The 61,929-nt window shown below is 49.0% G+C and overlaps 2 protein-coding genes across 8 annotated transcripts; one reads left to right on the forward strand and one right to left on the reverse strand.

Annotated features, from left to right (window-relative positions):
• Positions 1 to 15,632: 15,632 nt before the first annotated feature.
• Naif1 (nuclear apoptosis inducing factor 1) lies at positions 15,633 to 20,445 on the reverse strand. The gene is made up of 2 exons (XM_087899737.1): positions 19,696 to 20,445; positions 15,633 to 17,745 (listed from the first exon to the last, which is right to left on the reverse strand). The coding sequence occupies exons 1-2, from the start codon at positions 20,204 to 20,206 to the stop codon at positions 17,273 to 17,275; spliced, it is 984 nt and encodes a 327-aa protein (XP_087755863.1). The 5' UTR covers positions 20,207 to 20,445; the 3' UTR covers positions 15,633 to 17,272.
• Positions 20,446 to 21,228: 783 nt separating this feature from the next.
• Positions 21,229 to 54,826, forward strand: Slc25a25 (solute carrier family 25 member 25). Of its 7 annotated transcripts, none has more exons than XM_048432100.3 (11): positions 21,229 to 21,573; positions 47,692 to 47,818; positions 47,902 to 47,989; positions 48,612 to 48,647; positions 48,863 to 48,974; positions 50,114 to 50,272; positions 51,479 to 51,631; positions 51,844 to 51,951; positions 52,043 to 52,210; positions 52,747 to 52,897; positions 52,981 to 54,826. In XM_048432100.3, the coding sequence occupies exons 1-11, from the start codon at positions 21,316 to 21,318 to the stop codon at positions 53,163 to 53,165; spliced, it is 1,545 nt and encodes a 514-aa protein (XP_048288057.2). In that variant the 5' UTR covers positions 21,229 to 21,315; the 3' UTR covers positions 53,166 to 54,826. The 7 variants fall into 7 exon arrangements, with proteins under 7 accessions (XP_048288057.2, XP_085537489.1, XP_087755896.1 ...); XM_048432096.3 differs by lacking the exon at positions 21,229 to 21,573 and adding an exon at positions 37,830 to 38,276; XM_048432098.3 differs by lacking the exon at positions 21,229 to 21,573 and adding an exon at positions 44,936 to 45,220.
• Positions 54,827 to 61,929: the final 7,103 nt, after the last annotated feature.

Consider the following 61,929-nt stretch of genomic DNA (forward strand, 5'->3'; position numbering starts at 1 on the left):
AGCCGCTACATCCGTGTCATTAAGACCTCTTCATGGGGTGGCACATGTTGGCGCACCCCGGGAGGCAGAGGCAGGTGAATCTCTGTGAGTCTGAGTTCAGCCTGGTCTACAGAGTGAGTTATAGGAGAGTCAGGGCTACACAGAGAATCCCTGTCTTAAAACCCCCCCAAAAAATCTCACAGGCCTCTGAGGGTTCTGCACCATGTGCACGGACACACATGACACACACACAATTTTTAAAAATGCTTTTATACAAGGAGAGGCTTAAGCAGGGACTGGCCTTGTTGCCTATGGGGAGAGGGTGCTGCATTTTATAGAAAGGAAATAGGTCTTGAGGTAAACTACAGCTTAGGGGAGGAACTTGTGGTCGTTAGTGTTTATTGTGAAAACAACTGGCTTTGGAATTACCCGGAAGTGCATCTGTCAGAATATTTCCAGAGAGCTTTAACTGAGAAGGCTGGAGGACGTGGCGGCGACCTATGAGCTGAGGGCCTGGACTAAATAAAAAGGAAGAGAAAACCAGCCAAACCCCAGCATTCCTCGCTCTGCTTCCTGCTCTGTGGAGCTGTGAAGTGGCGGGAAGCCATCGCTGAGAGCACCCTCTCACCTCACACCTCGCCCTCCAGGATGGACTGCACTCTCAGTGTGTGAGCCAGAACAAGCCCTAACTGGCTGCCTTAGTGGCTCCTTGTCAGGTGTTGCTCACAGTGAGAAGATAAGTCACTCACTTCCAAGCGACAGGACTGATCTCAGGTACCACAAATCAAAAAGGGAGCGGTCAGGAAAACAAAAAAAAAAAAATCCCCCAGAGGGCCCAAGGTCAGGCCTGAGATGTTCGGGGAGCCCAGGCCGCCTGTTGGGGCACCGCAGCCTGGCTTCCCCCCAACTGTCCCTTTTCATTCTGCTGTTCACATCTTCTGCACTGTTGGTGTGTGACCTTCTAGAGGGTTCAGAGGCTGCAAAGACTGGGCGGTAGGCCTCTGGATTCAGTTCTTTATTTCCAACTGAGTTTGGACCTTGAGTCCTCGTCCACTCAGCTGTGGCCACAAGGGGCAGCATCAGGAAGTTCACCCGTGTTGAGGAGAGGGGAAGGAGGGGAAGGAGTAAGGGTGTGTAGCTTGGTTAATCATCAACACCCTGTGTCCCTCACGCATACCTGGTTCTGAGGTGGGAACCAGACTCATGCGTAAGCAGCCAGGATGGCCCTAACACAAGAGCTCCTAGGGTCTGAACTGCAAATCAGGGCCAGGGAATACTCAGTGGGATTTTGTTTGGAAACCTGAATTCCTGGCCCTGGGATTGGGGCAGGGAAGGCATTAGGACTCAGCGGCTGCTGACTGAGGAACACACCAACTACTAAGGAAACTCGGACTCTCTGTTACCCAGGCTGGCCTCAAACTCCTCGGCTCTAGTAATTCTCCCCTCAGCCGCCCACATACCTGGAACTCCAGTGTGACTCCGCAGGCGCCTGTGTGCTTGCCTGCCCTCCCTCTGTCCCTCTTTCCCTGCCTTCTGCCCTCCCTTCCTCCTCCCTCTCTCTTTGTTTCACCGTGGTCCCCTTCATCAGCCAAGTCACCTCGTTAGCCACAAACCTACTTAACTGTTTTTAATTTTTTCTTTCCCCCGAGACAGGGTTTCTCTGTGCAGCCTTGGAGGTCCTGGAACTCACTCTGTAGATCAGGCTGGCCTCGAACCCAGAGATCCACCTGCCTCTGCCTCCTGAGTGCTGGGATTAAAGCCTGTGCCACCATACCTGGCTTAAGTTGGCATGTATGTCTCTGTTCATTACATGCGTGCAATGCCCACAGAGGCCAGAAGAGGACATAAAATCTCTGGGCCCGGAGTTCGAGTTGGTTGTGAGGTATTATGTGGGTGCTGGGATTGGACCTGGATCATCTGGGAGAGCAGCCAATACTCTAGACTACTAAGCCATCTCTCCAGCTATTCCACCAACCCTTTATTCAAAAAACACACGGCCTTCTGTATCCAAGACTGGTCACAAATGCCACATAGCTGAGGGATGGCCTTGAACGTCTGATCCTCTTGCCTTCATCTCCTGAATACTGGAATAGAGGTGTGTGCACCACACATAGTTTATGTGGTACTGGGGATTGAATCAAGGGCTTAATGTGTGCGGAGCAAACATTCTACCCACTGAGCTATACCCTCAGCCGAAACCAGGCTCATTTTGCCCTTTGTCCAATATGTCAGTTCCTGGGACAAGACTTTTGCTAGATGAATGGCATTATCCACCAGTTGTCTGAATGAGAGGAAAAGGAGTCTCCTGTATGCAAATCAACCTCCCTATGTATAGGTGTAGAGAGGGGTTTCGGGTTTTTGCTTTGTTTTGTTTTTGTTTTCCGAGGCAGGGCTTCTCTGTAGCTTTGGAGCCTGCCCTGGAACTAGCGCTTGTAGACCAGGCTGGCCTCGAATTCACAGAGATCCAACCGCCTCTGCCTCTCGAGTGCTGGAATTAAAGGCGTGCGCCACCACCGCCCGACTGGGTTTCGTTTTCTGTTTGTTTGTTTTTTCTCATGGACAGGGTTGAGCAGTCTCTATGTAGTCTAAGGCATGGGGAAAGGTGTTTGGAGGTGATGAAAAGTGTCTGTGGTCTCCACTATGTGGTCAAAGTTCACAGCTCCTAAAATACATATTCCCAAAATGGTAGCATTGTGTGTGGTAGCGTTTGAGGGCCAAGTTCTGGTCCTCCGAAGTTCAAAGGTCACTTATCTCAGACAACTGTGCCGTCCTAAGAGCTAATCTGAGGTGGACAAACAAGCTTCTGAGTTCCTGGAAAACCACTTCCACAACTGTTACCATGGTGACCGGGCCTAGGATGCGTACAGAGAGCAGAGCTGATGGGTGTGCTGGTTAGCTATGGTGCCTGGAAAATGGATGATCAAAGCAAGCAGTGGAATGAGAAGTCTGTGCAGGTTTGCCCTCCACGGGACAGTCTGAGTCACATCCTTCCCACGGAAGGGCAGCTGGGCGATCTCTTCCAGCTGCACGGACTAAGAATGTGGAGGAATTGGCTCTCTGAGACGAAACCCGGAGAGTCCCGCAGCTGCGCCGGGCCCAGCAATAGCCAGGAGGAGGGGGAAAGGGGGACGACTGAGTTTGAAGATAACCTGGGCTACATAGAGATACTTTGCTTCAAGGAAGGTGAGAGTTGATTCCCCAAGGTGTCTTCTGATTTCCGCAAGTGCCCCCCAAAGGATAAACAAAACAGACCCGCCTGCCTGCCTCTGCCTCCCGATTGCTGGGATTAAAGCCATGTGCCAGCTGACTGTAACGAAACTTTCAAAAATAGAAACAAAAAGAAATCTTTAAAAAGAAAGAAATATGCACGCATACACACACACACAAATAAATAAATGAAAATTTAAAAAAGAGGTGAGTGTGAGATCATTCCACAGCAAAAGACACTTGACCAAGCTGGATGACCTGAGTTTAATCCCTATATCTACACCGTGAGAAAACAGCCAGGCAGTGGTGGTGCATGCCTTTAATCCCAACACTCGGGGAAGGCAGAGGCAGGCCAATCTCTTTGAGTTCAAGGTCAGCTTGGTCCACAGAGCCAGTGCCAGGACATGCTCCTGTCTCAAAAAACAAAAACAAGACAAGAAACAAATACACACAACAATAACAAGTAAAATTAAATTGAAATTAAAAATCTGGGCAAGGCTGCACATACCTGTAAACCCAGTGCTAGATAAGGGGTCAGGCCAGGACAGAGGGAGGAGGTGGGTGGGAAGTCATAGAGGAGGTACAAAGCCCTCCTACAACCTTCATGCACCTACACATGCATGCATGCACACAAACATGTAACACACACACAGACCCAGATGATACTAATGATACATATCAAGCCAGGACCTTGTTACCTTGCTGGAGGTCCTCAGTGACCTCTGCCTAGGTGGGGTCTCCTGTGACATCCAGTCTCACTTTGTACTTGACTGTTGACAAGTGGGTGGGGTGTGAGCGTCACAGCTACTTGTCACCCTGACTCAAGGAGGACAAAGCAGAATCAGGTGAGTCAGGCTGGCCTAGGCAAAGGAGGGGGTGTTCTTACCAGCAGCAGCCTAGCCCTGCATTGAAGAGGGGAAGTAAGATCTCCAGAGGAAAAGGGGCCTGGTACTCCGGCCTCCGGCAGGTCAGCTTCCACCTCCAGATGCAAGAGTGTTAGTCACTAGCTCCAAAAGTCTTGAGTTTGGAGCTTGAAGACCGGCCCCAGTGGGCTGGATCCAGACCGGTGGTGCTTGTTTGGCTTGTAGGAGTTTTGGAAATGTTTAGCAATCAATACGTTTAAAATGGAAGAGCTCATATTCGAGCCTCGGGCTCCCGTTGAAAAGGAGAACCAGGCAAGGACTTGTTTCCGACCTTGAGAAGCACAGGCCACAGCTTCCACCTGCTAGAGTGGCCAGGAAGTACTTATCAGTGCCTCTGCCGTTACCTGCGTAGTAGCTGCTGGCAACTGAAACTCGGAAGGGGCTACTGCGCTCTGGAGAACTATGGCGTGGCTTCACAGATTTGCCTCTTTGATCTTTTCTCATCTCTTCACATCTATTGCTCTCGTGGCCAGGCTCTGGGCCACTGATCTCAGTTGAAATCATCTTGGTCCTGGGGCGGCAGGAGTTAGCCTGAGAGCACCTGTGACCCAACAGGTGGATTGCCCAAGGTCCCCACACTCAGATGTGCCTGGGACTCACGGGGTGAGGCTCTTGAGGCTTCTGTCACAGGTCCAGGGTTCAGGCTGCTGGAACGGAAGGGTGATTCATGCCCAGGCTGTGTACTCTCACGGGAGGTTGACTCACCGCGGGAGGCCACGAAAGGCACACCTGGGGAGGAATCCTGGCTCTCTATTTACAATGATGTGCCATTGATGAGTGAGCCTTGGCTTTGGTGCCTGCCTCTCGAGTAGTGAGCCGTCCCACATCATCTTGTGACGATGTTGTTGGCCTTCGACTTAGTCAACCCTAGAGTATAAGGTATATCACAATGGTCCAGGTCTGGGGCATACACTTCAACAGTAACTATGACTAAGTTGTCGCAGGAGGAGCTTTTGGTGCCCTCCTCCCAACACTTAATAAGGTCTGGAAACACTTCTGACAGTCCCAAACGGGGAGGGTGCTCCAGTCATGTGCTGGGTGGATACCAGGGATGCTACACAACAGTCTGCAATATCCTAAACATACAGGCCATGGACCAGCGTCAATTGGTTGACTACCAAGCCGGATGACCTAAGTTTGGTCCCCAGAACTCATATACTGGAAAGAGAAAAGCAACTCTCATAAGTTATCTGTCCTCTGTCTCCACAGCATGCCAGGGCACATGTGTAGTCATGTACATATACACACAAAATAAATAAGTGCGCTGGGCAGTGGTGGTGCATGCCTTTAATCCCAGCACTTGGGAGGCAGAGGCAAGTGAATCTCTGTGAGTTTGAGGCCAGCCTGGTCTACAAGAGCGAGTTCCAGGACAGGCTCCAAAGCTACACAGAGAAATCCTGTCTCGAAATAAACAAATAAATCCAAAAATACAAAACCAAAACCATACAGGACATCCCTCAACCCAGAATTATCTAGCCCCCAAAGGTAACCATGCTGAGTTCCTACAGCGGAAAACAGACATTTAAAGTGATTGCATGCATGTTCCTGTGAATACATGTGACAAACATGTGACGGAGGAAACACAAGATGTGACCCAGTTTTGGAGAAAGTATGACCACGCTGCATGTGAAGGATGGTTAAGAGATAAGAAAGCAAGGGAAAGAAAAGGTCTGTGCAAGAGAAACTGCAACGGCTGAGAGCTGCAGGCTAGACCTAACCTGCAGTCTCCGTGCTGAGAGCTGCAGGCTAGACCCAACCTGCAGTCTCCGTGCTGCCTGGATCTAGGAGCACAAGAGCAAGGCAGCCAAGCTGAAAGATCTTCCAAAGTCACACGGAGAGCTTGGATTTCATCCAGAGTCTAGGATGAGAGTGACTGAAGGGAATGGCCCCTCCCAGAGTTAGGCTATGAAGAAGAAGATAATTGAAGCCATAGACCTCTGGAAAAGGGAACCAAATAGGAACAGGAAACCCCTCAAAAGGTTGACAAAAATACTTGGGGCCATGGAAAGAGCAGCAGGGGACAGTGGCCTATGCTGCTTGGGGCTTAGAAAGTTATTTTAATAAAGCAAAGGTCAGCTGGGCATAGTGGCAGATGCCTTTAATCCCAGCACTTGGGAAGCAGAGGCAGGTGGGTCTCTGAGTATCCATCCCAGGACAGGCCAATTTCAGACCTACATCCCCCTTGGCAAACATTCATGCCAGGTTGATTTTAACATCTTCAGTGAAATAGTTGGCTTTGACTCAGTCTGCTTTTCAGAGGGTGGACCCTGACCACCTTCGGAAAGCCCGCAGCGATGTCTAAAAGTCCCCAGGATCAAGAAATCTTTTCAGGGAGATTTCCAAGCAAAACAAGTTAGTCATCTTAAAAGTGTGTTTTCCAGCAGCAGTAGAACCATTCAAATTGCAAAATCCCTAGCAAGGGCCAGGTATGCTGGTACATGCCTTCAATCTCAGCATTCAGGAGGCAGGGACAGGGATCTCTGTGAGTCCAAGGGTAGTGTGATCTGCAGAGTGAGTTCCAGTCCAGCTGAGACTCTGACTTTAAAAAAAGAAAGAAAGAAATCTAGGTGTGGTGATTCGTGTCTTCAATTCCAGCACTCAGGAAAAGGCAGGTGCATTTCTGCAAGTGTGAGGCCAGCCGGGGCTGTATAGTGAGGCCCTGGCTAAAACAAATAAATAAATAGATAATAAAATATCTTTATGGGGCTGGAGAGATGGCTCAGTGGGGAAGAGCACCTATTATTCTTGCAGAGGACCAGGGTTGGTTCCCTGTACCCGCATGTGGCTCACTCCAGTCCAGGGGACCCGATGCTCTCTTTTCCAAGGGTACTAGGCACACGCATTGTGCAATACATACATGCAGCCAAAACACTCATACATATAAAACAAGTAAATCTACAAAAAAAAGATTCAGAGTGAATAAATGGTGCTGGCTTTAAAGCCGCGTCAAACGTCCGCTGAAACAAGAACCGCCTTTAAGTGTGCACCAGCTGCCAGGAACCCTGTAAAGTGGTCTACCACAACTAGCTAACTTCCACGTCAGCCTTGTTCAGAGAAGGTGTTTCCATGAGGAAGTGGAGGCACCGACTCTCCCAGGCACAGCCCTGTAAAGGACAGGCTAGGTCATGTGACCATGTAGGGGGACTGCAGGCAACTACAGAGGTTCAGACAGGCAAGCCTTCTGGAGTGGGGAAGCTTGCTCTGTAGACCAGGCTGGCCTTGAACTCAGAGATCCACCTGCTTCTGTCTTCCAAGTGCTGGGACTAAAGTTTTGTGCCACCGCCACTCAGCCAAAGTTTGTCCATTCTTTCTTTCTTCTTCTTTTTCTATTTTTTAAAGAATAGGGTTTCATGTATCTCAAGATGATCTTGAACTCACTATGTATAAAATGATAATGCTGAGCTTTCAGTCCGCTAGGCTTCACCCCCCCTCCCAAGTGCCTCAGTTACAATGATGTGTCAATCACCATGTCCAGTGAACTTGCTGCTGGGAATCAAGCTCAGGGCTTCGGGCATTCTAAGTAAGCACTCTACCACTGAATTACATTCTTACTCCAGCCAGAGCCAGAGCCTTCCCACAGGTCTCTTCCAGGATCTCACAGGCAGAACGGAGGGTGGGGCAGTCTTGAAGACTCTGGATCCAGGAGGGGACAAAAATGTGTTTTGTCTGTTAGAGTCAGGGCCTTGCTATCTAGCCCAGGCTGGCCTAGAACTTGTAAACTTCCTGTCTCCTCCTGCTGGGTACCAGGAGAACAGGCTCCAGGGATGATTGAAGAAGCTTTAGGTTGGGGATTGACTTTCTACCTCCCTTTACACCTTCTGTTTGGCTTGTGGGCCCGAGGGACTACTTGGATGCTTGGTTGCTCAGCAGGCTCCAGGGCAGAGAGTTCCAGGCACCTGGGCACACTCCCTTTTCAAGGCCCCAGGGACCAGAGCCTTCAGGTGCAGAGCTGCTTCCTATGATGGAATTAGTCCCTCTGCCCTGGCCTGCTTCAAGCCCTTCTGTTGTAATCTGCTGGCCTCTGTCACCTGGGTACCCTGTTCCTTTAAGAGACAAGCTCTACCCGCTCCCAACCTACCCCCTTCTGCCAAGGCAACTCTCTCTGTCTTCCCCACTCCCTCTCTCTGTCTGCCCTTCTTCTGGAGAGGCTTTCTCTCTCCTCCCCCTTTCTCCCCTCCCCCCTTCCCTTTCCCCTCCATAACCCACTAAATAAACTCTATACCCAAACTCTCTGCATTGCATATCTATCTGTCTGTCTCCCGCCAAGGCCTCAGGCCACCCGCCAGGGGACCCACTGAGGCCTCAGGTGACCCGCCACCGTCCCTCATGGGACCAGTCCCCCACCACCTGTTACAAATGATAACACCTTCCTTCGCTCCGCCCTCTGAGACCCCACTGTTCTTTAGTCCCAGGGCCATATCTCCTGTCACCTGACTCAAATCATATAAACTGTCATTGTGATACCAAGACATACCTGCCACTTCCCACTTTGGTTATGCCACCAAAGGGTGGTACAGAGGGCTGTCATGGTGAAGTTAGAAGGCTGTACTTATTGAGCATGTGCTGCGTCTGAGGCTCACGCTACATGTTTTACATACATGACCTTGAGAAATGAGTTCAGAGGGCAGTCTTCACATAGTAGTGGTCATTTCCAATCCAGTCTCTCACTGGCCATACCTAAAGCCCAGACCTGTCCACCTAGATCCCTCCCACACACACTTCCTACATCGCCCAGGCCAGTGCCATGTGAGAAAATTTACAACGCTTTTTTTTAAGGGTTTTTTTTTTTTTTTTTAGATTATATTTATGGGGTGGGTGGGTGCACATGAGTGCAATTGCCTACAGAGGCCAGAAGAGGGTTTTCAATCTCCTGGAGCTGGAGTTATAGGCAGTTGTGAGCTGCAGTATGGGTGCTTGAAACCCATGGGATCCTCTGCTAGAGCAGTATGCATCCTTTGGTTTGTTTTGGTTTGGGTTTTGTTTTGAGACAGGGTTTCTCTGTGTAGCTTTGGAGCCTGTCCTGGAACTAACTCTTGTAAACCAGGCTGGCCTCAAACTCAGAGTCTGCCTGCCTCTGCCCCCCAAGTGCTGGGACCCAGTCTCGAAAAACAAAAAATAACAAAACAAACAACCACCACCACCACCACAACAACAAAACCAACAGTAAAAGCACTTGCCTAGAACAAAAACTACAGCTAAAGGCACAGGTTGCCTTGTGGAGCAAGGTTGCTTGGTGGCCTTACACAGGCTGTTAGTGTCCTTACCTGCACAATGAGAGCCTTCTCAGCACCTACTTCCTGTCTCTGCTGTGAGAACTCAGTACTACAGCTTCTAAGGTGGGGCCTGACAACGGTCAGCTGTATTTATCTTTAAACAGAGATAGTAAGAACTAGAACCTGCCCTGGGGAACCCGGATCCTTCTAAAGGACCAGTTGTTTCAAATGAGTGTCTCTGTTGGCCAAACACCTCACCTGTGTGAGAGGCAGCCCACTCTGAAGCAGGATCTGGAATCCAGCCAATTTCCGGAACACAGGGCTGGGAGCCAAAGTTCTCAGGCTTTGGGAAATCACAATGTTCACTCTAAAGGTAGGATGTGTTTATATCATACCATAAAGACTGGGTGTTTATATCACACCTTACAGACCGTGTGTCTATACCATACCACACACCATGTGTCTATAACATACTATACATACCGTGTGTCTGTACCACACAGACCGTGTGTCTGTACCATACAGACCATGTGTCTATACCATACAGACCGTGTGTCTATATCATACAGACCGTGTATCTATACCATACAGACCGTGTGTCTATACCATACAGACTGTGTATCTATACCATACAGACCGTGTGTCTATACCATACAGACCGTGTGTCTATATCATACAGACCGTGTGTCTATACCATACAGACCGTGTGTCTATACCATACAGACCGTGTGTCTATATCATACAGACTGTGTATCTATACCATACAGACCGTGTGTCTATATCATACTATACAGACTGTGTGTCTATATCATACAGACCGTGTGTCTATACCATACAGACCATGTGTCTATACCATACAGACCGTGTGTCTCTATCATACAGACTGTGTATCTATACCATACAGACCGTGTGTCTGTACCACACAGATCATGTGTCTATATCATACTATACAGACCGTGTGTCTATATCATACCACACAGACCGTGTGTCTATATCATACCATACAGACCGTGTGTCTATGTCATACCATACAGAGCAAGTCCTTTCTCTCCTTGAGTCTATTCTAGGTTCCGGATAAGACCTGGAGAATTCTCCCCACATCAGAAGCCACACTAATCCAGGTATGTCCTTCAGGCTTTGTGGTTCAGCTGTTTCTGGTTACAGCTACTCCACTCTGCTACCGACTATAAGTCAGCTAGTGTTTTAGATGAATGCATGCCTGTGTTCCAGTAAAACTTACTTTGCAAAATAGATGGCAAGTCAGGCATAGTGGTGCACACTTTTAATCCCAGCACTCAAGAGTCAGTGGTAGGTAGATCTCTGTGAGTTCAAAGGCAGCCTAGTCTATATGGTGAATTCCAGACTGTTAATCCCACTGGGCGAGAATAAGACCACTACCACAATTTTTTGTTTGTTTGTTTGTTTTTGGAGACAGGGTTTCTCTGTGTAGCTTTGGAGCCTGATCTGGCACTCGCTCTGTAGACCAGGCTAGCCTCGAACTCACAGAGATCTGCCTGCCTCTGCCTCCCAAGAGTGCTGGAATTAAAGGCATGTACCACCACACCAGGTTCCACTACCACAATTTTTAAGCCAAATTTGAAGTGAGCTTTATTGAATACTGGCCAGGAAAATGGACATTGACCAGGTCTATACCCGGGGTTTCCAGAGTATGACATCAAATTACATTAGACAGGAACTTATAAAGGCACAACTCAAAAGACTATGTATTTCCTAACTTTGTCCAGTCAGGGGCTAGCACACATCCTGATGTGTTTCCTTCCTTTGTACCTCCCACCTATATGTGATCAAACACATTCTGGGCAGTTGGGGGAACCAAACTTGTTTACAGAAGCAAAACGTATGGCTTGTTATCTTACGTGAACAACAGCCCCAGCATTTCAGAAAGTTATGTGTCTTTGGGCAGTGGTGTGTTGTTTTATAGATGTCCCTCCCTTCCTCCCCACTCCTTTGAGACAGGATTTCTTTGTGTGTCTTGGCTGTCCTAGAGCTAGCTCTGCAGTCCAGGCTGGCCTTGAACTCACAGTGATCTGCCTCCCAAGTTCTGGGATTAAAGGAGCGCACTCAGGAGGCAGAGGTAGGTGAATCTCTGTGAGTTCAAGGCCATCCTGGAGTATGAACTAGTTCCAGTACAGCTAGAGCTGTTATACAGAGAAACCTTGTCCTGAAAAACAGAGAAGAAGGAGGAGGAGGAGGAGGAGGAGGAGGAAGAGGAACAGGGGAGGAGGAGGAGGAGGAGGGGAGGAGGAAGAAGGGGAGGAGGAGGAGGAAGGGAGGAGGAGGAAGAGGAGAGGAGGAGGAGGAGGAGGGGAGGAGGAAGAAGGGGAGGAGGAGAAGGAAGAGGAGGGGAGGAGGAAGAAGGGGAGGAGGAGGAGGAGGGGAGGAGGAGGAAGAGGGGAGGAGGAGGAAGGGGAGGAGGAGGAGGAGGGGAGGAGGAGGAAGAGGGGAGGAGGAGGGGAGGAGGAGGAAGGGGAGGAGGAGGAGGAAGGGGAGGAGGAGGGGAGGAGGAGGAGGAGGGGAGGAGGAGGAGGAGGGGAGGAGGAGGAAGGGGAGAAGGAGGGGGGGAGGAGGAGGAGGAGAAGGGGGAGGAGGAGAAGGAGGAGGAGGGGGAGGAGCAGAAGAAGAAGAAGAAGAAGAAGAAGAAGAAGAAGAAGAAGAAGAAGAAGAAGAAGAAGAAGAAATGAATTAACGAAGGTAGCCACTAGTCTTGGGGAAGGAGCTGGTTGCTAAGCAACAGTTAATCTAGCCATCAGCACGCATCAGAGATCTGAGAAAGTGAGAAAGATAAATTATAGCAGGAAGTATAAACCCAATGGTCTCAGTATTGACTAAAATGACAGCTACTTACCAACTACCTGGACAATAACCCTAGTAGGCTCCGTGGTCTTGATGGCTTTGTGGGGGCAGAGGTGATCTTCACTATCACATAGGACAGTGTTACATCTTCAGGTGCTGCACAGGACAGCATAGACCTTCAGCTGCCAGGCACAAAAGATTTGATCTTCCTGTGGATGAGGAACTTGGGAAAACTGGCCTACCTTGATTGAAGCGGAGTAGGATAGTCAGCCCAACAGTGTTCACGGTTTATACAGAGTCCTGGTGGCAGGCAAGGCATAGGGTACTATTTCCCAATGGTTACCATTCCAGGTCTGTGCCCATTTGCCTTCTCTGGAGATTTTAGGACTGCCTCCAGGAGCTGGCAAATTTGTCTATCTCAGGAAGCTTCTTCCATTAAACGTTTTAAATGCCATATTAGGCAGATCTTTGAAAAGTTTTGAGAGGCATCTATTACATATACCCAATCTTTAAGTTGTTGTTAGTTATTTGATTTAGGCTTAACCTTGAAAATATATACAGGAAGCTAAATGAAACCTATTTTTATAATTATCTACATTAGTCCTTAGCGTGACTGCAAGTACAGTTCTGAACACATTAAAGAATTTGATCGCTTTTAAGGTGACAATTTGCATCTTAATCATCTTTAACAGTTTACTAAAAGTTTGTAGCTTTTATAAGATTAGAATTTGCATTTTTGTTCCTGTTAAGTTTAGCCTTAAAAAATTTTTTTTTTGAATTGAACCTTGTTCAGTATCAAAATAAAACTTTAAATCATAGATATACAGTACAAGGGAGACTGACAACTGCTTTCCTAGTTTTCTCATAGTATATATATATTATTACAAAAAAATCGGTTTCTTGAATGACTCAGTTTATCAAAATAGCTAAAGTTTAACATAGTTAGGAAAGGAGGCGAGACATACTTCTTAAGTAGTCTCCGTTCGCCTGATTAGACCTTAGGGAAGGAGAGACTTTCTATGGGCTCCTTGCCAGGCTGCTTAGGTCATTTTCTTGCAGCATCATAAAAAATGTTTTATGATGTTTCTAGTGTTTAGTGTTTGGTACTCACAGCTATGGCTACAAATCTTTAGCTTTTTATTTATTTGTTTGTTTGCTTACTTTTTATTTTTTGTTTGTTTGTTTTTAGAGACAGGGTTTCTCTGTATAGCCCCGGCTGTCTGGAACTCGTTCTGTAAACCAGACTGGCCTCAAACTCAGACATCTGCCTACCTCTGCCTCTCAAGTGCTGGAATTAAAGGCTTGAGTCACCACCTTCTAGTCAATTTAATTTAAAAAAAAAAAAACCTTCTAAAGAAATTTAAAACTCACTCTGTGGACCAGGCTGGCCTTGAACTCACAGAGATCCGCCTGCCTCTGCCTCAAGAGTGCTGGGATTAAAGGTGTGCGCCACCACAGCCCAGCTAAAATGCCATTTTTAAAGTACCCTTTCTTACTTCTGGAGGGAGAAACAGGGCACAGCCTCAGTATGGACAAGGCAAAACCAAAGTCCAACCGTGCAAACAGCTCAGTGCTCAACATCTGGCTTGCCTCAGGGTCCTCTGGCTGCCCCAGGAGGCTCAGCTCACCTCTCTGGCCCCGCCCTCAGGCAGCACACACAGCCTGTCTTCTAGGCTCCAGCTGGCTCCATTTCCTTGTGGCTGTCGTTCCTGGTAGCCATCACTTGGCACCAGCATCTCCAAAACTGCTGCGGTCCCTCTCCTGGGGTCTCTTTAGGAACTCCAGCCCTGCCACACGGTGCCAAGCCTCAGCTTCTCTCCATGACCCCTTCACACTCTTAAAACCAATACCACCTGGGTTCTCTGTAGACCAGGTTGGACTTGAACTCAGATCCACCTGCCTCTGCCTCCTAATTGCTGGGATTAATAGTATACACCATCACTGCCTGACCTTTTTTTTTTTTCTTTTTTTAAAGACAGGTTTCTCTGTGAAGCCAATAGTCTAATTTTGTTATTAATTAATTTATGTATTTATTTGTTTTAGCTGTTCTGTTTTTCCTCTTTTATCCCTGTCAGAGTAAGGTGGATCACCTGACATAGGACAAGGAGGAAACTTTTAAATAAGCATGCTTGGGCCTAGAGAAAGGAGAGCCATAACTCAGCCCCAGATCCAGCTTTTCAATAAAGTAGAGCAGTATAAAGCAACTTTAATATTACCTACACCCTGAGGGCATTTGAATTCTTCCTAAATTGAATCCAGTGACCAGAAAGCTCAGAAATAAAATCTGAGCCCAGGCCATCAAAGTAGTCATGGCAAGTGATGGATATTAACTGTGGTGGCTGGCAGCTGGTAGCAGCAGAGACAGTAAAAACAAAACCAATAAACGCAGAACACAGAAAGCTCACACTGAAAGGAGACCAATTAGAAACAAACATGTGGTGTCCACCATTGTTCCTACATTCCTCTAAGCCTGATCCATTTCCATCTTGGCTCCCATGTCTGCAACAAAACTTGTACAAAGGCAAGACAAACGAGACACAAAAGCAGACCAGCAACCTCAGCTGGGACTTGCAACGTCCCAGTTTTTTTTTTTTTAAACTTTGGATGGGATAGAGTTGTGTTCCATCAATCCCAAGATCAGGATCCCAACAGAACCAAATGTCACAGAAAATTACTCTGACTTACCAGGGGAGGCCTCTGTACATACTGGCTGCTTCTCTCAGCATGGTTGTTCATTCTGACAGTCCACAAAACCAAAAGCTCATGACAGAGCCACAGAATGTCTCAAGGTGTGCACCTCCTGAGGTCTAGAGTCCCAGAGTGAAGGTCCCGCTTTAGATTTTGGTGGGTAGTCTGATCTCACTGGGGTCTCCAGAAAATATTAATCCCATCAGGTGAGAATAAGACCACTACAAGTTTTGAGTCAAATTCGAAGTGAGCTTTATTGAATACTGGCCAGGACGATGGACAGCGGCCAGGTCCATACCCGGGATTCCCAGAGTATGACACTGAACATTAGACAGGGGCTTAGAAAGGCACAACCCACAAGGCTAAGTACTTCCCACCTTCGTCCAATCAGGGGCAAGCATACATTCTGACTACATACATACTTCCTGCCTACGTACCTCTCATCTATGTGTGATTAAACACATCCTGGGCAGTAGGAGAAACCAAGCTTGTTTACAGAAGCAAAAAAAAAAAAAAGTGTGGCTTGTTATCTTCCATGAACAACAGCCCCTGGCATTCCAGGAAGTTACATCCTTGGGCAAGTGGGGCTTACAGGTTAGAGACATTTTTGTTTTATAGGCCTCTTAAGCACAGTAATTTAAACTTAAAACATAATTTTAGCTATCAGAAGGCCAGCCAGGGAGACACAGTGAGACCTGTCTCAAAAACACAAAAACAAAACAAAACGAACAAAAAGTAGGTGGTGGGCCAGACTTAGGCGGGAGGCCATAGTTTATTTCCATGTGTGATTAATAAAGACACAGAGAAGTGTATAAAAAAAGTGATATTTCTTTAATTTAATGTCATGACCTGGAAAGAGCAAGTTAGCTTACGTAATCTAGGCTTCCTCTTTACACACAAATGGGACAGATACAAGATTGGCTCAGATTTCCAACCCCAAAGAAGAGCCAAACTGGGTCACAAATCTTTAGGAAGTCCCTGCAGCAACTCTGCTGGGCCCAACAGGCTCCACAGGGTGAGGGGTCCCGCCTCCTTCCCCTCTCTGTAGCTGGCATTACACACGCCTCCTTGGAGAAGGGGACAGCGTGTAGCCACCTCCTGTCCCCAGGGGATCTCTTCCTGGGACCACAAGCATGTGTGTGCACGCCTGGAAGGGCGGCGTGGCTAAGACTCTGTACAGGAGTCTCTGCTGTAGCCACTGGTCATGAGCGGCCCAGTTATGGCAGCAAAATGGCAATGGGATGGTGATGTGGGGAGAATGAGGGCTCAGCACTCAACAGCAAACCTGCTTGGCTGAGGTTTTTGTAAATGCTTCAGATAGAAGATGGAAAGACAGACAAGTCCTTCAGCCCTCTGAGACTATGTCCTGCTTGAGCACAGAATTAAAAGCACCCCACTTTTTGCCTCCCCTCCCCTCCCACCTCTTACAGTCAAGGATAGTCCTTGCTTTGGATTCAGTCAGCCAGTCGGGGGCATCGACAATGCACCAGGCACTGAGTAACAGAGCAGGGGCGGGGAGGACTGCTGAGCAGGGCTCTAATGTGCACTGTCTTTCAGATGTGCGGTCCAGCAGAGAGGAAACAGGGTGGCCACAGAGGCTGGAGCCCTCCCAGAAGGGGTTCAGCTATAGAATAAATACGACTGGCTAGAAGTGAGCTCTCTAAAAAATTAATACTAAAATAAAGTCAAAACTAGCGGTTCACCTCAAGTGCACTGCATCAGGAAACAGGAGTCCACAGGGTTTGCCTTCTAACTGACAGCACCTGAAGCCCACCTGGGCCAAAGCCCGGGGTGGGGCAAACTATATAACAGCTACCCAGAGGTGTCATGGAAGACAAGAGAGTGGCCAACCCTTCCCCACCACATACAGCATTCCTGAACCAGGCTGGCTGCATGCGTCTCGGGGCATTTCCAAGAGCTGGGCTGTGCCAGGATGGTGGCGGCCCACAGCAGTAAGGAGCGTCCCCTGAGAATGGAGGCACGGTGGGAGGAAGAAAGGGCCGGGGTTTCCCAGTGGCGCTGGGAGACATTCTTCTGTGGGTGTTATTGCATTTCTGCCAGCGCCACTGGCAGGATGGCACTAGAAAAGGTGGCGTACCTGAGGTGGGGCAGCCCATTGAAGATCCTGTGCTGTGACAGGCCCCAGTGAGAACCAGTCTGTCTTTAAAGTTGTCCTGGATGGAGTCTGGGCGAAGTCTCGAGCCTTAGACCATGACAACACACGGCACATCGCCAGCACACACAATCCCAGCTAAACCTCCCAGATTTCAACAAGGCAGCTCCACTGGGTCCCGGGAGCCCAGCAATTTCCTTTTCCCAGTTCCCTTCATTTCTCAGACTAATAAGCCCCAAATATCTATCCAAGAGGGAGCTAGCCACATGGTCCACTCGAAGCCACTCACAGAAACCACTTACAATCACGGCAGAGTGCTGGCTTAACCTCTGCCCTCACTGGAGGATGCTGTCCGGCTGCCCATTCTGGGCCACCTGTCCAGGGTCAGGGGCCGGGGCTGGGGTGGGTGTGTTACTCTGCAGGTAGCGTCGGAAATCTTTAATCATGGGCCGGAGAACCTGGATGAGGACACTCAGGGCCGCCTGGGTGCCCTCCATGGCCTGGGCCTGCCGCTCCTGGGCGCAGGCCTGCACCTCCTGGGAACGCCGGATCATCTGCAGCAGGTCATTCTGCTGCTCCAGGTGCTGGGCGATCTCCTTTATGTGGAGGTTGGTGACCCGCTGCTCCTGGATGAGCTTGGCCGAATTGAGGGCGATGCGGCTCTTAAGTGCCTGCGGCTTGACAGATGCGTCTGCATGCTGAGTTATCATCTCCACCGGGGCCTCGGTCGGCAGGGGCTGAGGAGGCTCGGCTGTGCAGTACTCCACCACTCCCTCCTCCAGGGCGTGGAAGGTGGCCTCAGTGGGGACTGCCGAGAGGAAAGAACAACAGCAGAAGCAGGTCATCCTTTGGAAGGAAGGGTGCCGACTCTGCAACACGGGTAGGAGGACACTGAACCCTGTGTGGCAGGGACGCAAAGGGGAATTCCGGCCTCCCCTGGCTGTACTGACATAAAAACACAGTATCTGAGAGGTGCAGTCCTCTTTGTTTCTCGAGGCTGGGATGGAACCCAGGACCTTGTTTATGGAAGCATGTGCTCTACCCTCGAAATACTCCTACAACCAGATTTCAGGATTGCACTCTATTGGTAGCCAGAGGGAAGCCCCCAGATCTGACAATAATGCCAGCAAAATCTTAGGAGACTTATCTACTACTCAGCACTCATTAGCTCATGGAATCCTCCAAGGGACAAGAGGTGGACACTGTCGTCTTTAGTTTCAGAGATGATGAAACAGAACCACTTTTCTGGGCCACTCTGAACTAAGTCCACCCCTTCTGTGTGACCAGTTAAAGAAGGAAGGGCCACAGCAGCTCACATGTTCAGAAAATGCCTTCCTTCTCTTTAGTCACCTTGGTCCTGAAGATACCTAAGCATCCAGCCTGGTGGCGGTGGTGCACACCTTTAATCCCAGTACTCAGAAGGCAGAGGCAGGGTGAGTCTCTTAGTCTGAGATCAGCCTGGTCTGCAGAGCAAGTTACTGGACAGCCAGGACTACACAGAGAAACCCTGACTCAAAAAACAAAACAACACCAACCATAAAAACCAAAACCGAAAAACCAAAAAACTCCTAAACATCCTTGAAGATGCTGTTCCAGAACGGTATCTGACTTGGACCAGCGCTTTTCCTCCTCTTCCCACTTCATATGGACTGGACTGGAGAACTATGCAGAGGAGAGCACACACCCACACACCATTGAGAGCCTGGAGGCTACAGTTCAAAGCCTATCATGGCCGAGCAGAGTTCACAGCTGTGGGCACACATCCTTATCTCAAACACAAAACCTAACCAAAGTTAGCTCTGTTATCAATGACAAGACCCTCCAAAGGGACATTAGGTGCTTGGGCCTTCGTGCATGTGGGAGATGTCAATCTTGTTTCTATGTTCTATATGTTCATATATATGTAGGTACACATGTGTGTGCACACATGTCTGTGTTCATACGGAGGGGTTCAGAAGACAGCCTCAGGTACCATCCCTCCAGTGCTGCCCACATCTTTTCTTTTTTGAGAAAGGGTCCTTCACGGGCCTGGGCCTCTCCAAACAGGCTGACTGGCTGCTAGGGTTACAACTGTGTACCTCCATCTCCTATCTTCCCTACCTTTGAATGCCATCAACCATATGTTCCCTTCACACCAGGAACTCTTGGGAGTCCTTGGGTTTTCTCCTCTCATAGTTAAGCTGTTCATACATACGTCATCTGCTGTAGTAGAATACAATTGGCCCATATATTTAATTTTTGCAGTGCTAAGCAAGTATTCTACCACTGAGCTATCTCCCTCATCTCCAGGAAATGTTAAATACTTTTGGTATTTTTGGTGCCTAGCATACATGTCTTGATGAATGGATGAAAAGATAGAAATCATGACGGTCCTGAGAATGTGTGTATTGAAAACACAGACTACCGTTGGGCAGAATGGACATCTCACTTGGACATAGAATTCCTAGCTAGTCACTCACCAAGTATATCCTGGCTGCCTAGGAATACAGCAGATCCTAAGTCCCATGGGGCTACAGATGCAGTCTCTTGTCTTCAAGACTCTACAGGTCAGCAAGTGGGAGTCATGGACATCCACATGCTGAGGAAGTCTCCAAAAGAACAAGATCATTTCTGTCTGGGGAGTTCTTGGAAGGCCTTATGGTCTTTCAAGATCACCATCTGACTTTTGACCCTTGGCAGCCAATTTGCCCCAGGCTGCCCCAGCACTTGCTGGCCCTTCCCATTTATGTGGCAGAACTGAGCAGGAGAGGTCACTCACTCTGTGTCAGGGTGACCGTGGCTGCAGCTGCCGTGGCCGTGGGTCCGAGGGCCACGGGATGGATCTCTGTGGTACTGGGCAGGCTGATGATGGTGGCCTCACCCAGCAAGTTGCAGATGCGCTGTTGCATAGGGGTCAGCAGTACTGGAGCTATGGCTGTGCCACTGCCACCACTGCCACCGCCTGTCCCAGGTCCACCAGCTCCATCCTCTTCTGTGGGCCCTGGGGCCTCGCCACCTTCTACAGCAGCTCGGACTTGGGCCACTTTGCGGCGGACTTCGGTCTTGAGGTCGGACCACTTCTTCTTGACTTCGGGCAGCTCCCTACGGCAGGTGGCCACAGCGTTGACTCTTCTCAGGATGCCATGCCAGGCTGCACTCTTGGCAGCCAGAGGGACCCCAGCATTGAAGTGGTTCACCAGCAGGTGCTTCTTCAGCTCTAGTTCTTCCACGATGATCTCCACCTCCCGCTCTGAAAAGTTCATCTTCCTCTTCTTGGCTGGAACAGCCATGGCCTCTCCTAGCCTCACTTCTTAAAGAAATTATAATGTCCTTAACAACCCCAATTTCCCTTCTCTTCTTTTCCAGCCTCGCCTCTCTCCCACCCCCCACCCCCAAAAAGGGGGACAGGCAGGGCTTGCTTGAGGCCAAGCACCAGGCCTTAAGTAATCCCCCTCACTACGCAAAGTGCGTAGGGCCCAGCCCTGACCGGCCCGACCGCCGCCAGCCAGCTGCGTAATGGCTTCCTGAATCTGCCTCTTCCGCTGGGGTGTGCGGAGATCCGCCCACTTCCCTTCTTCCCGCCCCTCAACACATCCCTGAGAAGCCCCGCCCCCAGGCTGGCGTGCCTCAAATACCTCGCCGAACACTGGCTCTCCAGGCCTGCCATTCTTCTCAAGGAAACACCTATTTGCCAGAACTGACTTGTTCATTGGTCTAAAGGCTTGTCTGTTGCTTCAGCGTCCGCCCACACGGCCTTTATTCACATCCATTGGGAAATCAGTCTGTCGTTCAATTGTTGGTATTGCGACTATTACATTGTTAAATTCAGCTATTTTATTGGTAGTTTAGGAGAGTACTAGAAACGAATCTTTTGATTTTGGTTCGTGTTTTCGGTCTTGAGCCGTCGGTGCATTACATTTTCATTTTATTCAGTGTTGCTAAGAGTGTCTTCTAACTTCAGTCCACAGTTGCCCTCATACAAATCTTATTTCCACGGATAGCTACAATTTCCTCTCCGTACACAACCGCTCCCCCAGCCTCCGCAGTCTAAGTAGCGCTTCTGAATGGGAACTGTACTCAGGGCCTTCTGCTTGCCTACTTCCCAGAGTCAGCCAATCCCCGCCTCTCTCAGTTTGAATCGACTCAGAGCCAGCGTGGTGGCCCCGCCTCCTCATTGATCCCGGAGCCGCCATCCCGGCCTGTGATTGGGCGACAGTGTACCAGGGTCCGCGCCTCCGCGGGCCGCTGGGCGGGGCTCCCGGAAGCGGCCCCTCCCTCCAGCCTGCCGGCTTCTCGGAGCCCGCGCTCGCCGTCTGGGTAAAGTCGGCGTGCTTCTCCGCGCTCCGGTAGCCTGCCTGTCGCCCTCCGCCCCGCGTCCGGCGCCCCCGCCTCGCGCCCGATGGTGAGCAGTGTGTTGTGCCGCTGCGTGGCCTCCCCGCCGCCGGACGCCGCCGCCGCCGCCTCGTCGTCCGCCTCGTCGCCGGCTTCCGTAGGGGACCCGTGCGGCGGCGCCGTCTGTGGCGGCCCGGACCACCGGCTGCGCCTGTGGAGTCTCTTCCAAACACTCGACGTCAACCGCGACGGCGGCCTCTGTGTCAACGACCTGGCTGTGGGGCTGCGGCGCCTGGGGCTGCACCGCACGGAGGGCGAGCTCCGGGTAAGCTTGCGTGAGCCGTCCACGCGGGCAGGGAGGATTCGGGAGGTCCTGGGAGCGATCCCCGCCGCGGGGACGGGCTACGGGGCGTTTGGCAACCCTCTGGAGCTTGGCAGGCTTGAGTGGACGCTGCTGGAGCCAAGCGGGACCCCTGGAGTTGGGGGTAGTGTCCCTTGACTGACAGATGGAAAGGACACTCACACTGTGTTGAGTGTGGGACCCCTCAAGTGGGTGCCCGGGACGTGAGAAAAGCTTGTCGTGGCACCCTTGGGTCTCTTTGATGGGCAGAAAGCCCCTTGCTTCTACTTTCCTTCGGGCAGAAGGACAAATCTCAAGAATGCCTTCCGGGCCAAATGGTGCCAACCTTGCCCCACACCCAGGTTCTTCTGCATCCATTCTCATCGTCACCCCACCCTCTTTTAATCCCTCTTGTTTCCATGCCACCGGGGCTCCTGGTTTGATTGCTCGCAGAAACATGTGGGTGTTGTGGGGAAGAAAAAAAATGGGAACTGGGTTCTAGGCAGATCTATGTGGATGTGGGTGGTGCCGACTGAACAGTTCTTCTGGCTTAGACCCAGCCCCCACGGCTGTTCCAGAACACTGGGGTCATGAACCATTTATGGAGTCGGAGTGTGGGTACATTAAAGAATCGGAAGGAAGATTCTTTTTTGTTTTTGTTTTGTTTAAGACAGGGTTTCTTTGTGTAGCCCTGGCTGTCCTGGAACTTGATCTGTAAGCCAGGCTGACCTCCAACTGACAGAGATCTGCCTGTCTCTGCCTCCCAAATGCTGGGATAAAAGGCCTGCGCCATCACTGTCGGGCTGGAACATTTTTCAAAAATTGAAAGTGGGGTACATCTAAGGATATAGTTGGCTGGAGTGGGGTGGGCCAAATCCAGAAGGCAGAGGCGGAGTAATGGCCACCTCTGGGACCACAAGAAATAGAAGTGCTGCTGTTCCTGCGCGAGAAGCCCTGAGCAGTGGCTTTTTCTTCCCTTTCGGTTTCGCCGTTGGGTTCTCAGTTTGACTTTAGCTGCGGCTGCCCTTTATATTATTTTGGCCTAGTCTGGCATACAATGTGCTTGGTTCTACTGAGCAGTTTGCCTAATAACTTGTTTCTTTCCAAAGTTTGTGTTTGGTTCATTTGTATGTACAGTAATTAAGAATCTCATAGCCAAGTGTGAGGAAAACCTGGTAAGATGGTAGTGAATCATGACAGGTTGGTTGCTTGGGTGGGCACACATCAGGTGTCATGTCCAAGATAATCTTAGATCAATAGCTAAGATATTTAGCCTACTTAGGATCAGCGTAGGAAGCCCAAGTACAGCACTGTGTAATGTAGAATCCTTGGGTTAAGCCCAAGAGATTTAAAGATAAGGTTTCTCTATGTAGCCATAAGAGCTTAGTTTTAGGGGCTGGAGAAATGGCTTGGTAGTTAAAAGCATTTGCTGCTCTTCCAGAGCTCCTGAATTCAATTCTCAGCACCCACATGGTGGCTCACAACCATCTGTAACTGGATCTGATGCCCTCTTCTGCCCTGCAGGCACACATGCAAATAGAGCACTCATGTGCATAAATAAATCTTGTAAAAAATAAAACCAACTGTAAAAAAAAGTTAGCTTTATACAGAATAGTGTTATGAGCTGGATATTTCCATCTAATTCATCTAGTGAATAAATCATTTTTATTTCTGTTTTGTTTGTTTGTTTGTTTGTTTTGACGCAGGGTGTTACTAGTGTTTGTTTTGACGTAGTGGTTCTGACTGTCTTGGAACTTACTCTGTCAACCAGGCTGGCCTTGAACTCACAGGGATCTGACTGCCTCTGCCTCCCAAGTGCCTGGATTAAAGGTTACTTTTTGAAGATAGGATAGCTGAACTCAGAGGATCTGTGCCCGGGGCCGAGGGGGGGGGGCAGTGCAGCTTGGGGGTCCAAGTGAACCTTGCTCTTAGGAACCTATACAGGTGTGTGTGGTACCAGGCACACTGGAAACAGCTGTCTGTGGGAGTGAGTGTGTTCCATGTTTATACCAAACTTTGTGACTCTGCAGGGGTTACCATGTTCTGGCATTCATAGCCTATCTGATATTGATCCTAATCCATTTTTTTGGCAGTGATTTTTGAGCAAAGACAAATAAGGAGAAAGTGGCCATTCTTCAGTGCTGAGAAAGCCTGTTTGTTTGAGACATTTTCTTGCTCTGGTAGCTCAAGCTCAGAACTCACTAGGTAGTCCAGGCTGGTCTCAAATGCACAGCCATCTTCCTACCTCAGTGTCCCTGTGTATCTGCCCTGCCCCACCCTTCCATGCTGGATTATAGTTATGAGCCACCACCCAGGTAAAAGAAAACCTTTGGTTAGCCTAAAGGAGCTTAGCTCCTGTGGTTACTCTGACTCCACAATATCTGACTCTTTGACTGACCTAAGTTCTGTGACATGAATTTTTTTTTTTTAGAGGATTGAACATCAATTTATTAAAAAGTCAAAAAACTCCCAAGAGTGGGAAATACCCTAAAAGTTTTATTGTTACTGTTGACTCGGAGCTCTTCTAGCTTTAAAAAAAAATTTAAGTTAATATACCAATAATGTGTGTCATTGGGTCTCTTCATATGTGCTTCATTAATCCTTTGTTTTTACTCGTCTCCCTCCCTCTCTTCCAGCTTTGAACAACTTAAATTGTTATACTGCTTTGAGAAAGATTAGAAATGATTCACTTTATTAGTTTATTGCTTTAGGGAAAACATTTAAGCATTAGAAAGAAAAATGTTCCTTTCTGTAAATAACTAGGCCGTAGCAAGACTCCGCACCTCTTGCACACCCCCCACCACTTCCTGTTGAATTCATTACTATTTGCTGCCTAAAGGAAAAGGCAGCGCTGCTGTTTTTACAGAACTGGTAAGAGCCAAAGAACTTGGGGGCCCCCTGGGTAGAAATGGGTGCCTGCTGTGGGGTAAGCCTCGATAAACATGGAAGCTGCTTCCTGTGGCCCATGGGAAACTGGTCTGAGGTGGAGGTTTTCATAGGAATCAGCTATGAGCTCTTATCAGCAGATACAGCGAACAGGGGTCATGTGACTCCACAAAGCCTCTTGCTAGCTAATAGCAGCTTGACGTGAAGTTTTCTTTTAAAAATAAACCAGTAAGTTTTGCCTTCTGCCTTTGTTCCAGAAGAGACTGAAACAGAAAAATTACTTAAAATGGAAATGGGCAGAGAAATTCATGGCAGCCAGCCAGGGAAATTTTCTTTATACGAGGCATGTGAGGAAGAAGCCTGTCTTGGGACAAAAGGAAGGGAAGGGTTTATTAAAGAAAGAACTAAAAGATGACATCACCGGCAGTGACTTAGGGAGATGACACTCAGACTGGGCTACTTATAGCATTGGCTATTTTGGGCATTTTCATGTGACCAAACAAAATTTATGTCTTAAAACAAGTTTAAAACATAGGTTAGGACTTGGCAGCCAAGTAAAGGAAGAAAGCAGTTTGTTTTACCTGTAAACAGCTGTGCTTTTCTCTAGATAAGACTTGTGGGCTCTCCTAGGGGCAAGAGTTTCATCCTGAGCATTCTAGATGCCGTGTTGTGTGTTGTTTGCTGTTCTAGAGACTTGTGTGCACAGTGAGCCCTACAAAAACAAACATGACAGTAACATGATTTTACATCATTTTACAAGGGAAGAAAGAGCCAATCCAAAATGATAATGCTTTTAGTGGTAGCATGGCTTCAGGTTAGGAGAGTGGCTGAGCAGGAAGATCGCTTGAGTCCAAGAGTTTAACGCCAGCTTGCCAAATATTGCAATATGCACTCCTCTCATCTTTAATGAAGTGAGATCCAGACCTGGCCTTTGGGGAGAACTTGGGAAAGATGAGGCCTCCCCAGTGCCGGGAGGGCAGACACGGGTCCTGTGCAACTGAACAAGCGATGTGCCACCTAGCCCCATCCCTAGCCCAGGCACCCACTCAGAAACAACCGTGGTGCTTCCACAATGCAGCTTTCAAGGTTATCCCAAGCATCCCATCGGAGAGCAAGAGCCCAGCTTTCCCTGTTTCTTTCCCTGACCTGAGTCGTGGACACAGGGCGTAATCTCTGTTGACTGGAAATTATCAAATGAAAGATTGTTACTGTTGAGCTGGTATCGTTTAACTAGACAGAGTCTCTAAACTTCCTACCTTCTTCATATTGGCCACAGCTAGATAGATTTAGATAAGATAGTCGTGCCTAAAGAAGAAAGAACTTATTTTTTGATACAGGATCTCACTTGGCCCAAGCTAGGCTTGAACTTGCTGTGTTACTGAGACTAACTTTAGAATTTCTGATCCCTGAGTGCTGGGATTGCAGGTATGTGACATCGTGCCTGGTCCAGGACTTTGTGCATGTTAGCTGTAGGAGGAGCCGCTTAGCCCCGAAATAATCACACAAAAACTGTATTAATTAAGTCACTCTTTGGCCCATTAGCTCCAGCTTCTTATTGGCTAACTCTTACATATTAATTTAACCCATTTCTATTAATCTGTGTATGGCCCTGTGGCTGTGACTTACCGGCTAAAGTTCTGGGCATCTGTCTCTGGCAGGGCTACATGGTATCTCCACCCTTCTTCCAGCATTCAGTTTAGGTCCCCACCTACCTCTATTCTACCCTATCAGGCCAAGCCAGTTTTCTTTATTCATTAGTGGTAATCACAGCATACAGAGGGGAATCCCACATCACTAGGCAAGCACTCTACCAATCGAGATACATTCTCAGTCTCCTCCTACCCACTTTGGGTGAAGACAGGGTCTCTTATAGCCCTCACTGGCTTGGAACTTGCTTCTGTTCTCCTGACTCAGCCTTAGAGGGTTTGGATTACAGGTGTGCACTTTATGCCCAGCTATGGAAGAGCCTTTCCCTTGGGAAGGGGACAGACATCATTGGCAATAATGTAATGGCCCATTAGGAAAACCTTAGACTGAGTGTATGTGTATTTATTAAATTCATTGTGCTGTATTGTTGCCAACTTAGTTATTGGCTCAAATTCATGATCATGGGGCCAATTTGAAAGTGTATACATATTTGAAACTGGGCATAGTGGCACTGGGGAGGCTAATGGAAGGGGGTTGGGAGTTCAAGGCTAGCCTGAGGTACATAGTGAGTCCTTGCCTCCAAAATAATACTCCAAAGCTGATACTTGGAAAGATGGACCAAAATAATGAGAAGGAATACTTCCTAGTCTGTCTGGAGTGAAGCTTCACAGATGCATCCCTTTGTTCAGAGTCACTAATTGCTGAACTCTCTTAGGAACTACATGGGAGTGAAGCAAACAGATCCTCTGCTGGAATTCATTTGTAATCCAGCTAAATAAAACTGTGGGTAAAATCAGTGGACAAAACTATTGGTCTACCAAATGCATAGAATTTTCCCATTTCCTATTAGAATTGGGTTTTCTTGAGAATTGTGTTTTCTTGTCTTTTCCTTTTTTTTTCACATATATAACTTTATTTTATATGCACTGGTGTGAAGGTATCAGAGCCCTTGGAACTGGAGTTACAGATAGTTAATGAACTGCCGTATGGGTGCTGGGAATTGAACCCGGGTCCTCTGGAGGAACAACCAGCACTCTTAACCACTGAGCCATCTCTCCAGCTCCTCTTTTTCTTTTTCGGTTTTTTGAGACAGGGTTTCTCTGTAGTTTTGGAGCCTGTCCTGGAACTAGCTCTTGTAGACCAGGCTGGCCTTGAACTCACAGAGATTCACCTGCCTCTGCTGGGATTTAAGGTGTGCGCCACCACCTCCCTCCTCCCTTCTTTCTTTCTTTTTTTTCCTTTCCTTTTCTTTTCTTTTCTTTTTCTTTCCTTTCTTTCTTTCTTTTTCTTTTCTTTTTCTTTCCTTTCTTTCTTTCTTTTTCTTTTTCTTTTTCTTTTCTTTTTTTTTTTTTTTTTGCTTAAAGACGCGGTTACTCTCTGTAGCCCTGGCTGTGCTGGTATTTACTGTGTTAACCAGACTGACCTTGAACTCTCAGGGGTCCGTATATTCTTCCCAGAATGCTGGGATTAAAGGTGTGTCCCTACATCTGGCCTAGAACTTTGAGATCTGAAAGAGTCACTGACCACCAAAGTCATGCAGTTCCTGTTCTCCTTTCCCCTTACTTTGCAGCGTCATTCAAGGAAGGTCATCTAACCTGTAACCCGGATCATGTTAGTTCTTTGTTACCTGAGACCTGTAGTCTTATGTCAGCTAGTCATGTGCTGAAACGTGCCTTCAAGAACAGAAGAGCAGTCATGCAGGACCCCTTTAGGAAGCCATAAACCAATCCTTATGAAAATGTCAAAATGAAACCCATTATTTTATACACTGACTAAAAACAATTAGTAAAACTTTGAAAACCACGAGTCATGGTGGCGCACACCTGTAATCCCAGAGTTTAGGAGGCTGAGACAGGAAGTTTTTAAGCTTGAAATCAGCCTGGGGTGCATCGTGTGAGACCTTGTTGACCTCTGCCCCCAATACACGTACAAAAATTGGGAAACTTGCTGTGTTATCCTCCCATGATGTCTGCCGATCCTGCTAAAAGCTGTAGGTGTTCACATGCGCATCTTATGTAATGCACCTTGCATGCATTTTATGACTTCCTGGAAGTTGATAGAGTACAGTGTTTGCTAAGACTCAGCCAAGGCAGAGAAGCCAGTGGAGAGAAGAGCGTGCATTCTATGGTCTGTCTATGGAATCCCATAGAGACAGAAAATGGATTACTGGTGATCTAGTCCAGAGATAAAATAGAAATATGGTAAGGAGGGATGGTAGGATTTCTTCTTGAATGCTAAAATGTCTTCAGGTGAAAAATGACTGTTAACACACCTACAGAGATACTGAAAACTACTTTTTTTTCAAAAGGTTCTCTTGTATCCCAGGCTGGCCTTGAATTTAGTCTGTTGGCAGTGATGACCTTAACCTCCTGAACTTCCCGCCTGCCCTGTGCTAGGAGGCAGAAGTAGGCCACCACACCCAGTTTATTCAGACACCCAGTTTATTCAGTGCTGGGATTAAACTCAGGGCTGTGCTTCATTGCTAAATACAGCCGAGCTAAATCTCTAGCTCCCAATTGTGCCCTTTAAATAGTCGATCTGTGTGGTATATGATCTGGACTCAGATGTTTCTATAGCTTGTTTGCTAGCTGCAGGACCATGACCAGGAGGTCTACCTTTCCCAAGATTCTTTATCAGTATGGCAGTTTGAATCTCTCATTTCAGATGCTGGTTGTATGGTTCAATTTATATATTATGTTTGTGTGTGTGTATGTATTTTTCCAGATTTTGTCCACTTTTAATAATGTAAAAAGTTTTTCTTTTAGATTTCTCTTTTCTAGTTGCTTTCTGTTGCTGTGAAAACACCGACAGAACAAACTTGGGGGAAGAAAGGATTTATTTGGTTTATGCTCCTGTGGTACAGTTAGTTCATCATTGAGGGAAATCAAGTCAGGAATCTAGAGGCTTGATTCTGAAGCAGAGACCACAGAGGCTTACTGACCTTCCTCTGGTTTGCTCAGCTGCCTTTTTATATAGGCCAGGCCCGCCTGCCTAGGCATGGCACTGCCATGGTAGGCTGTCCTTGCCTATATAAATTAGCAATTAAGAAAAACCCCATGGGCCAATCAGATGGAGACAGTTCCTCAGCTGAGGGTATCTCTTTCCAGGTGACTCTATTTTGTGTCAGAAGTTCCAGTATTCCAAAAACACTCGGGTTTTTCCCTTCACCCAGACTTGCCGTGCTCCCGGTTCACTCTGGCCACCAGGAAGCTTGCAGAGAGTCATGCTGTGACACCTGTTGCCTTCCATGGTCAGAAGTTCAGGAGATCAAAGGAATGGCCCGCCTTAGCCCAACAAGTTTCACGTTCTTAAACAGCACCTTTGTTCTTGCCCTACCCCAAGTGTTCTACTTCTTGGAACATTTTTGTGCTGCGTGACATGGTGGCGGGGCAGTCATCTGCAGCATGGCAACAGGCCTCCGATAATTTTTGAGACAGGGTTTCTCTGTGTCGTTCTGGCCACTGGAACTCGCTCTGTAGACCAGGCTGGCCTCAAATTCAGTGATCCGCCTGCCACTGCCTCTGAAGTATTAGTATTAAAGGTATGCGCCACCACTACCTGACTAGCCTCCGACTTTTTTTATGCTAAGAATTAATGTTTTGCCGGGCGCTGGTGGCACATGCCTTTAGTCCCAGCACTCGGGAGGCAGAGGCAGGCGGATCTAATCTTTTTCAGATTTATTTATTTTTTATAATATTTACTTATTTATATTTTGCGTACATTGGTGTTTTGCCATGAGTGTTGGGTCTCCTGGAACTATAATTACAGACAGTTGTGAGCTGCCATGTGGGTGCTGGGAATTGAACCAGGGTCCTCTGGAAGAGCAGTCAGTGTTCTTAACCACTGAGCCATCTCCCTAGCCCCCAGATTTATTTTTGTTTATGTATATATGTTCGCTTGTTTGCATGTATGTGTGTGTGTGTATGTATGTGCATGCACCATGTGCCTGTCTGGTGCCAGTGGAGGCCAGAAGAGGGTATCAGATTAGATTCTGCTAATTTGCCCAGGCTGACCTTGAGAGTTTACTCTGTAGCCTAGGCAGTTGTCCTCTGCTTTCCAAGTAGCGGCGATTGTAGGTGTGATCCACCATACTGGGTCTGATACATACCAGGTGACTTTTCCTCCTGTTGACTGTTTAAAAACATAATGCCTCAAATTGGTTAAATGTGCTTCTGCCTCCAGTCTGCGTAAGTGAGAAGTGAAAGGGTATCAGGAGTAAAGGGAGTGTGACCGTGGAGAGCTGACTCATCCACAAGCTAAAGCAGTTTGGAAGCAGGTGTGGGTTCTGAGAAGCCTGGGCTTATGAGCCTTGGGAAGATTAAAATGAAGACATTCTGAAGGACTAGATTACTGTTTATAACTGTGGGTGTTCAGTCCAGATGTTTCCTGGGACACAGATGCTCACAGCACTGACCTACGAGCACTTTGTTCTCGTTAGTCTTTGGTAGTGTTGTCTCAATTTCAGAGATGACTTTGAGGTTGATAAGGCAAGCTTCAGTAGAGTTTAGTTAAAACCTTTGAAGGTTTTACCAGCCAGTGCTATTTTACACGCTTGAGTCTGAGGCCTAGAAGTTGGGCCAAGTCAGTACCAGAACCCACTATTTTGAGTCTACCCAGTTGAGTTCAGCACACAGTCTCCTTCCTCCTATGGGATAGGAATTTACCCTTAAAGTTTTTACAGTATTGCACTAGGTGTACTTTCCAGTGACCCCAGCACTCAGGAAGAGGCGGAACTGCAAGTTCAAGGCCACTGTGTATGGAAACAGATAAAAACCTTTACAGTGTGCTCTTTCAGCCTATGACATTGGCACATCAGTGCATAACCCATTTCAGCCTGTTAAGGCCCTTGGTCATGTTGAGGAAGCCCCTCAAAAGGTAAATGTTGCTCCACCCCCACCGAGCACTGGGGTTATAGTTGTTCACAGCCATCTGTACTGGCCAGAAATGTTATCTTCAGGTGGACTTTGAACCCATAGGATGTTAGATCTGGAGCACATTCAGGTGTGCAGTTCAGCCTCCACTCTGCTTACCAAGGAAGCGGCTTGCCCAGGGCTCTGCGGAGGCGCTGGAAGGAGCTGATCCAGTAGCACCTGTAGAACACACTGGGACGCAGCTCACTTTTCTCCATTTTTCTTTCATGTTTTTTTAAAATATTTATTTATTTATTATGTATACAATATTCTGTCTGTGTGTATGCCTGCAGGCCAGAAGAGGGCACCAGACCTCATTATAGATGGTTGTGAGCCACCATGTGGTTGCTGGGAATTGAACTCAGGACCTTTGGAAAAGTAGGCAATGCTCCTAACCGCTGAGCCATCTCTCCAGCCCCCCATTTTTCTTTCATGTTGTAGGTGTAATTTTATTCCTAGAGTTTCTTCATTTCCAACTTATAGGAAAAGGAAAATAGGACCAGAGAAGTAGATAATTTCATAATTAAATATATTTCTGAATGGTTTTCAAGAGCTGGTCTGGTTCAAACAAGTCATTCTTTGTTAGAATTCTCCCAACTACCTTTGACAGTTCTGCCGCCTGAGGAAGGCAGTCTGAGTAGTTTCCTCTTCCTGCTATTTGGTTATTTATTCCTGAGACACACTCTCATGCTTTACCCTGTCTGGCCGTGAGTACATCCCTGTCTGCCTTTGTGTCCCAACATGCTTGTGGTCTTGGGAAGTTAAGGGGGTACCGCATCACTGATCTGTTTTGTTTGACTCTGCTGGATTGTCCCGGCTGGCTGGAAATTCCTGGGCTCATATAATTTTCTTCCCTCTGGTTTCCATGTGCTGGAGCTACAGGTGGCCCTACCTGATCTAGCCTGATCCCAAGCTTTGATCCTTAAGTCAGTTTTTGAGAAACCAAAAACTGTTTTTGGCAGCTCTGGGGATCAAATCCCAGGACCTTGTGCAAACTGGGCATACACTGTACCACTGAGGCCACAGGTTTGCCTCTGGACTCAGAGAAAGTGGAAGGGTGTGGATGGGAAGGTTTTGATTGTTTTAGGCACGTGGGGTTTTACATGCTGGCCTCAGTTCGTGTCTACGTTCTCTCAGGAACTTGGTAGATAATCTAATCAGAATGAGAACCGTGGTCTTGGGGAGAACGTAGATCATGGCGTGTTTCAGTGAAGACTGGTTTCATTCTTGTCCTAATTTTGTACACTTTTTCTTTTAGAGACAAGAAAAAGACATCTTTGTTGAAAAGGCATTCATTCACCTTGAACGATGGGGCGGGCTTTCACCAGCAGGAACAAGCCTCTCAGGAGACTGATGTGTAGGCCTCTTGTTCTCTGCCCCAGTCAGGGGTTTTCTCTGTTTCCTTCCTAGATGCAGATTAGGGGGTTCCATGCTTTTCAACACTACCACCTTTACCGCCTGAGCAGTGCCAGGGGACAAGGGCTGGCTGCTCCTTGTTCTTTAATTGAGGGCTGAGTCACAGGCAGGAGGGTCTGTTCTGTCCATCCTGCCTTACATCCTGAAACTCTGGCTCCCACAGAATAGCTTAGCGAGGAACTGAATTGAATTAGCTGGTTGATTCGTTCCAGCTTAGACGCCCTTACCTGCTACAATTGTGCCTCTGAAATAGTAAATCGTGACCACGTGACTTTGAACTCCTGTGTGTCTCTTTGCACATTTGTATCTTTTGTTTGTTGGTTTCAGTTCTGGTTTTGGTAAAAAGCCTCAGAAGAGTGATTTTCTACCTGTGGGACTCGACCCCTTGGTGGGGTGTTGGGTGACCCCTTCACTGGAGTCACGTGTCCAATATCCTGCATATGAGATATTTACATTACAACTCATCAGTAGTAGAATTACAGTTATGACGTAGCAGTGAAAATCATTTTATGCTTGGGGGTCATCATAAGGAACTGTATTAAAGGGCCACAGCATTAGAAGATTGAGAACCGCTGCCTTCGAGCTCAGGCTTGACCCATTTAGCTGGTGGACAGGGGCCTCCCTGTGGCCTCATTGGCATAATCAGTCCTCATTATGAAATCAGTCAGCCAAATCAAACTGGCTTTCTGTCAAATGAAGTTTGGCTTCATTTTTTCATTAAAAAGCAGGTGTTCCCTCTGCTGACAGCACCTGTTCTGAATGTTATGCAAAGTAATGCAGAGATGAGTAGCAGGTAGTTAGATAGGTAGACAGGCGTGGAGTTGAGGTGGGCATCGTTGGCACGGGAGCAGGCACTCCTGTAGGCTCTGTTATGAGGCTTCCACGGCCCTCTGTAGTGGTCCTGTGTGCTCTGCGAGGGCATTCTACCCTGGACATTTATTTCCTCGGGTCATTTGGAACAAGCCATTTATTTAATTGCTTGCCACCAGGTTCATTCCTTAGAACCTTTTTCTCAGCAGGCTCGGGTTCTTGAAGTGTGGCTTTCTACTGCAGATGGGCACCCTCATCTTACTGAGCTGCCAACGCGTACAGGCTGCAGGTTTCGGAAGCTGTCTGTGCCAGCCCTGTGTTAGAGTTGGGTGGGCCTCCAACCCAGGAAGCTGAGTGAAGTAGCATTAGAGATGTGGTAATTGACAGGTGACCCCAAAGAAACCAGTGATCTTCCCAGTGCTCTGAGTTAGGTGCCGCGGCATGAGAGATGGGCTGTATTAACCACTAAGATGGAAGAGTTTTAACAGAATATTGGTGAAAGCACACACAAGGCATAGCAGGTCCTGGTCTGTGCAGGTGATGGGACGCGTGTGATAAAATACCCCTCAGCTTGAGTCTGGGTGTGGTTGTTTGAAACAGACTGGACCTCAGAGGGCTTTCTTTGATAGGTGCTGTCTGGTTTGAAGCCAGACTCTCTTGAGTGTTCTTCCTTAAACCTGGATTGTGAGGGTTCCCTCTGCAGCTGTCTCCTCTTTGTACCCTGCCTCTGAATACTCTGATAGCAGCCTTATCCGTTTAATGTTGGGAGCTTAGATTGCCCAGCTCCATTCAAGCTCTTCCTCTGCATGAGAGCCTGGAAACTCCAGGCAGGAAACCATGGCAGTGCAGCAATTGCCTCCTCTACACTTTTCTCAGGAAGCACTGGCCTTTGTGCATGCTCAATGGCTTGAAAACATTGCTTCATATAGCCATAGCTTTTTCTTGTTATAGGCAGGAAGGTGTGAATCAGTTCTTCATAATCCTGACTGGAAGCCCTGGTGTTTGTAATTCAGCTCCGTGATATGGAGAAGTTTGATTAAAAGCCAATACCTACTACATGAGGAAATTTTGTAGGCGGGTACCCCAAACATCACTATCTCCTTTATTTTTCTGCCTTTCTGTGCCTAAGCAGGGTTTAAGTGTATGAGAGTATTAACTTGTTAGGCTAGGGCTGGGCCTTGGTAGGTAGAGCACTTGTCTTGCTTGGATAGGCCCTAAATTCAATCCCCAGTATCAAATACACACACACACACACACACACACAATTACAGAATTGATGTATTTATTGGGTCTTGGCTCTAGACTGGCCCAAAGTAGCAAAAACAGTTCTATTAACTGTCCCCATTTTGCACATGGTCTGGTGGCAAAGGCCTATAAATCCAGCTTCTTGGGGTGGGGGTACAGCAGGAGAATCAAGTTCAAGACTGTCTGGATATAGAATGGGTCTAAGGGCAGCCTGAACAATTTAGAGACCCCATCTGAAAATGAAGGGGGGTTTTGTTTGTTTGTTTTTATTTTTCTCTGTGTATCTCTGGCTGTCCTGGAACTCACTCTATAGACCAGACTGGCCTCGAACTCAGATCTGCCTGCCTCTGCCTCCCTGAGTGCTGGGATTAAAGACATGTGCCACCACTTCCTGGCTTATGAAAAGAAGTTTTATTTATTAAGTGCTTGTGATATAACTCAGTGACAGAGTTCTTGCTAGCAGAGACTCTAGATTCCGTCCTTAGTAGGGGCGATATGTGTTTGGTGGGGACAGAAGAACAAAAGAAAGAATATTGAATCACTAATAAAGATTATTGATTTTTATTTTTATTTCTTTGGTTTTTTTGAAATGGGGTTTCTCTGTGTAACCTGGCTGTCCTAGAACTTGCTCTGTAGACCAGACTGGCCTTGAACTCACAGAGGACCACCTGCCTCTGTCTTCCAAGTGCTGGGATTAAAGGTGTGCGCCACCGCAGCCTGGCCACAGCAGGACTGGTGGTCCTGGGTGCTATGAGAAAGCTGACTGAGCAAACAGTGAGGGCCAGCCAGCCAGTAGCACTCCTCCATGGCCTTTGTACCAGTTCTGCCTCCTGTTCCTGTTCTGACTTTCTTAGATGGACTGTGATTAGGACATGGAAGATGAAATAAACCCTTCCTCCCCAGGTTGCTTAGGTCATGGTGTTTTATCACACCAATAGAAACCCTAACTTAGACAGTCTTAGAAGGAATTGGGGGTGTTTGTAAGTCATCGGTAGGCCTAGTGTTATAAGGCCTTGGATTCAGTCTCCAGTATGCTTAAAAAGAAAAGTCCTTAGCCCAGGGTGGCGGGAGGAGTAGTGGAACACACCATTAATCCGAAGCAGGCGGATCTCTGAGTTCAAGGCCAGCCTGGACAGTAGAGTGAGTTCCAGGACAGCAGGGCTGCTCAGAAACCCTGTCCTGAATAAAAAGTCCTTCACCCAGTTTGGAACACCAGCAGACCCGGGCTGCTCTAGTCCTTGGTGTTCTATAGTGGGCAGCAGTCAGCAGAGAGATTTGGACCCTCAGAGTGCTGAGAAAGGGACTGAGTGCTCAGCCCTAAACAGGACAGCTATAGTAACCTCCACCACCAAAGCCAGTGCTCAGGAGACATCTTTTATTATTATTATTGATTGATTGATTGATTGATTGATTGTGTATGGTGTTCTGTCTACATGTGTGCCAGCACGCCAGAAGAGGGCACTACATCTCATTATAGATGGCTGTGAGCCACCATGTCATTGCTGGGAATTGAACTCAGGACCTCTAGAAGAGCAGCCAGGGCTCTTAACCTCTGAGCCTTCTCTCCAGCCCCAGCTCAGGGAACATCTTAGAAGAGGAGGTAGAAAGAATGCATGGGGTGGAGTGTTGTGAGAGGAGCTTCTGCACACACCTGACTGTGAGGGTCACGAGGTTACCTACTCCAGATCAAACAGGATCAAGACAGCCGCAATCCTGGTATAGATAGTCTCAAGGCCCCACCCCAGCTGAGGTCACCAGGTACCCCAGCAGGTCACTTTTATAGGTTTCTCATGCTCCAGTTGGATGACTCCAGACTTGTGCATCTGTGAGCAACACTAACTGGAGTTAGTGGGTTATTTACAAAAAAAAAAAAAAAAAAGTATAGGGGGCATAAGGGAAACTGGGGGAATGAGTAGATCATTTCTTTGGATACATTTAAGGAATTCTCAAAAATAAAGGAAAATTTATAAGCAAAGTTATGTAACAAAGATACTATGTGTACGTGTGAATGTGTTTATTTGTGGGTTTGCGTGTATGAGTACTTCTCACATCTACAGAATAAACTAAAACTGAAACTGTGATGCAGAGGGCTGGAGCTTTTGAAAGCTGGTATCCAACTAGGTCCCCCCCCCCTTTTTTTTAAATTTTTTTGAGACAGGGTTTCTCTGTAGCTTTAGAGCCTCTCCTGGAACTAGCTCTTGTAGACCAGGTTGACCTCGAACTCACAAAGATCCACCTGCCTCTGCCTCCTGAGTGCTGGGATTAAAGGCGTGTGCCACCACCGCCACCGCCTGGCCCAACTAGGTTTCTTTTCTGGGTGTTGTAACAGTGGGAGAAGCTGAAGGTTCCCATCCTTTCCCAAGAATTTAATGAACTTTTGGGGGGCTTACATCTGTTAATGTGATTTTTATGTGTGTAAATATGTTTAGGTATATATTTGTGGACACACACGTGGAGGTCAGAGGACAGTTTGAGGGAGTAGGTTCTGGGCTCCCCCTGTGAATTCGAGATCACACTCAGATCTGCAGGCTTTGGCAAGTGCCTTTACCAGCAGAGCCATCTCCCCAGCCTTGAGCTTGTATCTTTAAAATAGAATAATTATGAACATTTTGAATCACCTTTGTGAGGGATGGTAGTTGGTCACTTGTATTTGTCTGCCGTGAAACTAAAGATTTATTATTGTCATTTGCCCAGCTAAGGGGACAGACATGAGTCCAGGGCCTGGTTCGAGGGCGGGGTTGGGGGGGTGGGGGTGGGGCAGAGGAGTTCGCGTTCTGATGTGATCTCAGGAAACAACTACCCTGTAGGCTTGCCTTCTGCTAGGCTTGGGTTGGAGAAAATTGAATAATGGGAGGAGAGAGTGATGCTAAGTGACTTAGGAGCTGTTGCCAAGGACCCTAGATCACGTTGAATGTGGTGAGTGGCATTCGGGAAGGTACCCTGGGGAGAGCGGGAAGTTGTCCCCAAAGATGAGCCTGCTCAGATTCTGCAAAATGAACCTGGTCTGTACCTCCCAGCGGACTAGCTGGGCTGCAGGCAGGAAATACTCCGCCTGTGATTGGAGGGTTGGTGGTCGGGATAATGAACCCGGTAGTGTCGGCAGAGGTGATTGGCCGGGCCCTGCTGCAGTGAGAATGCAGACTAGATTCTCTGTCCTGAGCTTGCGGAATGAGCGAGGACGGCTGAATGACTGGGAGCCCCAAGTTGTTTCCGTCTCAAGAGAGGTCTGTCTGGATATCATTTTTTTGCATTATAAAAAGAAAAAAAGAGCCAAGCCTTTGATCGTCCATCACCTGACGAAGTGAGTTTTGATTGAAGTAGCTCAGCTGCTCTCCTTATTGCTAGCAGCCGGGGAGGAGGCTCCCTAAGTGAGCTACTTCTCAGGCTAGGCACGAGCGAATTTGAAAAAGCAGGAAACAGCCCCTGCTTGTAGAGCTTAAGCCTGGGAATTCCCAGCTAGATTCCAGACAGCTGTGTAGCTAGAGACCCTTGGTATTGTGGTCACATCCCTAAGAAGTGAACAGTCATCAGCAGTGGCATTTGGAGGAAGCCGGCATGCTACAGATGCTGTGGCATTTTCTGTCTAGCTTTTTCCCTAGAGCTGGGTGCCAAGATTCCAGAGAGGGCATCGATCATGGAGTCAAAGGCACTCAGGCCCCTGCTCGGGGAGACCAGATGCCCACCTTTTTGGGGAAACAAAACGGAAGGGCTGAGGCCACGGAAAAGAGACCCACCATCTTGCTGGTGGTCGGACCTGCAGAACAGTTTCCTAAGGTAACAGCACCTCCAAGAGGACCTTCTAGTTTAGGGGCTGGGCTGGTGTCATTTTCCTGGAAGGGGGAAAAATGAGTGTTGGGGGGAGAACGAAAAAAGAAAAAAAAAGTTCAGCGTTGGAGAAATGTTGGGTGATGAAGAAGGCCACAAGATTTGGTTCAAAATGTCTGTCATCACTGTAAACTGGTTGTTGAGGGGAAAGGTTTACTTCAGTAGATTAGCCTCTGGGTTTGTCTGTTTCACTGAACAAGCCCTTTGAAAGTAAGGGTGAACTAAAGTAGTGTCTTCATTTATCTAGAGCATGAGAGGACAGTTGAAAGAGACGGTTCCTTGAAAGGGGACAGGTTTTTTGTTGTTGTTTTTTGAGTTTTGTTTTGTTTTGTTTTTCGTTTTTCTTTTCAAGACAGGGTCTCACTATGTAGCCATGGCTGCCCAGGAACGCATTATGTAGACCAGGCTGGCTCCTGCCTGTCTCTGCCTCCTAAATGCTGGTGCCAGGTTAAACTGGGCAGATCTTGTCAGCTTTATGAAGGTCACATTCCCCTGCCAGGTGGGTTAGGATTTGTTTACCTGAGGCCCCAGAGGAAGGTCAAGGTTGGGGATGGATCGTAGGAGAGCCTGGCGTCGTGGATGAGTAGAGGCTGCTGACCTTTGAGTTGACCACAGCCACCAGGGTCAGCCAAGTGTCAGGGCCTTTCACACTTGTGTGCAGTCCTCACAGGAGCCAAGGTAAGCGACAGCACTCCCCAGCTGGAGGCTGGAGAAGTGAAGTACAGAAAAGTTCAGTACATCGCCCAGTTACCTTAGGGGAAGAGGGCTGAGACTTGACCTCAGTCTTTTTGAAACCTTGTTTACTTCGCTTCAGAGAACTGTTCAGCGGGATTGACTGAGCGCTCACTTAGAACAGAATGGGCTGTCTGCAGCAGGTGCAGCCTTACTCAAGCCCTGAGTTGTTCCAGAATCTTTTCAGTCAGGGCGAGGAGAAGTCTCCCCCGTGTTTGACATATGATAGATGCACCCAAAATGTCACATTGAATCCCCCTGTAAGTGCTTGCCTAGCTTGCACCAGTAGATGGGGACTTTACTGTGACAAGTTTTGCAGTAGTTGAGCCTTGACATCAAGTGGAGTCCCCGTTGTCCTGCCCGAGGCATTGAGCTTACTGTACTGGAGGAGGGTGCCACTTTCTCTCTGAGACCAGGAGCAGCGGTGTGCTCATTTGTGCTGAGCCCTGCTCATCTCTGCCCTGAATTAGCTTTTAAAAAGATCACTTTTAGGGGAGGGTCTTGGAGACAGGGCTTCTCCGTAGTTGTGAAACCTGTCCTGGAACTCACTCTGTAGACCATGCTGGGGAAAGATCACTTTTTAAACTTTAACAATAACTGCTCTACTTCCTAGCTTCCTATGGGTACTCTGTCAGGGTTGCCTCTAGGGGGTTGCCTTGGGTGGGACTTTCTAGCCTGACCTGCGAGACCCACACCATTTACTGACTCTGTTCCTGGGAGGGGAAGTGGGTTGGTGGGCTTCATAGGGAGGGCAGGAGGGAGGCAGAGCAGCAGGCACAGCTCAGGAAAAGAGAGAGCACCTCCAAACAGCGCAGACTCTGAAAGTCGGTATTGAGGACTTTCAGCAGCAGTCAGCGTTTACCCTGCACAGAGTGCACACGAGATGAATCAGCCTCTGCCTTTCTCAGCAGGAAGCCCCCAGCAAGCTTGGGAAACGGGCTGGAGAGCCTTCAGTTCTCAGGCTTCTCGTTGTCCAGTGCACAGTGTTTCATTCTCACCCCACCCTCCACCCCCACGTCTGTGAGTCGGGTTCCTGCAGGCTCTTATTATAGGAGCTACTCCAGTTTCCCCTTTATCTTTGTCTCACAGTTAATCCGAAAGTTGGGAAAGAAAGCCGTTTGTCTGAAGTGGGAGGTGCGCTTGCACAGGGGAGCTTAGATCCTGAGGGGCCACCAGGATTGTGCTCATTGTGTGTGTAATTACCGAGTGTAGGCAGGTTTCATTGGAAACCTGCTACACTGGGCTGTCATGGCAACCCGATCATAAAATGACGGAGCAGCCAATGGGATTTGAGAGCCTTGAGGGTGGGGCTTGCCAGGCTCCTTCACAGCTCTGGCTTGGTCTGAGTCATTGCAGAGAAACAAGAGTTACTTTCCGACTCAGTGCTGCACTCCCAGAAGCATACCCGAAGTGGGCACGGGATAGAGTGGCAGGATGGACGGGATAGAGTGGCAGGATGGGAAGGCTGGCCGTGGACCTGGTAGATGCACATGAAAGGAACTGCTCCTTTACCTATCGAGTGAAACCTGGTGCCGCTGATTTCAGGGGTTCTAGTGCTGCTGCCATTGTTTTCCCACATCAGTCGTAGGAATGGGCGTCCGAGGACAGGAAAAGATTTGGGTCACTGAACTAGATAGAGTAAGGAAGAAGAGCAGAGCGTCACATGGTGTGCTGTGATCGGGTCCCTGGGGCCATGAGCTGCCTTGGAATGACAGGAGTGGGACCCGAGTCTGCCATCGCTATGCCTCGTGTGTGGCTCACGTTTGCAGTGTGATTTGTTGCTCATGGGGGTCTAAGTGTGGGGTTCCAGGTCTTTCCTGGAAACCGGACTTTAAAATCTCCCTCCTTTGGAATTGGCTTAGGACACTGCTGTGACTGTTTTAAGAGAATTCCAGCCCTGGCTGCGAGACTGCGTCCTGTCACCGGTAGACTTGGGGACTTGGGCAAGCCAGGTCATTCTGCAGGGTGTGTGCTCCAGGAGAGAGGACTGAGATGGCTGCAGGGACTCCTTGTGACCTGCAGTCTGAAGTCACAGCACACAGGAGCACACAGCTCAGGCACCAGACACCTGGAGACCGACTCTTGCTGGGAGAGTCCATTTCTGTGTTGAAGATGGAGTTTGGATTAAAAGATGGGTGTTTAGTTAAGCAAGCACCTTGTGAAGACTTTTGCTTTGCTCTACTTTCTTTCAGGGAATAAGGTATGGACACAAGGACAAAGTCTGCTTGTGTAGCCCAGTCAGTCTCCTGGGCCTAGAGAGTCAGATATGCGCCCCCATGCAAGGCCTCTACTGAACACAATCTGTGCTCAAAAGAAAAATGTTCCAAAGTTTCTTAAACTAATGGTGGTGGTTCGTGTCTGTAATTCTAGTACTTGGAAAACCAAGGCAGAAGATTCTAAGCTCAAAGCCAGCTTGGGCTACATAGAGAAACTGTCTCAAAACCAAAAACAACTTATGTTGGGCCCGTGGCTGTGTTTCAATTGTAGAGCACTTGCCTAGTATTCGAGGCCCTGGGTTCAATTCCCATCCCCACAGAAAATGAAGCAAAACTAATGTTGGAATAGAATTGATGTATCACTGTAAAATAGTATGCTGACAAGCACTTGAAGAGCATTTCAGAGAACATTCCTTGCCTCTCTAAAACTATTGGTCTGTGTAGAATAATAACCTTTGTTATAGTCAAGGAATTTTTTTTATTAATTTTTACTATATATATGTAGGTAGGTAGGTAGGTAAGTAGGTATGGATGTACCGTGTGTATGTCCATGCACCATGTACATGCCTGGTGCCCTTGGAGGCCACAAAAGGGTGTTAGATCCCCTGGAACTACAGTTACAGATGGCTGTGAGCCACCGTGTGAATGTTGGGAATTGAACCCATGTCCTCTGGAAGAGCAGCAAGTGCTCTAACTGCTGAGCCATCTCTCTAGCCCCTGCCCCCTTTTTTGTTTTTTGTTTTGTTTGAGACAGTTTCTCTGTGTGTAGCCCTGGCTGTCATGGAACTTGCAGAGATCCTCCTGCCTCTGCATCTCCCAAGTGCTGGGATTAAAGGTGTACACCACCACTGCCTTTTTAAAAAATTACATTTGTGCATGTGTGTGAGTGAGGGTTGGAGGACAACTGGCAGGCTCCCTCCACCGTGCGTCCCAGGAATCAAGCTAAGTGGTAGGTTTGGCGGCAAGTAACTTTTCCTGCTGAGCCGTCTCATCAGCCTTCACCTAGAAGCTTCTGGCAAAGCCTTTTTTGTGGGTCAAGGAAGAGGTGAAGACCAGGCATGCAGGGTCTGAAGCTGTAGCTTTCTCTCATTAGGACCCCAGCAGTAGGTGTGTGTTAAAATAGCTCCAAAGCAGAACATTCTGGATTGGACAGTTTCAGAGGTGGCTGAATCTGAGCAGGAACCTGCCTGGATTTGCCTTCTCCTCAGATCCAGCGCACACCAAGGCCTGGATTTACAGACTTAAGTCTCAGGAAACCTGGAATGCCCTCTCCATTGTTAGAGTCTCTTCCACTGTTATACACAATGATACAACAGTGTCTTAATCTAGAATCTTCTTAGCAGTTTTATTCTGTATAGACCAGGCTGGCTTTGAACTCACAGAGACCCTCCTGAGTGCTGGGATTAAAGGCTTGTATCTTCACAGATTCTTAACAAAACACTTTGGAGTCAATCCTTCACTTTTGCTGATTCTCAAATGGTAATCCATCCCAGGAGTGACAAGGCTCAGTCTATATTAGGAAGGGATGAAGGAATAAAGGATGTGCCATAGAAGGAATGGGGTGGGGCTGATCCTGTCCTGTCATAGTGATGCCATCCTGCCCTCAGCAGCTCTCATGTGTAGGGAAGGAAGGAGTGGAAAGAGAATGCAGGTTGGCATGTAAAGAATGATGTATGTGGGGGCTGGAGAGCCGGCTCAGCAGTTAAGAGCATGTGCTGCTTTTGTGGAGGACCTGAGCTCCCAGCACCCATACCAGGCTTCGCGATACCACATGTAAACCTAGCTCCAGGGAATCTGGTTCCTCTGGCCCCTGAGAGCGCCTGCATGCACATCACTTGTGCATGGCACAACACACACACACACACACACACACACACACACACACCAGTTAAAAATAATACAATTTAAAAATAAAATTAAAAAATCAGATCCTTCAAGGACCAGAGATCTTCTGTCTTAAAGTGTGAATCTAGAGCTGGGCTGCCAGTGGACATGGTGATAATGGGAATGCCCACAGCCACAAGATAAATATTTTCAGTGAGAAGGCGTAGGTGAGAAGGTCTAGTTTAATTCCAGTCTCCCCCTCTCTTCTTGCTGGTGAATAAGCCTTATGCTAGCCATTTTACTAGTTTTTGAGATTAGGTTGGCTTTGAACCCTGAATAGTGCTCCTGCTTCAGCCTCCTGAATTACCATGCCCAGCAGCTGGTCATGTTTGTGCTACTGTGAAGACAGTTTAGGGAGGAAGGACTTGTTTTGGCTTCTTTTTTTTTAAAATATTTATTTATTTATTTATTATGTGTACAATATTCTGTATTGTATACAGAATATTCTGTCTGTGTATATGCCTGCAGGCCAGAAGAGGGCACCAGATCCCATTACAGATGATTGTGAGCCACCATGTGGTTGCTGGGAATTGAACTCAGGACCTTTGGAAGAGCAGGCAATGCTCTTAATCTCTGAGCCATCTCTCCAGCACTTGGCTTCTGTTTTAAGTCCATCATGATGGCCAGGAGGCAGAGAGAGGAGAGAGTGAGCCTACAGCAGCCTGCTTTCTGCTTTCACCCTTTACTCCATCTGGAGCCCCATCCTGCTCCTGGGGAGAACCTCTCCGCTTAGCTGGTCTTCTCCGAAATTACCTGGACACACTCAGAGGTGTGTGTTACTAATCTCTCAGGCACTTCTCAGTCAAGCCATATGAACCCAGAGCCTTTAGTGTGGCCCACGAGCATTCTGAGCCACTATCCCACCCCGATTTTTTAAAATTATTTATTTATTATGTATATAGTGTTCTGTCTGTCTGTAGACCAGAAAGAGGGCACCAGACCTCATTACAGATGGTTGTGAGCCACCATGTGGTTGCTGGGAATTGAACTCAGGACCTTTGGAAGAGCAGGCAGTGCTCTTAACCGCTGAGACATCTCTCCAGCCCCTCCCACCCCGTTTTTTGAGACAAGGTCTTAATATGAAGCTTAGGGCCTCAAACTGGAGGTTCTCGTTTAGCCCCCAAAATGCTGGAACTGCAGTTTGAGCCTGTACCTAACTCATTTAATCATAGTTAATTTTAAAAGGCTTCAGGATGGCACAGCAGAGTTCTTAAAGCTCTGATCAGCAAGGTTCTGAGTGCTCTGAGGGGGCTTAGGCTTTGAGGACCGTGAGTCTCACCCTTGGCTAACCAGTGATTGATGGACGCGAAGCGGTTCCCGGGTTCTGCGTGCCTATGGATTGTGGGGGATGTGTCTCTCAGGCTCCTCTCTCTCGCAGTAAGTAGCCTGGGTCAATTTTAAATGGGCACTGGTTCAGCCTCTGTTTCCACTGAATTTTCAGTTGGGAATTATTTACTAAGGGGAAAGCTACATAGTATGACGCATTTGGGGACCTTGTATGAAACCAGACTGCTGGCTGTTCGTTTACTTTCAGGAGTTGGCAGGCAGGGGTGAAGGTTTGTTTGGGCATGGGACTGCACCCTACCTAGGCACTTAGGCAGTGCCGGCTGCCCGGGTTCCAAGAGTTAACTGCTGCAAGCAGTGACGTTAGTCCTGATCTTTGCTCCTCTGCTCTTGAGCAACCTGATACTGTCTGCTGCTGGGGCTGTGCTCATTGGCTGCTGGCTGCACTACAGTGGGCGGATTTTTTTTTTCAATTAAGTAAAAGGGCAGGATTTAAGCAGCCAGTGACAGCTGAGGCAAGACATCTCTTGTGCCATTTCCCTGGGAACTCCAGCATTTCCCGCTTGACTTCTGCCAGCACTTGCTCCCAGGGGAGGTTGAGCACCCGGTCTCACCAGCATGCTCTGCCTGTGCCTGTACGTGCCGGTCACTGGGGAGGCCCAGACTGAATTCCAGTACTTTGAGTCCAATGGGCTTCCCGCAGAGCTGAAGTCCATCTTCAAACTCAGTGTCTTTATCCCCTCGCAAGAGTTCTCCACCTACCGCCAGTGGAAGCAGGTCTGTATGCTGAGCCAGGGTGGTCTGGGCAGCAGCAGGGACTGGCTTTGAGTGAAGGGGTGACTGGGACTAGGCATGACTTCCTGCCTAGAGGAGAGAATGTCTGGAATGTCGGTGTTTCCCCAGCCCTCTGGCTGTAGCCAGTAGTTAGGTCACTGTCATGGGAATGCCTGGTTTTCATGTAATTTCCAAGAAAGGCTGGGCTGGGAGAGAAGGCACTTGTAGGAGATGGAATCTCTGGATAGGAGTCATTTTCCTTGGCTGCGGTGGAGCCTCCTAAAATGTACTGGGTGTCAGTGAGGATGGGGGTTGTCTCACTGCTTGGGCAGCTTCTACAACTCCAGGGCCAAGGCTAGAAACACTGGAGGAGAGAGGCTGGGATTAGAGGGCAGCATTCCCTCCTGGACTTTTAAATGCTTCGGTACACCAAGAAACAGATGGCCACAGTGATCCTGGCCCTTGTATGATGGGAAGCTGAAACATGGGGTGGGGGTTTGCTGTCCCCGTGTGGATGTGTTGATTTGTGGCTCGCAGACTGGAGATGCAAAGCAGGCGTGAATAGGTTTGGGGGGGGGGGAAGAAGTCTGTCTGTCCATCCCCCCCCCTTTTGTAAGACAAGGTCTCTTTGCTGACCTGGTACCTGTAGAGATCTGTCTTTTGCCCTCACAGCTGGCCTTTGTTTCTTCAGCAGGATCTTAGTATACAGCTCAGAATCACCTCAGACTCTCAACAGGCCTCCTGCCTCAGCCTCTCTAGTGCTAGGGTTATAGGTGTGCACCACCTTGCCCACAGGTATAGAGCAAGCTCTTTGAGGATGTTTTTAAGGGCACAGCACAGTCGTGGGTGGCCTGTGTCACAGGGCATCACCCCAGGACAGATTACTTTGGAGACAGGCTACCTGGGAACAGAGAGACTTCTGTATGCCTCCTCCCTATATGGCGTATACTTTTTCCTTCTTACTTGAAATCCCATCTAGCAGATAAGACCTGTGCTCTATCTGTTCCACATGCCTACCTACCCCTCACACTGTTGGGCCCTAGGGATCTATGTCTGCTCCCCAGAATCAGTGGCTAGCGTGCTAAGTAAGAGGGAAGCCGCGATGGCCACCGTTGGGAGTGTGAGCCAGTGAGTGATCCATCAGTTTTAAACTCTAGCTGGCTCAGAACACTTGGACTTAGCATGTTGATTTTTGACAAGTGAATGGATTTGTCCACAAGAGAACCAAGGAATATTTTCCTTAGGAGGTTCTCTTGTTTGGGATTCAAAATACCTTCTCCAAATAAATAAATAAATAATGTGATTTAAAAGGCCCCTCCCCACGACAGGGTCTCACTCTGTAGTTCTGGGTGGGCTGGAACTCCCTGTGTAGACCATCCTGGTTTTGAATTCACGAAGGTCCATCTGCCTCTGCCTCTGGAGTGCTGAGATTAAAGGTGCACACCACCACTCCTGGCTAGATGTAATTAAAAAACAAAAAACAAAGTGCTGCTGAGTTGGACTGGCCTATATTTTTCCCACAAATTCTCAAGTTGTTGAGATTAACTTTTAGGGTGGTAATAAGATCTGAAGGTGGTTCAGGATGCATGTGACAGCCATGGCTGCCCCTGAACACCATCTAAGTACTGTTTCTTGCTTTGCAACATGTGGGAAAGGATAGGCTGTGCCTCCTCGAGTAAGCTGCTGGAAAGGCCTCAGTAAAAAGTCTTTCCATACCCCATGCCCTGTCCTAGGGGATGAAACGCCCAACTGCTTTGCTTCCAGTTGCTGCCGCAGCTGCCGGGGGTGGGGGGTCAGGGTCACTTATAGCCTTAGGTCACCGGACTAGTAAAGCTGCCCTGGCCTTTAGCACCTGGTAGGAATCTGGGGTTGGTTATATCTGATGTCCCTGAGACAGGGACTGGACTTGAAGTGCCTTCATGAGCCCAAGAATAGTTGCCCTTGGCTCTTCCTGTCTCTGCAGCCTCCAGAGTGTTCCCTGGCAACGTTTCTGCCAAGTAGGCATTGTCTGCTCCTTCACCCTAGTCACCAAATTGTTACTAGGCTAGTGCCACCACAGGGGATGGAACAAGTAGCAGAGTTCCTAAGGGAATCTGGATTCCAACGCTATCCCCACATCTCAGCAAGGATGGGCTGAAGTCTAGTTCCAGGGACACCCCTGCAAGGGAGCCAAGCTGTTAACTCTGGCTGGGGAACAAACTGACCTCGGGAATTCTTGGAAAGAGCAAGCAGCACGCCGCCCTGCCCTGCCTCTCTGAAATCTTCCTGGGGAAGGGGGACTGCTTGGCTTCTAGGTAGCCTCTGGGAACCTAAGCAGCGGCTCTGCTGGGTAGTAAAATCGACATGAGAGGGTTCCTGTAGGCTAGCTTATCCTTAGAGACAGGACATCGTGGGGCCCTGTGGAGAGCAGTTATTTCCCCATTGTGACAAGAGACTAGTGAGCCAAATCTCAAGTTCTTACTTTGGTTTTCTAGAAAATTGTGCAAGCAGGTGACAAGGACCTTGATGGGCAATTGGACTTTGAAGAGTTCGTACATTACCTCCAAGATCATGAGAAAAAACTGAGGCTGGTGTTCAAGAGTCTGGACAAAAAGAATGATGGTAAGTTTGGCTTCTAGCTCCTCTGCTGGGAATACCTCCGGCTTTCCAAATGCCTGACCCTGCTCACAGCCCTTTTGTCACAGGACGAATCGATGCTCAAGAGATCATGCAGTCCCTGCGGGACCTGGGTGTCAAGATCTCTGAACAGCAGGCGGAGAAGATTCTTAAGAGGTAAGTGTGGGTGAGCTCTGTTCTCTGGAATATTTTAGTGGCTTTTGGACTAATTCATGTGCTGTTCATGTTGACCTGCTGCCCTGAAACTAGTCCTGTAGTTTGGAAGGATAAGAAGCCCTTTCCCAAAGCAGTCTTCTCCCGGGGTTTGCAGCCCTATTCTAAGACTCATAATCTGGAATTAGCCTATTTGCCAGTGATCCTTAAAATGACAAGATGAGTTGTGGGCATTTCAGGTTGGAGAAGTATCCCTGAAACACTTTTCTCTGCCTGATGAAGAGGGGCTTGCACCATGTGTGGGCCTTGACTTGGGTTCTGCTAGTGCCTTGTTCTTCACTCTGTAGCCACATATGCTGGCCAGAAAGATGGCTCCCTCATGGGCAGAGAGGGCTTCCGGAAAGCTCAGCAAATAGAACAGTTTGTACCCGGCTGTGCTGAGAGGCAGCTGGCCACAGGGACAGCAGCCCCAGAGCCCACTTCTGCTCCCCACTGAAGGTTGTGTTCGCATGCTGTGCTGGCCCCCAGTGTCCTTGGGTGTACGCTTGCTTTACTAACCTGCTCAAAGCATTTATCTGTGTTGTTTCTCCTCTCTCCTCGGCATCCTCCCTTGTCTGTCTGTCAGAATACGAACGGGCCACTTCTGGGGCCCTGTCACCTAGTAAGTATCTGTCACCCCATGACTGCCTACCTCCCTGATCAGAATGGGGTTTTGTGGAAAATGGGGTATTGAGCCACCTTAGCCTTTCTCATGGGCACATAGGCGCCTTTGGTTTCCTTGGTGGCCATGGCATCTGCCTTCATCCCGCCTAGGTAGTGGGCACACGGGTGCAGATGGGTGTGACACGTGGGAGTGACCAGGCTTCTGCCTTGCAGCATGGACAAGAACGGCACGATGACCATCGACTGGAACGAGTGGAGGGACTACCACCTGCTGCACCCCGTGGAGAACATCCCTGAGATCATCCTGTACTGGAAGCACTCCACGGTGAGGCCACACCCCCTGTCCACCCAGGCAGTCACCTTCGTGTGCGTCAGTTATCCCTTCCCCACGCAGGCCTGAGTCAGTGAGATGTAGTTCCCCCTTAGTCAGCCATGTGTTCCTCCTCTTTCTGACCAGCCTGAACAGTGTGACTGTCCCCTGGCCCTTCACTGGGCGTACCTTCCTATCCACACATGCCTCTGTCCTTCACAGTTCCTTCCAAATATCTCTCTTCCCAGTGCTACTGCTTCTCCCAGAAGCATACAGTCTGTCCTCCATGGGATGGTGGCAGAAACCTTGCTACAGATGCCTCTGCCTTCCCTTGGTTTCTTTTTTAGTATCATTTTCTCTCTATGACAAAAATAGCATGTCCTAGCTGAGACAGAGAAGCATAGTGAGTTAAAGGCCATACAGAGTTAGACTCTGGCTTTTTGGTTTTTGTTTTTAATAAGCATGCCCTATAGGGGCCTACATAACTGTTTCTCACTCTCTCGGCGTGGTTCCATGTTCAGAAATGCAGATGTGCTTCCACAATTAGAAATGTCATTCTGAGCCAACCCCCTGCCCAAGACTTCTGCTGTCCTTGGCTGGGCTGCCCCTGCTTTATCCACCCTGCTCCTACAGTGCCAGATCAGGGCTTCTTGGGTGAAAGGAAGTGGCTGATTCTAGGGCTCAGAACAGCTGGCCTGTCTCTGACCTGAGCCCAGAGGTCAGCAGAGCTGACTGGGACCAGTTCCAGAGAGAAGGTATCACGCAGGCAGCACAGAACTCTGCTTGCTGAGGCCTTGCATAACATTCTGTCCTGCCAGCAATCCAGTTCCACATCAGGTTGCAAGGTTTTCTGTTCATCTTCCCTGATCCTTGTGGTCCATCCCTGCAGTCCTTGCCGGAAGATGTAAGAGCCGCCTTTAAAAGGGCACCCCAGCAGTTTTGTGATGCTCTCTCCTCGTCTAGATGACTTACAAGGTCAAGAGCTGCAGCCACTGTCAGAGCCAAGAGTTCCAGTGAGTTTTCAGTGCCTTCCATCCTCACCATTTGTTGGCCACTTGAAAGGGTGGAAGGCAGTGACTGTCTCCAGATGACTGGCAGCTTTGCCACGATGTCCTGAGTGAAGCTGACTTTGTCTCTGCTTGTCTCCCCCATAGATCTTCGATGTTGGCGAGAATCTGACAGTCCCGGATGAGTTCACAGTGGAAGAGAGGCAGACAGGGATGTGGTGGAGGCACCTGGTGGCCGGAGGCGGGGCAGGGGCCGTTTCCAGAACCTGCACTGCTCCCCTGGACAGACTGAAGGTGCTCATGCAGGTGAGCAGATTTCTACGTGTGGTTCATTAGTGACTCAACTTCCTCTCCCTCCCTCATCTGGGGCCCTGCTTGAAAAACCCAAACGTCCCACCCCAGCTGATGGAGTTAATGCTTTGCAGACACCAGGAGATCCAGGCCTAGGTAACCTTGCATTTAGCTGCTCTGACTTTATCTGAGAAACATAAGCTGTGCATCACCTTCCATGGGCTTGTTACGTGAAGTGTGGCGTGACCTGGGTTCCTTCAGCTCGTCTCAGAATGAACAGGGTACCTCATGGGAGACAGGATGAGCTGATCCTTTCATGACCCGGAGGCCGTCGAGAAGCAGTGCCTCTCCCTTGCCTAGGCATGCAGCTCCACGTCCACAGGGCAGAGATAAGCCTGTCTGATGTCAGGGAAGCATTGTGAAATGACCCACATGTGGACACTCGTGGACTTTGGTGTCTGTCTGAACAGTGACCAGTTACCTACCCCATTTTGCTTCTGCCAGGAGGCCTGGCCTGCCCAGAAGCAGCACCTCCCCAGAAGCCCCCTGAACAGACTGAACATGTTCATGTTGATAAGTAGGAAACTGATTTTTACCCATGGTTATTGGTGGCTCAGCTTCCCCTCGCTCCCTCAGCTTGGGCCCTGCTTTACCCCCCCCCACCCCACCCCCTCTAATGGAGTTGGAGTTAGTGCTTTGTGGGCACCGCCCCATCTCCCCTGGCATAAGTAGGTGGGATCTCACCCTGTCGTCCAGAAATAGACAGACATAGAGCTTTAGGCTTAATCTAGCTTGGACTGGCACCTCTTCACAGCTCTGTGGCCCGAAGAAGCCATTTCTCCTTCCAGAGCCTCTGAGAAAACAGAAATTTGAACAGTTCCCTCTCACTTTTGTTTTTAACAGAATTCCAGGGATGTATATGTAGAGATTAAGAGCTGTCCTGTCTGGGTTGATGGGCATACTTCCAGTGCCAGTTCTTGGGAAGATTGAAAATTTAAGGCAGCCTGTCAGTATAAGAGCCTGTCAATAATAATAATAATAATAATAATAAAGCAAAAACATCCAGCCATGCCTGTTAAATCATCAGGATGCTAAGTTATCCCTCAAATTACTCAGAGGGAAGAGCCTTCCTAGTGTTCTGAAAGCACCCGACTCCTCCCAGAGTGAATAGTGGCAGTCCTCAATCCTGCTGCATTCTCCTGACCTCTGATCTCCCCTCAGGTCCATGCCTCCCGCAGCAACAATATGTGCATCATAGGCGGATTCACACAGATGATTCGAGAAGGGGGGGCCAAGTCTCTCTGGCGGGGCAATGGCATCAACGTCCTCAAAATTGCCCCTGAGTCGGCCATCAAATTCATGGCATATGAGCAGGTGAGAGCCTGGGAGAGGGTTGACAGATAGTAGCTGGAGGCCTGGGGTAGGGGAGGAGGACACCAGCTCTCCTACCACTTCCTTCTGGGGACAGCATAAAGTAGCTTCAGAGTCACGGGTTTCATCCAAAGCTAACTGGCTGTGAGAGGAAGGACAGGGCCAGGAGAGGCGCCGTGGCCCCAGGTGCATCCCTTTGTTTTTTCCTGTTTTAGATGAAGCGCCTTGTTGGCAGTGATCAGGAGACGCTGAGGATCCATGAAAGGCTTGTGGCAGGCTCCTTGGCTGGGGCCATTGCTCAGAGTAGTATCTACCCGATGGAGGTAAGGGCCACCTGGGTCCTGGAGTGGGCAGTACCCAAGGGGCACAGAGAGGAATGGGCTGTGCTTATGGTTGCTGTCATTCTCATTGCAGGTTCTGAAGACCCGAATGGCCCTGCGAAAGACAGGCCAGTACTCGGGCATGCTAGACTGTGCCAGGAGGATCTTGGCTAAAGAGGGTGTAGCTGCCTTCTACAAAGGCTACATCCCCAACATGCTGGGGATCATCCCCTATGCTGGCATCGACCTCGCTGTCTATGAGGTGAGGCCCTATTGGGCATAGACCCTGGGACCAGAGAGTGAAACTCAGCACCTGCCTGTTACCCCACCCTCCCTGATAGAGATGCTTAGATCAGAGATAGTAGTCCACTGCCCACTGCAGTGGTCTCACATTGCCCTGCACCTCTTGCATAGCGGGTTCAGACTTTGTCCCAGATCTACCCTTTTAGGGTCCAGAGGTTCAGCAGGCAGATCCCAGAACACAGTGACCATTGGGCACTCACAGATCTCAGACTCCAGACCGCAAAGGCCACCAGGTGCTCTGCATGGGAACATAGTGCTCCCTTTACCCTCATCCTTCTCCCTGCCCTAGCCAAGAAGCCCAAGTAACAGCGGATGCAAAAGGCCAGCTAGTCAGGAGTTCAGCAAGGCCCAGGCCAAGCGAATCAGTTTACACTGGCCTCTCAGATCTCATGTGATAGGAAACGGCTTTCCCGTGGGTTCAGTGGCTGCCCCACCCCAGCACGTCTCTCCCATGCTGGCTCTTTAAGACTCACCTCTGGTCCTGCTTGCCCCTAGACACTGAAAAATACCTGGCTACAGCGCTATGCAGTGAACAGCGCAGATCCCGGTGTGTTCGTTCTCCTGGCCTGTGGCACTATCTCTAGTACTTGTGGCCAGCTGGCAAGCTACCCACTGGCCTTGGTCAGGACTCGAATGCAGGCACAAGGTAAGGTCCTGTGCTGACTTCCATGTCCCTAGTAGTTGGGGTGGCTGGCAGGCAGCATCTGACCTGTGGCCTCTCTCCCATAGCCTCCATTGAGGGTGCGCCTGAGGTAACCATGACCAGCCTCTTCAGACAGATTCTACGGACTGAAGGGGCCTTTGGGCTATACCGGGGGCTGGCCCCCAACTTCATGAAGGTGATTCCAGCTGTGAGCATCAGCTACGTGGTATACGAGAACCTGAAGATCACCCTGGGTGTGCAGTCTCGGTGACGGGAGGGTGGCGGACTTGGTGATCCTGGGCTGCAGCCCAGGGTGTGCAGCCATCTCATTCTGTGAATGTGCCAACACTAAGCTGACTTACCCAAGCTGTGAAACCCAGGATGCCACAGGAGAGGGGCAGGGGCTGGCAAGTTCTGGGCTGGTCCTGCTGACCTGGCAGGCCCTTGTGTCCCTTCCAAGGAAGACCTGTGGACATTCCTTGGGGTCCAGAGGTCAGTAGGATGTAGGCTCCTGCACCTAGAGACAGGATGTTTCCTGCAATGCCTGCCAGATAGTGAGCTTGGAGACCAGCTTAGTTCTTCCATCTCATTCACGCAGCCAGACCTCAGCCACACCCTCCCTCTGGTCCAAAGAGCATTCCTGTGTCCCCCCATGTCTTCCCTATGGATGTGCTGTGGTAGGAAGTGGACCTCCTCTCCCCTCAGTGCCGCTCCTCCAAACCTGTGTCCCAAGCTGCAGCATTCATGTGGACCTGTGGTACAGGAAGCTGAAGGACTACCTTAATGTCCTTGCCTCTTCTGAGCTCACCAGCAAAGCTGTGTGGATGTGCCTGTGTCCTCAGGCACTGGCTGCCTGACACGGCGGTGCATGGCTTTGCTGAAAGCTAATCTAGGACCTGGATCCCAGAGGATCTGTGATACCTGCATGGGCCTAATGTCCTCTGAGCTGTCTCTAAACCCTGTCAGGACTGGCACCAGCTCGTGACCACATTTACTGTTCCAGTCTGTGGTATGAGGGTGGGGCAGGGTGTCTGTCCCCTGTGTGCTGTCCTGATGAGAAGGAAAAGATGCTGAAGGCCTTAATTATGTCTTAACTGGATAAAGGCTTTGGTTCGGAAGGACAAGCTGGACAATGCACGTGTACAGCACTTACAGAGAGAGCCGGAGAGAAGTGGTTTGGCTGCTTTAAAGTCTGTTTTGAGGTCCTGTGGGCCGAGTGGGACCAACCTCACATTCCACACGGCTTATCACACTGCTTGGAGCCTATTTATTTTGTATTTATTTGAACAGAGTTATGTCCTAACTATTTTTATAGATTTGTTTAATTAATAGCCTGTCATTGTCAAGTACATTTTTTATTCATATTTATGTTCATGGTTGATTGTACCTTCCCATCACCACCTGGTGGGGGTGGGGAGATGAGATGGAAAAGTGGCCACAGAGTGACTTTACCTGCTGCCTACACTGGCTGTCTGTCCAAAGGAATTCCTCTCCCAGCTGGAAACAGAAGGAAAGACACAAGGGAGGGAGGACCCTTACTGTGGAAAGCATCCCCTGGCAGGCGCGTCGGGTAGTGGGAAAGGTGGCAGTTTAATGTCCTTTCCTGGGTTGGGAGGATTTCTTTATTTTACCCTTCTGGAATGACAAGGCAGTGGGCGCTTCACTGGTGTGGGGGTGAGGACTAAAAGACTGGGTGGCCTGCCCTCCCCGGCCTGTGACCTGGGCTCCCTCCTGGCCCACGGCTGCCCTTGCTTAATGAGTGGCCAGCTCCACTTGGCGATTGAACCTCCATTGTCCCAGCACAGCCCGACGAGGAGAATCCAAACACGGTGCAGAGATCAGTGCAGAAAGGACCGTCTGCATAGTCTATCGCTGTAACTGGAGTTGTCAAAGGCAAGCAGCCTTCTAATAAAGTTGCTTCAAATGTGACAATGGAGCCAGGGTTTTCTGTTCTGGGCTTGGGTGTTGGGGACATTTATATTTTCCTTATTCCTTATTCAGTGCCTACATGCTTACACCTCAGCTGCGGGAAGCACTTCGTCTTTAGTGGTTTGGTGTTCCATGTGTGGTATGGCCTGCCCTTCCTGCTGGGAGCTTATTCTTCACGTGGTCTCCAGGTCTCCCGGGTGCAGAGCCGTCAGAGCCTTGTTAGAGGACGACTCTGAGTCCCTGCAGCCACGAGCTCACCCTCTGCTGGAACCGCTGCGGGCATTGAAGTGTTGCATGTCAAAGGCCAGGTCCTGGCTTTCCTCCGTCTTTGTGACTCCAGCAAAGGGTGACCCCATTCTTCTGACTTACGTCAAACCCCTCCGGGTTGTCAGCAGCACCCTACTTCCTTCCTCTTCTCTCTCTACTCTGGTCGAGAGAATCCCTTCTCCCTTCAGGTGCGTCTAGGACCCCAGTGCTCACCACAGCCACCCTGCTGCCCGATTGCTTCTCACCTGGGTTCTCGCCAAAGCTCTCAACTCTGTCTCCCTCTTCCTCTGTTTTTTTGTGAGTGACCTACATGCCTGAGTGATTCACAGACCTAAAACCTTAAACTCCGGTCCCTGTCACTCAAAACTTTCCATCAAAGTGACAAGCCACAGGCTTGGAGGAACCAGTGTATTAAATCCTGTAACTCAAGATACGGATCCAATTTAAAAACGACATTTAGGGGCTGAAGAGATGGCTCAGATGGTAGTCTCAGCAGGCAAACTTGCCAGCTGTCGGGCCTGGTGATCTGATTTCAATCCCTAGCACCCACTTGGTGGGGGAACCAACTCCTACAAGTTGTCCTCTGACCTCCACATTCACACCCACACACATAAGCCCAAAGAACAAATTAATAAAGATGGTTACAGCCTAGAGAGATGACTCGGGGGCAAAGAGCACAAACCAGCACCTGTGTCAGGCAGCACTGCTCCCAAAGAGCCAGACTCACAAGTGGTATACACCCACAAACTCATGTTACGTGAATTAAGAAAAATTTTAATTAGTCACTTAGCTGGGCACGGTGGTTCATGCCTTTAATTCCAGCACTTAGGAGGCAGAGGCAGGCAGATCTCTGAGGTCAAGGCCAGTGAGAAAAACCCGTCTCGGGGGAAAAAAGACACCCCACAGGCTGCTAAGATGGCTCTTTAGGAAAGACATTTGTTGCCACGCCCGAGGACCTGAGCCCCGCGTGGTAGGAGAGAACTGATTTCCTTAGGTTGACCTGTGACCTTCACAGTAGACTGTGGTGCACACGTGCACCCACATAAATACAACTTTTTTACAAATGATGTGTCACAAAGAAGGGGGCACAATAAAGGGCCCTGTTCTGTGAATCATCAGGAAAGACAGGTGCCAGCGTGCACACAAGCATTAGAATGACTTTGAAGGAACGACATGCATGCTTGCTGAGACTCGAGCAGCCCACCCGGACGCTTCCAGTGGCAGAACGGTCAAGTATAAGCGTTCCAGTGGAACCACCCTTGGTAACAACGTGAGTGCAGGTAATCGGTGCCCCTTGTGAACCAGCAGATCTATCCCCGGGTATGTACCTGTTCCCTGCTGAGTGAAAACAAACCTGGGTAGCTTGTGCTGGCATGGTGCACACACCTTTAATCCCAGCACTCAGGAAGCAGAGGCAGGTGGATCTCTGAGTTTGAGGTCAGCCTGGTCTACAGAGTGAGTTTCAGGACAGTCGGGGCTGTGTAGTGAGACCTTGTCTCAAAAGCAAAATTAGGGTGTGGTGGTTTAGTCCTGCTATCCCAGCACCAGGGTGTGTGTGTGTGTGTGTGTGTGTGTGTGTGTGTGTGTGTGTGTGTGTGTTTTGAAGACCAGTTTGTAGTAAAACTATCAAAATTCAAAAATATAGGTCTGGAGAGATGGCTCAGCGATTACAACACTGGCTGCTCTTCCACAAAATCAGTTCAATTTCCAACACCCTTATGGCAGCTCACTATCATGTGGGTTCAGGACATCCAACATCCTGTTCTGGACTCCAGAGGTACCAGACATGCAAGATGAACAGGCGGGCCAAATACTCACAGAAAATTTAGAAGATAGTAAAACAAAACAGTCTAGGGTGGGCACAGTGGCAAATGCCTTTAATCCCAGCACTGAGGTAGGCGGATCTCTGTGAGTTCAAGGCCGGCCTGGTCTACAAAGTGAGTTCCAGGTTAGCCAGGGCTATGCAGAGAAAGTCTGTCTGGAAAAATCAAAAACAAGGGACTTGAGAGACAGCTCTTTGGTTAAAAGCACTGACTGCACAGGCAAGGTGCCAGGAAGCCCTGAAGCTTGTCTTCAGTGCTCCTCGCTCAGCCAGTGCTGAGCCTGTGTGCTAGGGAGGCCCGGAAAGTGTCTTCACTCCAAGGCTCCACTAGTAGTACCTAGTTGCTGGTTTGTTTTTTCTTTTGTTTTGTGTGCTTGCTGTGTAACAGAGCTGGCCTTGATTTCATAGTCCATCCTCCCTCCTCTTCCCAACTGCTGGGATTGTAGGCTTAAACCACAAGTTTTCTTTTTTTTCCATAACAAAAGCCTCTGAAATACTTCTTTTTTGTTTGTTTGTTTTGGTTTTTGAGACAGGGTTTCTCTGTAGCTTTGGAATCTGTCCTGGATGGAACTCACTCTAGTTCAGGCTGGCCTTGAACTCACAAAGATCCGCTTGTCTCTGCTTCCTGAGTGCTGGGGTTAATGGCTTGTGCCACCACTACCTGGATTCCTCTGAAACACTTTCAAGTTCCAGCCATAAAAACCTAACTGGGCCTCTTCCTAGTCCCCCTGCAGCCAACCTCACTGGCTGTGCGGGGCCCCAGCACACACACAGCCTGGAGTCCTGTCATCAGCCTTCAGCACCTGAATTTCCCCTGTGGTTTGCATTCTGTCTCTAGTCTCCTTCCAGCCTCCTGGGAGGAGGGGACCTTGCAGTTGTCTCTCTGGTGCCCAGTCCTCCTCCAATGTCCTTGATGGCCCTGAGCACCAAGTGGCCAGGCCACGTTGCTATGGGGATGGCAGGAAACAGCTCAGGGAGTCCAGCACACACACGTGGGGTGTGCCCAGGTGTGGAACTGGGATGGACCACCAGTACACAGTGTTCTTTAACTTTGTGTCCTCTCGGAACCTCAGGACATCATCTTGTTTAGGAGGAGGATCTTTGCATATGGAGTCATTAGGATGAAACTGTCATTGCAGTTTGGGGACCTTTCCCCACAGAAACCATAGCAACCAGTCAGTCAGGTGGGGGGGAATTCAGGCAAGAGTTTCATGGGACTTGGCTTCTGAGGAGGAAGGGAGGAGCAGACCTTATGGCTGCCGTTAGGTGGGTTAGCAGCCTGGTGCCTAGCTTCTCATCTGGTCAGAAGGACTCCGGGTGCTCAAGCTGCCTCCGCTTCAGCAAGCCAGGGGCTCTGGAGCTCACTTGCCCTCTGTCCTCTGGGCTGGTTCCCAGTGTGTCAAGTCTATTCGAGATTAGGAGGGGGCCCCAAACCCAGCGATTAGCGATTATCCTTGCAAGAATAAAAAGTGGCACGGTGTAATCCCAGCGTTTGAGAGGCCGAGTTAAGGTAAACCAAGATATATATAGACCCTGCTTTAAATTTTATTGCAACATCTCTGTGTGGTGTGTGGGTGTGTTTATGCGCATGCGGGAGGTCAAAGGACAATTTGTGGGAGCCTGTTCTGTCTTCTTATATGAGGGTCCTGGGGATTATGGGCAGATCCTCAGGATTAAGAGCACTTTTTCCTGCTAAGCCACCTCGATGACCTTGATACTCCCTAAAGAGGGAGGATTTGGGCCAGAGGTGCTCAACTCTACACGTAGAGGGTAGTTAGGGGGCAATGCCTGCGAGCTAAGAAACACTGAGGATCCTGCTGGCAGCCACCATTGGAGACCAGTGTGGGAATTAATGTCTGTGGGTTTGCCATCCAAGGTTCTGGGAATTGGCTAGGACACCAATACACCACTTATTTCAGGAATTTGTTACCAGGGTAACAGGTGAATCATCTCATTACCTTTGGGTCTTGACTGGTTGGCGTATTCCCGCTCCCCCCAGCCTGCTTTCCCACCTGCTCAAGCCTTGTCCTCCAAGCCTTCCAGCAACCGAATCACTTGCAGGCACTGAGGTGGACATGGTGCAGAGCTCCCCAGGAGTATCAGCATTCTCAGCCCCTCTGTCATGGGTATTCGGGTTTGATCTTCTTGAGACCTCCACTACCTGCCTAAGCTGGCCTTGTCTCCCTGCCCTGTTGCCTGGCACAGGGCACCTCACTATTATCATTCCACCCACTCCGGGCTGGGGGCTTTGTTTCCTGCCGCTGTCCATGCCTAGAGCCTAGAACTGTGGACACTCATGTGTGGTTTGGATTATATTGCCCCTGAATGGCCTTTGAATTGGCTTAGACAGTGAAGTAGGGCACTGTGGTGTGATCTTGGGCAGGGTTTGCAAAGCCAAGTATCTTTCGCCACTAGATGAACATGGCATGGGACCTTTCTTACAGCCCTGAAGGGATAGATATGCCTTAGTTCATACAAAGGAGAAACTGACCTTATTCGCCTTAGTGGCCTGTGCTCTGCTGTCCCCAATCCAGATTTCACCAGTCTGAGTGGACTGGAATGTAGGGGAAAGGTGGAAGGGAGGTGCCTTCCTGCTGGGCACAACTGCCCAGGTGAACCTTGGTCCTCGCACCTAAGGACCAGCCAGCCCAGTGTGGCCCCGGTTGGTCCGGGCTAGCAGAGAGGAACTGCAGGAGCTGGAACAGTTGTGACCCTGAAGCCAGAGACAGCTGGTGATCTTCCTGGTTCTGCAGGGGCCATCCAACTGGGCCCGCTGGACGGAGTCCACGAGCACAGCGTCAGACAGGAGAGCTGCCCAGCGAACAAACTCTTCTGTCCTTTTCTGTCACTGTGAGCCCACCCTAGGGTCCTGGAGGGGTCTTTCTCTCACACAACTCTTGCTGAGGCTCATGGGAGAGGAAGTGGATCTCACCAGCCTGCGGGGTGCCTGGTTCTCCCTAACTTCACAAATGAGGGACACAGGAGACCGAACCCCTCACTCATTTCTCCTTCCTGACTACCCTATGTGTGGCCTCTGTGATAGCATCAGGACCATTGTTACCAGCAACCACACTCTCAGTGACTCAGAACATGCCAGTCTCTGGAGGCCTCAAGTCCAAAGTCAGTTCCTCTGGAGTTAGGGTGTCAGCAGATCTGGCTCTGCCTGCAGGCTTCGGAACAATCTTCTAGCTTCTGGAGGCTTCTGCAGCCCTTGACTAATGACTCCTCCAGCCACCTGCTTCCACACAGAGGTGCATTCTGACTCTGATCACATCTCCCTCTGTTTGTTGTAGCCAGGGTTGGCTTCACACTCATCTTGTAGAGGAGGAAGAAGCTGACCTTGAACTCCTATCTTCCTGCCTCTACATCCTGGTACTCTGGGATTGCAGGCTTGCAACACCCCCACCTGGCTTTCTGTTTGCCTCTCTTGATTGCTTTTAGTGCCTGCCTAGACAATCTCTCCATCTTTTTTTTTTTTTTTTGTTTTTGGGTTGTTTTTTTTTTTTTGAAAGTAATTTTATTAAATTATAAAGAGTTTCCATTTACGCCCCTCCTCCCAATGCCCTCCCACTCCCCCCCTCCCTCAATCTCTCCATCTTAAAATGGGCAGTTTGATCACACCTATAAGTTCCCTTTACCACAGCAAGCGCAACAGGTTCCGGGAAAGGAAAGTCAGCTGGTCACGCTGCTCCCCACCCTGCCCACGGGTCCCTGCTGGGTGAGGCCCTAGCCCTCAGGAGGCTGTAACAGCAGGGGTTACAGGGGTCCTATTGAGTTCTAGAGCTGCCTGGAGTCCAGACAGACTCTATCTCTAAAAGCAAAAAGGTACTCACTCTCCGGTGCCATCAAATACCCCACCCGTAAAATCCTCTCCATTGTTTAAATACAGCAGAGGTAATGCCCAAGGAATGTGGCACACTGGAGTATCAGGCACTTGCTGGAACTGGCGAGAAAGAACAGCTTTATCCTAGAACAGTTTCTATGGAAAATAAGCATTCATTGTTCACCTAATCCCAAAGAAAATGTAATGGGTGGGGGAGACGGCTCAGTGGTTAAGAACAAAACTGTTCTTGCCCAGATTTGGTTCTTAGCTCCCAGGTCGGGCAGCTCACAAAGGCCTCTAATTCCAGTCCAGGAGCAATGGTTGCTTCTAGCCTCCTTATGTGCGCGCAAATACGTGCGCCTGGACACATGCGCAGTACTTTAAAATAATTTTTCAAAATATTTTTAAATTTAACAAACAAAAGCAGGAAGCTAGAATGTTCCCTGTTGGTCCCCTCCCTAGCTAGCATGGAGGAGACATCTTGGTGTCAGGGTTCTCCAGTCCTACCTCCTAGTCCTTGACTCAATACCAGGAGCCATAGGGATGCCGCTCTGGGTTAGACAGCTGACCTCACAGATTACACCCATCACTCCTTCAATATCAAGCGTGTACCACCTTCCAAACACCTCTGGACCCCAGCCTCACCAACCCCACAGATGGTCACTGGTGCCAGTTCACAGGAGTGATGAGGCTTACCCAAGGTCACAGCCAAGAGTGGACAGAGGCCCAAATTCCAGCCTCTGCCTCTGTCAAGACCATAGGTGAAGCTGGCAACATGGTACACCTCTGTAATGCCGACACTTAGGAAGCTGGAGGAGGTTACAAGTTCAAGGTCAGGTTCAGCCTGAGCTATAGACCTCAGGAGACTTAGTGTGACCTGTCACGACAAAGATCAGACAGTGGTTCCCGGGTAAGCTCAGAGACCCCACGAAATGTGATTTTTTTTTCTTACTCATCTCCAGACTCCTAAATGCTAAATCTCAGATGGGCTATTTGGACAATGAAGGTCACCTAACTAAAGCCAGAATTGGCCACAATGTGGCAGCCACATGCTGTTTCCATCTCCTGCAGACTTTGGAGGTTCTCTAGGCGTTATTAGGAAGAATTTGTTGTCGTAGGCTTTGGAGGCTCTCTAGTGCCTCCTGGCGGCATTGGGAGCATTGCAGGCTACGGAGGCCCTCTAGTGCGTCCTGG

Source organism: Myodes glareolus, chromosome 21, assembly GCF_982192425.1.
Source record: "Myodes glareolus chromosome 21, mMyoGla1.1, whole genome shotgun sequence".
Lineage (NCBI taxonomy): Eukaryota > Metazoa > Chordata > Mammalia > Rodentia > Cricetidae > Myodes > Myodes glareolus.

Excerpts from the sequence above, each read along its gene's own strand:
- Slc25a25 (XM_048432100.3), top strand. The coding sequence starts at position 21,316 with ATGGTGAGCAGTGTGTTGTGCCGCTGCGTGGCCTCCCCGCCGCCGGAC. Across the intron at positions 21,574-47,691 it reads GCACGGAGGGCGAGCTCCGG|AAAATTGTGCAAGCAGGTGA; the intron begins GTAAGCTTGCGT and ends TTGGTTTTCTAG. Across the intron at positions 52,211-52,746 it reads TCGACCTCGCTGTCTATGAG|ACACTGAAAAATACCTGGCT; the intron begins GTGAGGCCCTAT and ends GCTTGCCCCTAG.
- Naif1 (XM_087899737.1), bottom strand. The coding sequence starts at position 20,206 with ATGGCTGTTCCAGCCAAGAAGAGGAAGATGAACTTTTCAGAGCGGGAG. Across the intron at positions 17,746-19,695 it reads CACGGTCACCCTGACACAGA|TCCCCACTGAGGCCACCTTC; the intron begins GTGAGTGACCTC and ends TCCTCTCGGCAG.